The sequence below is a fragment of the Physella acuta genome, unplaced genomic scaffold (assembly GCF_028476545.2).
Source record: "Physella acuta isolate Inbredline_101_S28 unplaced genomic scaffold, ASM2847654v3 ptg000255l, whole genome shotgun sequence".
NCBI classification, from domain to species: Eukaryota; Metazoa; Mollusca; class Gastropoda; family Physidae; genus Physella; species Physella acuta.
In genome coordinates, this window is record NW_026731774.1 from 413610 (window position 1) to 480524 (window position 66915).

The 66915-nt window shown below is 33.5% G+C and overlaps 4 protein-coding genes across 4 annotated transcripts; 3 read left to right on the forward strand and 1 right to left on the reverse strand.

The window, feature by feature from the left end:
* Positions 1-6416: 6416 nt before the first annotated feature.
* On the forward strand, positions 6417-7109 carry LOC131938704 (uncharacterized). Its single transcript, XM_059296834.1, has one exon. The coding sequence runs from the start codon at positions 6417-6419 to the stop codon at positions 7107-7109; it is 693 nt and encodes a 230-aa protein (XP_059152817.1).
* A 7700-nt stretch (positions 7110-14809) lies between these two features.
* Positions 14810-15736, forward strand: LOC131938705 (GTPase IMAP family member 3-like). Its single transcript, XM_059296835.1, has one exon. The coding sequence runs from the start codon at positions 14810-14812 to the stop codon at positions 15734-15736; it is 927 nt and encodes a 308-aa protein (XP_059152818.1).
* A 14600-nt stretch (positions 15737-30336) lies between these two features.
* LOC131938688 (uncharacterized) lies at positions 30337-32582 on the forward strand. Its single transcript, XM_059296816.1, has 3 exons — positions 30337-30579; positions 31080-31202; positions 31623-32582. The coding sequence occupies exons 2-3, from the start codon at positions 31148-31150 to the stop codon at positions 32522-32524; spliced, it is 957 nt and encodes a 318-aa protein (XP_059152799.1). The 5' UTR covers positions 30337-30579; positions 31080-31147; the 3' UTR covers positions 32525-32582.
* Positions 32583-39210: 6628 nt separating this feature from the next.
* LOC131938706 (low-density lipoprotein receptor-related protein 1B-like) lies at positions 39211-47325 on the reverse strand. Its single transcript, XM_059296836.1, has 9 exons — positions 47265-47325; positions 46872-46982; positions 46185-46301; positions 45455-45565; positions 45188-45298; positions 42481-42588; positions 40957-41067; positions 39941-40054; positions 39211-39299 (listed from the first exon to the last, which is right to left on the reverse strand). Exons 1-9 carry the CDS (start codon positions 47323-47325, stop codon positions 39211-39213), a joined length of 933 nt encoding a protein of 310 aa, XP_059152819.1.
* Between the last annotated feature and the right edge of the window lie 19590 nt (positions 47326-66915).

The window sequence follows — 66915 nt, forward strand, 5'->3', positions numbered from 1 at the left end:
CAAAAGTGCTGTTTGAAAAAGAAAATTAAGAAAGATTTTAATTTTACGAATGAATTTACATGTTCTTTAATTTTCTTTTTTTCTGGATCAAATTTCTTATGCTTTAAATTTCACTTTTTTTTTACTTTGTACATTCTCTGTTACTATTTACTTATAATAATATGATAATTTTTAAAATGGTTTGTGTTTATTATGTATTTGTTTTTTTCTTTTCGATTGGTATCTACCATATTAATAATATTATTCTCCAAGAGTGATAATTTTTTTATGTATAGCATATAATTGATATAATAGTCGTAGTGTGCAGTGCTAGCAAATAATGTTTAAGAACATAATGAATAATTATAAAAAATTGTATTTATATACAACTGAAGAATGATAGTTTCTTTTTTACAATAAAACATTGCAAATAGCGCGCTGTTAAGCAGTATTGTTTAGAAATGTCTTATGGCTTATGCAGTATTAACAGTTAAAAGTTAGTTAAATAAACAGGAATAAAATTTTCCACAAATGTCAAAGTTAAATACTTTATTACGTGAACTGCTTAAATTCAACTTAGAAAATACAACTTATATTTTAGCAAATTTGTAATTGTTGTTTGCAAGTTGTTATATTTAAACTGCTGGTTTTATTTTACCATTAATCTGAATTAAAATTAAAGTGACATAAAAAAGAATGCGTTGCTTTTTAAATTATGTTCTCTTTTATGTTAATGTCTTTCACAGCTGTAATGCGGAATTAAACTACAACCGAATAATACTGATGTAGTATGAAATACTTGTGCATTATAGTAGCTTACATGAATAAAAATGTCACAAAATTTGTTACAAAACGATTTACTGTAAAAATAACCAAAACCAAGATCGTAATTGACTTCGATTGAAACGTTTGTAAGCTCCATCAAAAACAAAAACAAACTTCAACTCTGATATAAATTCGTAAACTAACTACAACTCGCAGCCACTTTTTACAAAGAAGGTATAAATAAGACAGTTCTGCTTTGTACTCGTACAATAGAATAGCCGAGATTAGATCGATATCGCGTACTGCACAACACATGCTAAACACTTGACAGCGCTAGCCAGTTTAATATTTTTATGACCGTTTCATTGCTTGCAGAAATGTCTACTTGAATATCAGCTAAAATTCCTGCAGTATATACTTATAGAAATAATCATATATATATATATATATATATATATATGTATAAATATACATATATATATATATATACATTTATATATATATATATATATATATCTATATATATATATATAGATATATAAATATATATATATATATATATATATATATATATATATATATATATATATATATATATATATATATATATATATTTATTTATTTATATATATATATACATATACATATATATATTATGTAAAGATATACATATTTACATATATCAATGTATTATGTAAATATTGTCCTAGATATCCTTACATGGACAAAAGTGTCCTGAATGTAATTCCGGGGGTTACATGGCAGATGTAAATAGAAATAAGATTAGACAATACTAATAAATTAGTAATAGGTTTTCTTACAATACATAATAAGGCAAACGATAACAAGACAACGTACAACAAATACAGTGTCTTAAAAATAACAACAACATAAGCAAATATTGCTTTATTTGAAGAATTAACTATGTATCGTTAACTATTGAAACAATGTTGTTTCGTTAAATAATATAAACATATAGATATAAATGTAGATTTGTATTGACCAGTTTAGTTAGTAAATCGCTTGATGATTGCACACGGAAAAAGGAAGGTTAAGCTTTAACTGCGTACGGATTAAATCAGGTAAAATATAGATACTTAAAATTAAAAAGATAATGCCAAGTGTTAAATGATTGCACATAAATAAGGCAAATAATTAACCTAAATTTTGTTGAAACTAATAAGTCTTTTAAATTACACTATTTTTAGTTGGGCGATTTAAATAAATACAAATTGAAGTAGCTAGTTTAGTTAATGAAACTAAATAGATTATTTTATTTTATTATATTACATTACATTTAATATAATAACATTTATACACGGTCATAAAACATACTAACCATATAAGCTTAAAACTGTCTTTAATAAAAAACATTATTTTCTTATGATTATTTACAGCCATTAATTATACTTGTGTATATTTTCTATTATTTCGGAACTAGACCAGTAGGCCCTACGCGAAGGGAGCTTATTAAAAAATCGATAACTTTCAGGATCACTTTTGATAGGGTTCGTTTTATCTACATAACTATGTTTGTACATTCAGTTTACTATAAAGCTTTCGGAAATATTAATATTTTTTTTTATCACACACCTTTATCTTTTGTACACAGTTTTAAGTGCAAATTTGTATTTAGAAAAATACTAGCTATCACAATAAAGCAACGCATACGTGTTGACATCGGTTTGAGAAATCTAAATCTATCATCAGAATTATAAAATCATTTTTGAAAGCGAAGTTTTAGATGTTTGAAACGTTGTCAATTTTCAAGCCTTTTAAGGTGTCCATGGCAATCTCAACAGCTGGCAGTGACTATACACTAAATCTATTTATATTTTATAAACTACTAGCGTACCCGTCACCCGCGCGTTGCCACGGGGATAGAAGAAAGTCTGACGAAATGTATTAGTAGGATTTCACCAATCCGTTACCAATCATATCTTCCTAGACGCGTGACCTTGTTTTCTAAAGCTGTGTTATTTAAATTTAAACAATGACTGCGCTTGGATCATAATTATCGGGACACGGGTTTACCTACATTACCAAATGAAATTCTTGAATGTTCGTTAATAACTCACCAAAATTATGAGGAAGAACACACTTCGTGACCACCCATGTATCAGAAACGTAGAGCGGCACTCTCGGGAGCCCCCAAATAACACTACCGCAGAGGCGCAGCGTAGGGCTGTTGGCTCTTTAAAAATAACAAAGTGCCAATGTGCTAACAGGATAACCCAGAATGCCACATAGCATCCAGAAGCAAGGATGCAGATTGCATCATTCGCTAAAGTTACACAAATCAAAAGGGTTTTTTAACATGTAAAATTTTTGTTTGTTAAAGTGTTATAAACATCAGTGTGACTGATGCAATATGTTAGCATTACTAATTGTATATTATTAGAAGCTCGATCTCAATTTCTGATTGGATCGTATAAAAATAGATGCTAATTGCATCATTCGCAAAGTGACGAAACTGCACAGCGGATATCCTCGCGTTACAAAGTTATTTTTAGCAGTGTGACTTTTATTTTTTATTTGAGTTTCCCTCCTAAACTGAAAATTTTGTTTGCAGCCCGATCGCACCCTACCAGGGCGCCGGCTGACTCGCCTGATTCAATTTATTGAGCTACTGTAACGGCTTATCTTATCCATTATCTACCGCACTGTTTAGAACAAACGTAGGTGCCATTGCGCTCACGGAAAAGCCCAGGGCGCCAAACTGAACCCTGCAGGGGCGCCGATGGACGCGCCTGGTTCGATATAGTCAATGATTAATGTCGCCCATCGTGTCTTTAGTGATTAGGCTTTTTTTTTAATAAACGCGCCATATTTTTCGCAGGGAAGTCCGGGGCGCTTCGGGTCGTGCAAACTACGGGGCGCCGACGGTTGCGCCTCTTGAAGTTTTTATGCTGAGTATAGTATTACTCATTAACCGCTATGCAGGGCGCACGATTAGCTGATGCCACGTGCTAACGTAGCCGCTCTGGAACTCTGGGCGCCAAATTGTGTATTGACGAAAATCTCACCCTTGCAGGCGCCACTTATATCATATTTTCATTATTTTGTTCGCAAAAACCTACTCGGGAGTATTCTCATCAACTCCCCAAAGTTTCATGGCTTACGAATGAAAGGTGTCGAGAAGCATCTGACTTTTATTTTTTAGATACCATATATAGGGAAAATCGAACCCTCCCGTGGCGCCACCCCTAGAAATTTTAAAAATATTTTTTGCGCAATAACCTTCCTAGGAGTATCCTCAACATCTTCCCAAAGTATGATGGTGATCGTGTGAACGGTGTCACTGCAATTCACTTTTATTATTTTTATATACCGTATATTGAGAAAAATTGCACCCTCCCGTGGCGCCGCCCTTGCGAAATTAACAATTTTTTTTTTACAGAACCCTTCCCCGGAGTGTTCTAATGAACTCAGTTTGATGGCGATGGGATGAACGCTGTCAAACCAAAATCGACTTTTATTTTTATATACCGTATATAGAGAAAAAAACAAATTGCGCCCTGGCGGGGCGCCGCCCCTGTGAATTTGAATTTCTTTTCCCGCAGAAACCTCCCCAGAAATATTCACAACAACTTCCCAAAGTTTCACGGTGATGTGATGAGAGGTGTAGTAATAAAAGACAGACGGACAGACAGACAGACACACACACAGACATACAATGCTTTATATATATATAGATTAGTTTGATATATATATATATATATGTATATATATATATATATATATATATATATATATATATATATATATATATATATATATATATATATATATGCTGTATGAACTATATCCATCATGGCATCTGTGAGAGGACAGTGGCATCAGATTTTTTTTCTAACCATTACCCAACACATAGAATAGTTGAACAGTCAGCATAAATATTCTATCATTATTTAGATCACTCAATAGTTTAAATGTTTTATTTAAATCTGACAATTATTTTTATTTGTATGAGGATAAATCATGCATGCATTTTTCAAATTTTCTTATATTTAGTGACGAGGATATTTTCTGGCCATTTCAAATAGAAACATATACATAATTTTATAATTTAATTTCGCTGTTAATATAAATTACGTGTACCTTTTTTCACATTTTAAAAACTAACAATATGAGCATTGCATTTTCTGCAGATTGGTCTCATGTAATTCTCTAACCCAAGTAGTCTTTCGAAAGTAGTAAAGATACTTCTTTCTTCATAACATTTTAATTTAAAATATATACTTTAGCTAATATCGTCCCCCACCCCATATCCCAAAAGCTTTAAGAGCCCCCCTTCCCTCTTCTCCTGGAGAACATTTTCTTACGCTGTTCATTATTCTACCTCCAGAAAAATTCTTTTGTCAAAACAATATAGCAAATATAAACAAAGTTTAATGAATGATGAATTATATTTTCTTGCCGAATTTTCATTGAAAGACTTGTAGACAAAACAAAAAAACAACAACAAATGATTTTACGATATGATTATACTTTTAAGGACTAGCTAGACCAATGCTATAGAAAAAAATATGACACCTTGTTTTCACAGAACCAGAATTTATAAAATACATTTTCTATTTTCGAGATTTATGCAGATAAATTAAATTGAAAAAAATAATTGTGGCTATTAATCTTACCATTATTTTAATATATCTTTTATTTTAATAAATGTTTAACGTAAAAATTTTAAAGAAAACTAAACTTGAATGTGAAAATGTAGACTGTAGTTAAGAAAGCCTGGATGTGGGGTAGAAAAAAATACATATATTACAGTTTCTTTTTATGAATGTAACCTTTCTATTGATTTTTGGTGTGTATGGAAGTCAGAATTCTCACTACATTTTTCTTTCGCAGAAATATGAATTCTTGTTTAACCTTTTGTGTCGAGTAAAGCACTGAATACAGCAGGATATGTCTGGTTCCCAGAATTCCTTTCTGTTGACGACGTTCTATGTGGTCGACACCACGTGACCAGGCTATAAGCCTTGCCTTTGTTTCTGTTGGATACAAAAAGACAGCATTTTAGCTAATTAGCGAGTAGTAACCTCGCTATCGAAGTAAATAGAATTGCAATACTAAGGTAAATATAAAAATTTTAAACATACTTTTTAAGTGAATTGATTACGATATTAATTAAAATACTTTGAATTCGTTTAAGGAAAGTTGCATTTAATTATATATATATATAGATAAAGAGAGAGTGAGAGAGAGAGAGAGAGAGAAGGAGAATTGCTGTAGAAAGCCTACTAATTATCCGAGTAATATTCATAGACAACAAACAAACAAAATCTACTTCAATCACAACATGAGTTATTTATAGTCAGATTGCGTTTTATTGTGTAAAATGCCTAATTATTTCATTAATGAGAGTAAAAATACTCAATAGGTTTCTAGTATTGAAAAAAAAAATGGATTCCTGCAAAGGTAAAGATCCCATCGATATTCTGCTAATAGGAAAATTGGAAGACGAATTCGCCACAAGAAACTTCGTTTTACAAACAAAATATTCGGGTTACTTAGACTGTTGCAGTGCTCTGAGATTCTCCATTGAAAGAAATGTTTCAACTTTTAAAGGAAGGGAAATTCACGTAGTGCAAACTGCAGGGTTGCGTAACGTTTCACTAAACAATAAGCACGACATTAAATTCAGTGTAAATGAAGTGTTAGACGCTATGGCGAAGAATCCAAAAGGCTACGATGCTATTATTTACATTGCAAGGTATGAAAATCAGCTAAGTGTTGAAGACGCGCATGCGATACAATTTTTTAAACAAGTCCTTGGAAGTGATTTCATGCGTTGTCATGGGGTAATTCTCCTTTTTACTAACGGTAACAGTTGCGACACCGATGCAGAAAAGATGAAGGAAAATTTCAAACTTGAAATGTGGCTGAAAAAGCAAAATCAATCAAACATTAAATCTCTTATAAAAGAGTGTGGCTCCCGTATTATGCTATTTAACAAAAGATGTAAAGGTGAAAATCCTAATCAAAGCATGATGGAACGATTGATACAGTTGATTGATGGTCTAAATAATGAAGGGAATAAATATACCATCGACAAATTTCAAAAAGCTCACAAAGAGACGGAAAAACTGATTGGAGAAGTTAAAAGACCGCATCTTAAAGGCGAGCTATATATTAAAATGTGTCGCATAACTCAGGAACTGAACGACATCAGACTCGTCACATTGGGCGAGGATCAAGTTCTGAGAAAATTACTCAATTTAAAAAGCGAGGCAGAACTTATTTTTGCTGAGCTTGAAGAAGAAGATAACGAAACTAGCGCGCTATGCGTCGCAATGAAAATATTGAACACATTGCAAAAGTCTATTAAAGAAAAGCTGAGTCTATTTAGTTCTTTATAAAGCCTGTAATTTAGTAAAGGTCGCTCGACAGTTGAGAATCAGCTGACATGCTTGAAAGAAACACTTTTAAAATAATAACAAATAAGCTTACGAAAAATCGAAAGAGTATTTTGAATAGCAAAATGATGTAGAGGCAAAATAAATGCTTAATAGAATTGAATGTATTGTAAACTCAGAAATAAAGATGTGTACTGCTATGAATAATTCGCTTGCATTATCCCCGTTATTTATACAGTTGTGAAAAAAAAAGTTTTAAGTTAAAGAAAGTACATCTATATTTAGTCTACAAGAGTGGACATTGAATCTACTGTCAGTCAACAACAATAATATTTCAAAGCCCCAACTAAACTCATTTGAACATGTTCTAAAGTCATTTAGAAAGCTTATGTAACCTTATGTTAAGAATTTTTTATAACATTTTGTCTGTTTCATACTGTGTTTATTGACAATAAATATAATGTATAATACCGTTTTAATTTAAAATATTTATCCTTTTGAGTTTATTATAATTAGCCTTTATTTTTTATATAAGCACGGCTTTCTTACAAAATTATTGTCAGCAGCTATTAGAATATTAAGCGATTTCTATATATTGTGTGAAATGTCACTGTTAGCAGATTATAAATAGGACCTATATGTATTTAAGTTTTACTATATTTTAAAATTTAGAAGTGTTGTTATTAATTGCACATTGGAATTGTTCTTTTTAGAATAAATAACACAAATGGTTTTTTAGTACTCCCAGTTTTGTTTTACATTATTTGTGCAAGTCTTGGTGTGTTATTTGAACTTGTGTAAATGATCTGATGCGATCTTTACATACAACATTACATACAAGTATTAAATCAGATGAAAACAAACGACCGTGAAGATTATTTTATTTCACTTTACCATTAATGTAATACTTTAGAACATAAATCATACAAATGAGTCAAATTAACATACACATTTATAAGTAAAACAGACCCAGGTTTGAAATTGTTATTTACATAAACAACTGAGGTAAGTATTGTTTTAAATGTGTTCACAGCTGTAACCAAATATAGAATAGTGTTATCCTGTGTTTATAATTTGTTTGCTTGTACGGAGCTGCCACATGACTGTAAGCATTGAACAGCTCACACTTTTGGCAGATGAAGTAGAGTTCATGTTTCTCGACCTCATGTGATTGAGCAAAAAAGGAATAGATGATGCCTTCTTTTGTATAGATATACATCCCTTCTGGGAAAAAAATATTACCATACTAATAAAATTGGTAAAAAGATAATTACATATTACAATTTTTGTTGTTTATTTATAAAAATATATTTTGCTATGAAATAAATTGCGTATTAAAAAAAAAGAAATCCATTAGTGCTCATGCAGTGAATATTGCTTGTGCGTAAATAGACAAACAAACTTGCATTTGTTAAAGAAAACAAATTTCCTCTAGTTTATGGCAACTTAATTACATGTAATAGTTATTTGACGATACACTGTAGCACACAAAAAAATCATTTATTAAATGACATTAAAAGACATTCATATTTTGTGTCGTAAACATCAATATTAAAATAATAATACACTAAATTTCACAATGTACTGCTTATTTTTCATGGATACAATTTTTTTAAAAAGCGTTTTACAAATTAACAGAACAATCTTAAAACACCATAATTTTTAGATGCAGCCTATATATGTTTGAAGAATACTTTATTTGACTTTTTTTTCGGTTCGTCCCTTATTTACTACTAGTAGAATATTCACGCGATCACGTTCAGCAAGAGAACACATTGTCTCTATTATTTATGAAAAAAAAAGTTTCAAATAAATAAATAATAAAAACCCATATAACTATAGGAGTTAAATAAGTCATTTATATGAGACATATCTTAGGCCGACGGTTTATTTTGAAATACTAGTAATCTCTTGACAATAGTCGTAACAAATGGTCGGCGTGGTCAAGCCGGTAAAACTCATGGCTGCTAAACCTGAAAGGTCCAAGTTCTTACCCCAAGAGTTATAATACTCATTGCAACCAATTTTTAGATTTAATTTTAAAAAAGGGAAATAAAAAATGGTCCAATGATAACCAAAATTATCGTCAACAACATAACACAATGTTACTCTGTACCTCATGATAGAGTACCCCAGACAACGTGACTCTCCAGCAGACAGCCTAGTTTATATTCTATTGAGGACATCGTCATAAACTAAGTTCGAAACCAGGTCAAATGGCGCCAACAGGGCCGGCGCTACTTATAAGGCGAACTAGGCGGTTGCCTAGGGCGCTAGGGGGTCGCAAAAATGTGAAGTCCCCAATAGTAAAAAGTACCTAATAATTAATAATTTTGATTATATTATATAAGCTTTAGACAGGTTAATAAACAAAGGCATGGCGATCGATATCGGTGCCCAGGACAAACTATCAATTGTGCACCCCATCTTAAAATTAGGTCTATATAATATATATACTCGAGTTGGTGAAAATGCGCCCCCAAGCTCCCTCACTATGAAAAGTCGGGGGCCTTTTTACCAGTCACTTTGACTTTTTATTTTTGTGTCACACAATTGATGTAGTAAACAATTAAATAAGTCCGTAAAGTCAAGTAGCAGTCAACATTCTTTATTTCGACTGTATATAATTGAGTAATCAGCTTTTTATATTATTATCTAACGAGTTTGAAAATCCTTTGGATTGGCGCCAGTGCAATTTGGATTTTTAAATAAGGGTAAGTCTAATTTTCTCTCTGAATTAGAAATCTCGCTAGCCATGGAGAGATTTAGAATTTTAAACTAAATTAATTGTCGGCACCACAAGATCCCAAGCAGAATTTTAAAGCAATATTCTAATACACACACACACATATATATCTATATATATATATATATATATATATATATATAAAGCAATGTATGTCTGTGTGTGTGTGTGTGTGTCTGTCCTTTATGCATTACTACACCTCTCATCACATCGCCGTGAAACTTTGGGAAGTTGTTAAAAATATTCCTGGGGAGGTTTCAAATTCGCAGGGGTGGCGCCCCGGTAGGGCGCGATTTGTTTTTCTCTATATACCGTATATAAAAATAATAAAAGTGAATTGCAGTGACACTGTTCACACTATCACCATGAAACTTTAGGAAGTTGTTGAAAATATTCCTGGGGAGGTTTCTGCGATAAAAAATATTTCAAATTCGCAGGGGTGGCGCCCCGGCAGGGCGCGATTTGTTTTTCTCAAAATACGGTATATAAAAATAAAAGTCGATTTTGGTTTGGCATCGTTCATCCGATAGCCATGAGACTTTGGGGAGTTCATCATACCACTCTAGGGAAGGGTTCTGTAAAAAAATCATTTTTAATTTAGCAAGGGCGGCGCCACGGGAGGGTCCGATTTTTCTCTATATACGGTATATAAAAATAATAAAAGTGAATTGCAGTGACACCGTTCATCCGATAGGCATGAAACCTTAGGAAGTTGTTGAAAATATTCCTGGGGACGTTTATGTGAAAAAAAATATTTCGAATTCGCAGGGATGGCACCCCGACAGGGCGCGATTTGCTTTTTTCTATATACGGTATATAAAAATAAAAGTCGATTTTGGTTTGGCATCGTTCATCCGATAGTCATGAGACTTTAGGGAGTTTATTATACCACTCTAGGGAAGTGTTCTGTAAAAAAAAAATATTTAATTTCGCAAGGGCGGCGCCACGGGAGGCTGCGATTTTTCTCTATATACGGTTTATAAAATTTCGGTTTCACACCGTTCATCCGTGTACCATGAAACTTTGGGGAGATGATTAGATCACTCAATGGTAGGGTTCTGCAAAAAAATATTGTTTAATATTGCAAGGGCGGCGTCCCCGGGTTGGGGGTGGGAGCGATTTTTTTTCTCTATACACGGTTTATAAAAAATAAAACTCGGATGCGGTTCATCCGAGTACCATGAAACTTTAGGGAGTAGATGAGAATACTCCCGATAATATTTCTGCGGAAAAGAAAACTAAAGTTTCTTATGGGCGGCGCCATATAGGGTACAACTTTCGTCAATACACGGTTTGGCGCCCAGAGTTTTAGAGCGACTATGTTGGCACTTGGCATCCGTTAATCGAGCGTCCTGCATTGCGAGTAAGGAGTACTACTATATTCAGCTGTAAAACTACAACAGGCCTCTAAAAATAACTTTGTAACGCGAGAAAATCCTTCTGTACAGTTTCGTCACCTTACGAAAGATGAAAAAACAACTTTTTGAATATGAGGAGCCTACTGTAGAGTTTCGTCAATTTGCGAATGATGCAATAAGCATCTATTATTAGACAATCCAGTCAGAAATTGAGATCGAGCATCTAATAATAGACCATTAGTAACGCTAGCATATTGCATCAGTCACACTGATATTTAAAACACGTCAAATAATTTTTTTACGTGTTAAAGAAAAAAATCTTGAATGACGAAATCTGCATCTTTATTAACAGGATGCTATTTGGCCGATGGCGCCTGTTAGTTTTAAGGAGCCAGGGGTAGTACGCCGCGCCTATGCGGTAGTGTAATCGGGGGGGGGGGGGGGGGCATGAGAGCGCCCCTCTACGCTCTTAAACAGAGGCGCTCACCGAAGTGTGTTCTACCATATTAATTAATGTACACTCAAGGTTTTAGAAAAGTAGGTCACGCGTCTAAGAACATAAATTTATAATTGATAAAGCGTTGGTGAAATCCTAATATATTTCGTCAAACTTACTTCTATCCCCGCGGCAACGCGCGGGGGTCGGGTACGCTAGTATATGTATATATATATATATATATATATATATATATATATATATATATATATATATATATATATATATATATATATATATATATATATATATATATATATATATATATATATACATATCTATATATATGTTTATATATATTATGGGTTCCATGACAAATGATCTCAGACAAAAAATTTGCTGTGAGATATTTTGTCTGAGATCAATTGTCCATGGTATCATTTGTCCTGATATATTTTGTCCTGGGATCATTTGTCCTGAGATCATTTGTCAGTGAGATATTTTGTCTGAGATATTTTGTCTGAGATCATTTGTCCTGAGATCAGGCCTAAATACACACATATATATATATATATATTAAGTATAGGCCTATATTTACATATATATATATATATATATATATATATATATATATATAATGTTTTAAACCCCAATATTATATATATATATATATATATATATATATATATATATATATATATATATATATATAAAATATTGGGGTTTAAAAAATTGCGGGGGGGGGGGGGGGGGAGAGGCGCGTTTTATTAAGTTTTGCCTAGGGAGCTAAATAACCTTGCGCCGGCACTGGGCGCAGATCATCACAATGTTGAAAAAAATACAGTTACAGCCGTCTCCTGTTTGATATTTGAATCCTGTTTTAGTTTTAATGTTAATTTTATTCTATTGTAAAATAATCTTTGTTAAAATTCCTAGTTCTGAAACTTTGTTTAGAAGCATTGATCTAAATAATCTATATTTAAGCCCTTAGTAAACTTTAAATTTTTTGAAAGGGTCCATCTTCAGTCCATGTAGGGACCTAACATTTTTTAATAATTCTTAGTAGACCAAAGCATTAAGCAATGTGATTTTTTTCCATAAAAGAGCTACACTTGCTATCCGTGGAACTGTGATTGTTAACTTTGTGCCATTATCACAATTAATTCTTTGCTATATAGTGTAAGCCAAAGCAGGAGTAATCAATTATTCTTTTATGTATTCCTTTGTATGACAGAAGGATTTTCTTGGAACCTTTATTCATAGCGTTGTGTCCTGATTAATTTTTCTCCTACGTTATGATCTAGCTGTTATATATGTCATTGTATTGTTTATTGTAAATGTTTACACAGTTTAATAAAGGATTTCGTGGAGCCTCTATTGTTGCCGGTATATTGCGCCACTCTCAAGTATTTTTTGGCTCTATTGGTGTTTGGTCTGATTAACACAAGTGTCTGTCTTGCAGTCTTTTTTTTTTCTTGGTATTTTAATGGGGTGTCCCGTCCATGTCAAAGAAGGAAGAAGGGAGCTGGACATTACCCCCCCCCCGTCAAAATCCAAATAGGGCTAGGGCTAGGGGTAGGGGTAGGGCTAGGACTAGGGCTAGGGCTAGGGCTAGGGCTAGGGCAGGGTTTTGGGGGTAGGGTTAATAAAAGGGGTAAATGACCCCGAGGGGTAGTGTTGGAGAGGGAGATTCCCGGGTTATTTTGACTAGTGTGGGGGGGGGGGGTACGTTTCCAAGACCTGCTGAAGAAATGACGCCGTTGGACTAAAGGATGGTATTCGGATCCATGTGGATAAAAACAGGTTACATTTAGCATGAAAGGACCTTCCTATACAACAAGCTTCCATGCTAAATGTGCACATTAATAAAGTTCAATAAGAGTTTAAAATAAAATAATAACAGCTCCGGCTGTTATTAAACCACATTAATATATAGTGCAACTCTTAGGTAACCGAGCGAAGAAAAAATAAAGAAATAGCACTTATGAGTACTATGTTATATATATTTTTAAATTAGAATGTTATATATATATATATATATATATATATATATATATATATATATATATATATATATATATATGTATATATATATATATATATATATATATATATATATATATATATATATATATATATATATGGTTACAGAGACAGGCGTATACATAAATACATATTTATAGATTATGATCAGGATAGGTGGAAAATATTGTATTGTTTACAATGTTGTTATAGTTGCCACCACGTGATATCCTGTAGTTGTTCATGGCCAGACTGTTTAAAAGCTAGCTTGCTTAACTGAGTGTGATATAATTCTGAAGCGTTCGACTATAAAAGTAAAGAATATTTCTTCGTTTCTTCTTTATGTTCAAATAATTTCAAAATATTTTACTTATTAATTAATATATTGTATTATATTGAGAGAAAACAGGTAAGGACTATTACTGTATTAAATCGATTTGCTTAATAGAGTAAAAAAAGGTTTTTCTTTAAATATTAACGTTTTAAACAAATGCAATGCTGAACGAAAATTGAACGACTACTACCTTGTACAATATTTTCGTTTATTAAACTAACAAAAATATTATTCTTAATTTACTTACTTAGAATGAAATAGTACAATTTCTTAACTTTTTGAGATTTTACTGGCTGGTGATTTAATTCAATATTACAATTTAAATATAAAGTTTGCAAATATGTCAATGCTTTAAGGATTCATGTGTTGACACTCGCACATGAACAAAGTAAATTAAAAATAAATAATAAATAAATAATAATTTAAATAAGCTGTCGCATTGCGGATGCTAGACTGGCCAAGAATTTCTACCTCATGATTTATGTATCCTATTATTTGTGCAGCAGGTTAACTTATAAAAAAGATAATCGATGGCAACCTAAAGGTAACTTGTGTTAAAACAAACAAAAATGCGGCAAAAATATATTCCTTAAGGTGAATTCAGCATTAGCAATCGGTTAGCTTAATTATACTTGTGTAGATTTAAACAAATGTTTTCTTTAATCCAATATGCATTATGTAATAAACTGACATATCTGCAGAGTAATATGTTTAAAATCTTTTGAGTGAGCCGTAAACCATTAGGCATCATTTGAGATAATATGTTAATGGTTTTATTTTATCATCATTTCAGACTCTTACGACATTATGTCGTCCTTCGTAAAAAACGACCCAATCCGCATTCTGCTGGTAGGAAAAACAGGACAAGGAAAAAGCTCTACTGCTAATACTATCTTACGAATGAAAAACTGCTTTGCATGCGGAAACTGTGCGCAATCCGAAACATCTAAAACACAGAGGGCGAGTTCCACATTCAAAGGAAGAAAAATTGAAGTTGTAGATACACCAGGCCTCGCTGATACAAGATTTAACGAAAAAGAAGACACCGAATCAGCTTTCAAAGCCATGTCGCAAGCTATGGATTTGATTCCAGAAGGGTTTAATGCTATATTGTTGGTTTTAAAGTACGGAGATGAATTAACCAACGAAGACTTGAGGGTAATTAATAATTTAAAGCAAATCCTTGGAAATGAATTTATTCGATCTCACGGAATTTTGTTGTTTACGTTTGGAGACAATTATGAAACAGATGAAGATGTTATTGAAAAAAACCTACCATTTTCAAAGTGGTTGGAAAAGAAAAAGAAAAAAAACATTCAGACTCTTATTGAAGAATGCGGTTCTCGCACCATTTTGATGAACAACAGATGTAATGATGAAAAGAAGAAACAAGGCCAATTACAGCTTTTGATACAAATGATTGATGAACTTAGCAACGGTGGCAATAAATATACAAAGAATATGTTTTTGGAAGCTCAAAATAAACTTTACAAATCTTCTGCAGGTTTTGAAAGGGACTTTCTGAAAATCAGTGAAATATATAAGAAACTTCAAGAATTTACTACAATTAACGAGGACACATTGGAAAGCGTTCAAGCTTGCAAGAACGAAGCAGATATGCTTTACGAAGAGATTGAAAAGTACTCATATAATCTGCCAGTAGAACTGAAAATTGTGAAAGATTTGCAAATGTGTATTAAAGAACTAATTGGTCGCTTTAAATCAAAAATATAAAAAAAAAATTAATTTGAACAATTTATTATTTTTGTCTTTTGTAATAATAGGTTGGAAATCATTGAGAAAGAAAGAAGCCAAAAACTAACGGAGAAAAAACAACAGCTGATGTATTGTGGCACAATGTACAAGTAGATCATACAAACTACACTTTATTTTATAATTATTTCAATGTTGTCATTATGCATTCATTAAACATTTAAAGTCAGCTTTTGATTTTTTTAAACTCATTTTATTTGTAACACTAAGTATAATTTTAAAATTTGTATATATTTTATTGTATGTTTATTGTTATTTGATACTTTCAATTTGAAAACTTTTTGAACTTGTTAAAATCGCCATCAGAGTAGAAACGCCCACACTAAGCCGCTGCTTGCGAAGCGATTATAAGTAAATAGCTTTATACAAACAGGACTAGAAGAATATTGCTACAGACTGAAAAACTGTTGAAATTCCGAAGAGAAACGCCATCAATATCCGGATATAAGTGCGGAACGCAGGGATGGTGTGGTTAAGTAGTAGACGGCATGACTGCATATCTAAAACATCGAGATCAGATCCCAGGCTCGAGTCCGTAGAGCGTCTCTAAATCCATCACGCTTCGATGGGTACTTGACTCACGGTAGGTAAAATAAAGGCAGCTTGGCATAGTCCTGACCACATTATCCCTTCACATAGTACGACCACAGAAACATGTCAGATCCGAAAGGCCAGCTTTTTTTTTTTATGTTAGAACGACAGCTTATTGAACGAGGTTGATATTTGAAATTAGCTCAGTGTAGGACTTGAGACAGTGGCGTAGCGAGGTCGGGCGTCACCCGGTGCGGCACTTAATGGTGTCACCCCCCAGAGGCGTTGCGACCCTTGCCGGGGACAAGCTTTCAAGTTTTCGATTTGCACCCCCACCCTCCTCAAACTTTCGATTTGCACCCCCCCCTCATGAAAATTCCAAAAGAACTGTTGTTTATGTTTAGTGCCATTCTTTTTTCTAAGTTTAAAAATGTACGTTACATAGTTTCACATAATGGAAAAGCATGTGTATACTCCTAGTTTATACACACACGCACGCACACACACACACACACACACACACACACACACACACACACACATATATATATATATATATATATATATATATATATATATATATATATATATATATATATATATATATATAGCCTATATTTATACGTGTGAGTAGTTTTTTCTTTATATATGAATTAGGGTACCCGTTGCACTCATTTGTCATGTCGATGCGAGCTGATACAATATTTCAAGATTTCATCAACCCGTTACCAATCGTATATTTTTTATCGTGTGGCCTTGTTTTCTAAAATTGATTTATTTATGTGTAAAGTGGAAACGGCGGCCATCAATACTGGTCAGGACTGTTACACACACTACCGTGTATGTGATTTTATTTTCTCTATATCACAACAAGAGAAACATCAAACACATAAGAAAAATAAAATCAAAATTACTCATTTAATTTTATTCACATTAAGAACTACATTAATAACTAATCTTTAACCTACAATTAACATTTTGACGTTCCTAGTTACAACAGGTAGTAGCGAGCTAAATTAATTGTTATAAAAATATATTTTAAAATACAAGCAATTTGCAAAATAGTCTATGTTGTTCTTTGTTCTTTTCAAACTTACTGTATGTTAGCCAGTTTTAGAAAACTATGTAAAAAAATGTCTCTGAACATCTAGGGATGTCGCTTACAGTAGCAGCATGCGCAGTAAGTAATAATTGAAAATAGTTGCTGTTAAATATGTACAAAAGTAAGATATGTTTACAAAAACAAAATTTAAAAGATAATTAAATCCAATTAAAACACACATAAATTCATAAAAGGAATATTGGATAAAATACACAAGTGCATACATTATCAACCAATTACTAATAAATTATTATAAAATCACAACAACAATAAATTTAAAAAAACTGTAGAAAAATGTGTAACATGGTATTAAACGATACCGTCCTTGAAAACAATATTTGACACCAACTCCTTTACAATCTTCGTCAAGTTCTCTAGAATTCCATGTTCTAGATCGGCATATTGTATAATTCGAACGCTTTTTTCCGCCTCAATCATTAATTTTTTGTGTTCCTTGGCCTGTTGAATTATGTTAGTGTTTTCTTCTTCTAGCCTTGGTAGTTGTGCGAGCTGCCTGTCGAAAGTTTCGTTATCATGAATGATTTGACGCTTAACTTCTTCCTTTTGTTCATTCAATTCTTCCTGCTTCCCTGCAAACAGATTTTCTACTGTAGCCTCTCCATCTAGTACATTGTGGCATGCATTGGTTATCTCTTTATGCTGCTCTTTCAAACTTTGTTTTTGTACAACATGCGAATCTATTTTATAAAATGAAATGCTCATTCTTTCTGGCTCTCTCGCTACAACGTACTGGGTAAGATTTTCCATCTCCGATTGCAGCTTATGATGTGTGTCATCAGTTTGTCTGAAGCCTCTGCCTTCTGCCGAATCACCTTCGTCGATGTTGTGGTTTAATGTTTGAGTTTCCTTTGCCCGATCTTCGAGTATTTTTACAGGTTGCATATCTCCCCAACACTCATCTTCACCTTCCACATTATTAGACTTAAATACAACTTCAAGTTTCGCATTAGCTTCTCCTGATTCTTCAACACTGTCACTTTTATTATGTATGTTATTAGCAATCAAGTTAATTCGATTTAAATTATCTTGAATAGAGCTATGCAAACGTTCCATGGATTGTATTGCTTTAGTGAACGCATCAGATATCTTGCCTTCATTTTTAAGATTGCTGATAAAAGTTTCGGTTTCGCTTTTTAAAGTTTGCAAATTTGAAAGCATGTGATTCAAGTTTTTGGAGGTTAGTTTGATTGTTTTCAGCTGCTGAATAATTGAACTCAGTCTATTCAAATGTTCGTTTTTAATATGAAGTTTGTCCACTGTTTCCCACTGTCTGATTCTTTCTTCTTCAGCTAATTTAAAAGTTTCATTGGTGTATCTTTTCCCATCCTTTGTTAGGCCGTCAACCATTTCTATCAAACGTTCTAACTGCTTCTCTTTTGCTACCTCATCTCCACACCTGTTGTTAAACAAAATAGCACGAGAACCGCATTCTTGTATAAGAGCTTGGAGGTTTGGTTCAGTTTGTCTTGACAACCAGGCTTCAAAGGTGAGATTTTCTTCAAGAACTTCATCATCTGTTTCGAAATTGTCCCCACAAGTAAAAAGCAAAATTCCGTGTTTTTTCATGAAACCACTTCCAAAGATTTTCTTTAAAACTTGTATTGTGTTGACGTCTTCGGCCGTGAAACGACATCCATACCTTACCACAACCACTATAGCGTGATAGCCTTGTGGGTTTATGGCCATAGCCTCAGACATGACGTTAATAACTTGCTCAATGTCACCTTTATTATTAAGTCTAATATCACGTAGGCCAGGTGTATCTACAACATGAATATCTCGTTTGTGAAAAGTGGAACATCCATCTTTTGTTGCAAATTTCTTGGCCATAACCGCATTATTTTTTCCGAAAGTGTTTTGTCTCAAAATAGAGTTCCCCGTAGCACTTTTTCCTTGTCCTGTTTTTCCAACCAGCAGAATATCGATGACATCTTTTCCATAACAGGAATTCATTTTTTTCTAGAAGTAAAGAAACCAAACTTTTAATTACAACACTCTTCAGTGTTAAGTAACTCTACTTTACTTTACTTTTTCCAATGTTCATTTGAACTTCAATTTACTATTCTAATAGCAAAGTTTGACTAATATGTTAAGTGTTGTCTGTTTTTACAAGCACTAAATGAATTGTCTAGAAAAAAAAAATAAACAGACATTATACCATACTCAGATTTTAAATATTAGTGGCACAGATCTTAAAAAGTGTATAGACTAGAGTAAAACATCAACTTACATGAATCTTGTAATTTATATATTACAGAAAGTATTTGATGAAGTATTTCTGACGAAAAAATGTATGTGTCTAGTTGGTGTAGATCTATAAGTTCTTTGATGTCACCTCCTTACAGTTTGGCTTACACCAAGTAGTAAACGGGCTGATTGATGCTGACTCCCTGTTGAATGTCTGACGCTACAGACACCAGCTGTATTTAAACTGTCGGGTACAACAGGAAATGCCGAGCCCCGTTCTACGTCACTATTAGGTAACAAAGAAAGAATACCGAGAAGACAGACCCGCTGGGGATCTAGACGCATCCTGTTCATTGTAGGTTTTTCTAATTAATAGATATTCTAACTAATGGCTATTCAAATTAATCGAAGGTCCTGAACATTACGCAATAATACTAGCTCCTGTTCCAGCTATTTGACATTTTGTAATCATGTGAGATTGAAATTATCAGGGTACTAATCAATATAATTGATTGCATTGTAACCAATATTTAATGTTATATATATATATATATATATATATATATATATATCACACTATAGCCCCGTTGGCCACTTGATTTTTCCATAAAATGTTACAATTTTCTTGGTCTTCTGCTGCTTTAAATGGTTTTTATCGCATTTTATTCCATTCCTTGTCGTCTTTGTCCTTCTCATCTTCTCCCTAGTTTGTTTTAAATATCTCGTGCACGCCAGGTTTGATTTACACCAGTAAAACTACCCTACAAAATTAAAACTAACACATAAAGACAAACTTAATAACGCACTATAATTTAATCATTGCGTTACAATAACAGATAACTCTGGTTAACAATGCGGTGCAGAATATACATTTTTGTGCAACTTTGGACTAAATAAACAAATGTAAAATTTAAGCTGAACATTACCCTAACACCTGACAGAGATAAACTGTTTTGGTAGCCTATACAATTTAGTTATGTTTTGGAAAATACTGTTTCAGATTGTCATGCTGTAATGTTCTTTTCTTTTGCAAATTTAAATACATTGATGCACTTTTTATTTTCTAATTGGGTGATTCTGGTCTCAAGTACTGGATAAGTAAGGCGGTTTGGCGTTTTCCTAACAAATATTTCCCTTATTATGCAAGTGTCATTGAAAAAGATAAACTCTACTTCATCTGCGATAATTATTCTTTGATCACTTAAATGGTAAGTTGATGAATAATGATAATGGAGCCTACCAACTATTAATACTGTTCTATGTATCTCAAGCTATATCAGTAAACACATTCCACGTACAGGGTTGATCACTATTAGGCCAGACGTCATGGACGATACCGGCAAGAATTCCCCCTACCACTAGAACCCTTACAAGCACCCGGACAAAGGTACACATTCTACTATACCTCCAATACATCTGGGATAGTTTGCCTTATATGGTTAAAACCTGGTGGATTATTTGTTAGATGGGCTGTGCATGCATAAAATAGGGCTAATCAGTCAATGAGAAGTCCCAACAAAGCGAGGTAATCCAATAACTTGACAAGTACAGATCAATACCAATACAGATCAATTTAATTTGAACCACTCGGCTATAATGAATAGCTCTTTACAAGTAAACTTAAATAGGACTTGAAATACAATTATTTTTTTGTCTTTACGTCCGTTCACTCCATTCTTAGAACGACTGAGACAAAACGAATAATTCCAATTCTTACGGAAATATAAATAAGTGTATCGTGTGATAATGAAAAGCAAGCCTGGGAACTATTTTAAGAACGACGGCTAGTCGCAGACCAAGTATATTTGTGTTAAACAATACACGTTTAGTTAAAATCTCAACGCTTTAAAATAAATTATTCTATTCTATTACATAATTTGGTAGTTAGAGCAGCAGTGTTTTTTCAGACACTTTTTCATGGGGGGTGTTCGAGGCACACTGGTTAATTATAGTATACGAGCCGACCCGCGGCGTATCATACGACGCTATTTAGTTGTTTTATTTTCTACTTTTCAGTAATTCATAATTTGTGAATTCGACAGTACCAATGCTGCCACTGAAAATATTTGCTTTAAAACACTAAAACCCTCCTTTCCCCCAACACCCACCCCCACCCCCTACCCACGTGAAAGCAGCCTCCATTTAGTTAGTTCCCCTAAGTATAAAATAGTTTTAAACTAAATTATCCGCCCCTAATAGCCGTCACTAAACCCGGCTCTACGATGTAAACATTTAGCGTGAACCAGACCATGTGGGTGTGGGGGTGGTTGTCTAGAGAGGAAAAGAGGGGACTGCTCGGCGCGCTTACAGCTTGTTTTCTAACGTCTCCCAGAAGAGAATTATATGTATAGATAATCCATATTTATAAAAAGCTATGTATGTGTGTATGTCTGTATGTGTGCTTGAATGTATTTTATACATTGCTACATCTTTCATCCGATCGATATGAAACTTTTGGAAGTTGTTAAGAATACTCCTGCTGAGGTTAATGTTAAAAAAAATCTTTAATTTCGCAGGGGCGGCGTCCCGGAAGGACGCGATCCTTCTCTTAAAACGGTATATTAAAATATGAAATTCTGAAGCGGTTCGACACTGTTAATCCGAGTGCTATAAAACTTTCGGGAGTTGATGAAAATACTCCCGAAAATTTTTTTTGAGTGGAAACATTTAATTTCGCACGGGTGGCCCTGCAGGATGTGATTTGTCGCCTACGTTCGTTTTAAACAGTGAAATAGGCTAAGGTTAAGATGGGGCGTTATAGTCGTTCACAAAGCATAATGAGGCGCGTTCGCCAGCGCCCCGGCAGCGTTAGATTTGTCACCCCAGGCTATACCGTGAGCGATATGGCACATACGTCCGTTTTAAACATTACGAAAGACTATGCATAAGATTGGGTTTTAGAGTCGTTCATTAAATATAATCAGGCGGGTCCGCCGGCGCGCCGGCAGGGTGCGATTTTGCGTCCCGGTATTTTTTGGGTGGTAGTGGAAGAAACCCATGCCCCGATAAATGTGATCTAAGCGTAGGCATTGTTTGCATTTAAATAACTCATTTTTAGAAAACGAGTCTAAGAATATAGGATTGGTAAAGCATTGATGAAACCCTCCTAATACATTTCGCCAGAATTTATGTGTCCTATATGCATCGCTACACTTTTCGTCTGTTCACCATGAAACTTTGGGAAGTTGTTGAGAATACTCCTAGGGAGGTTTCAGCGGAAAAAAATTCAATTTCGCATTCCTTTTTATACAGATTGTAAAAGGGACAATCAAAAAGTTTTTTTAATTGTTATAAATTAGTAAGGGTGATTACGCTAGTTACAAATAGGTCAGAGGTCAAGCAGGTGAGATATAGGATAGCGTCAATCAGGTAAAATTATTATAGGTAGGTAAGGTAGACATTGGTTTGGCAAGGAAAACCAATAGAATTATAGAGAGGACCTGTCACGTGCGACTGTCAGCCGATCATTGATTTCTCGGCAGCAAGTTAGAGATAACGTTTAGATCAGTCGCAGTCGACCAGTGGAGCATGAAGACTGATGAAATGTAGACATTGTTAGAGTGGTCATGGAAGAAGTCAAGTGATAGTTGCAGTTAGATAGTGTTAGTAGACCTAACGTCCCTTGATAAATTAGAAAAACACAATTATTTCCCTTTATAAAAACCATTATATCGCGGGGGGGGGGGGGTGTATATTTTATTACTTTATTTCGTTGGGAAAAAAAAATTACATAATTAGAGTGGACTGATCAAGTGAAATGTGGTAGGTATTTTAAATACTGACTTTTATTTATTTTACACACTGAACGTACTGTTTACTAATTATTTTTTGTAATCAAAGACAGTTAACATAAAAAAAAAAAAATTTTTTTTTATTCGGGAACGAGAAATCCCGCAGGTAATTAGTTTTTTTTTGCTTATTCGTTTTGTCGGTCGCACCAAACATGATGAATGCTGTCTTTTATTTACGTCAACATAGTTCGTACCATTTTTTTAAGTAGACGTTTTAAAAGTACATTTACCAGTATAAAGTTTTACTACCGAAGAAACAATTTCTTTTTAGAGTTGTGTTTATGTTTATATAGCTTCAAAGTTTCCATCAGATGACATTGCTTTGCACCGTAACCATGTAAATTTCTAAGCTTTTCGTGTCATGTAAACTTATATTTATGCATTTAGATCTAGATAGATTTATATGATATAGACATCTAGATCTAGCAAGTAGTTTTTGCATTTAAGTTATGCTTTTAAAAAATTAAGGCGCACGTTTCTAATATATCCATATATGTCTAGATCTATAACTATAAAAAATATTAGTAAGTAAAAGTTTGATAATTAAAAACTTGCATATGAGTTTTTGTAAAGATTAGACTAGATCTAGTGGCCAATTGGTGAGCAGATGAAATTCGGTTAATTTAAGAACAATAGGCTAAAACATAAGCTGCAGCTTGATTAATATAAAACACCTTAATACAAGATTCACTCCAATTATATTTTTGTCGGCACACTAGCCAGTATACAACATGTTCGTACATATGTTGTGGATAACTATACAAGCATAAATCTACATGTGTGTAGCCTATAAAACCGTTTGCGCTTAATTAAACTGTGATTTCGCGAATGGTCATTTATTAGTTTAAAGATTACCCTTACTGATACACATACACATATCAATATGTGTTTGTTGTTTGTGTTCGTGTTTGTGTTTGTGTTTGCGTTTATGTTTGTGTTTGTGTTTGTGGTTGGGTTTGTGTTTGCGCTTCTGTTTTCGTTTTTGTTTTTATATGTGTTTGCGTTTGTGTTATGTTTGATTGTTTGTGTTTTGTGTTTGGTTGGTTGTCGTTAGGGTGGGCAATGCCGGGTATATGCTTGTTACTAAACACACATGTCATGGTCCTTTACATATAGGTTTTTCACAGAGGCCAGTGCAGTGCCTGACCGGGACGGCTAGTATATATAAATATATATACATGCATGAAACTTTATCAGTGGCGGACTAAATTTGCAGGCGCGATTATACATGGAATAGGCGAACACATTAAAGGCTAAAAGAATAGTCCGTTATTTTTAAAATAATGATCAAACCGAATAATAATAATGTTGTATTTTCGGACATTTTTTAAACATTCCTACACAAACATCCCCCTAAATATCCGCCAGCAATAAAAAAGAATGATGATAAATTGCACTTCTTTGAATCCCAATAGTTTCGGAGAAAGTGAAGAATGCACGTAAGAAATAGTCAAAAACATATGTAACTTCAATAACGTAAATAACTGACAAAAAGGTTAGCCATATCAATTCAGATTTTATTGAAATTATATTTTTCGTGTTTACAAAAATAAAGCAAATTTAGTCTTCTTAATTCAAAGAAAATTAGGTTAATAGAATAGTATTAATTTTAGAAATACATAGAAAAAATGTCTAAATGGTTGGGAGCCTATTTAAATCTAGTCACAACATAAAGGTATAACATTAAATTTCTAATAACGCTTCTCTAGCTAGACAAAAACTGCTAACATATCACACTAATATGAAAAAGAATAACACTGAAATATATTTTAATTGCGGATGCAATGCAAGTAGGCTAGTTATAAATATGGTAAACAAATAAAATAAAAATGAGGCAACTACATTTAGAAAACATAATTCCAAGAAAACAGGTAAAACAATTAAGTTTTCATTAATAATTCAGAAGTTAGAGATTATTTTAAGCTTTAAGAAAACTAGTAATATACATTGTTGAATACAAAGAAAATAAGTTGAACATTATTTAATAAAAACCTCCATAATATAGGATAAAATGTTTGAAAAAAGAAAAAAAAATAAGTTCAAATCTATTCACTGAGAAAATGTCACACTGATATTTTATTTTATATTTAGGGGTCTATATACAATTGACTGCAGGTACCTTATTATCTTATCTAAAACATTGTGCTCTATTTGTGCTTGATTTAACATCCGGCTGTTGTTTTCCGCCTCTTCAATTATTTGTCGTTGTTCTTCAGACTCCAGTTTTAATCGCGTTCGTTCTTCCTCTAGACTTGCCACCTGGGACTGCAGTATGTTATAAGCTTTCCTGGCCAGTACGATGCGACGCTTAGCTTCTTCCTCATCTTTAATCAACAGCTCAAGCTTTTTATCTTCTTTCAGTACTACAGTTTTCGATTCATGAATTGTTAAAGGTATCATCATCGGAAACTGATTATCTTCTTTTGATTGTTGTAGTTCAATAACTTCATCCGATTCTCTTGAAGAAAAATACTGGTCCTTGTATTGCAATTCTACATCATGCTCTTTGACAATATAACTAGTCTGCTCTGCTCCCTCATCGCTTTCACAAATAGGTTTCGTAACTTCATTTATTACTTGATTTTTACATTGTTCTAACAGTTCGATGGCGGTTTTCTTTAAACATGCAACAACCTCTTCCGGCATCGTCAAAGAATTAGAACATTTGTCCTCTTCTTGAATAGCAGCAAGAAGAGAGTCTGCTGTATCTTGTACCGTCAGCAGTTTTGTAAAGGTGGGTTCCGATTGTTTCGATGAAATTTCGATATGTCCCATTGGCCTATCGATAGAACTTAATTGGTTTAGACGCACTGTATCCATTATTCTGTCACTTTCAGCTGTGAGCAACGTATCACTGCCTTCTGCCCTCCTCTCATATGTTAGGCTATCAATCATGTCTATTAATTCTTGTACCTGTCTTTCATTTACGGTTTTATCCCTGCTTATATTGTTAAACAAAATAGCGCGAGACCCACATTCTTCTCTAAGAAGTTGAATATATGGATCGGTTTGTCTTGCCAACCACATTTTAAAGGTTAGACTTTCTTCAAAAACTTCTTTATTATATTTGAAATAGTCACCGCCAGTAAACAAAAGAATGCCACGATCTTGCATGAAATTACTTCCAAAGATATCTTTCAAGAAGTTAACCACCTTCAAATCTTCTTCACTAGATGAATTATTAGTAAATAAACTAAAGTTAATGACAACAATTATAGCATGGTAACCATCCGGGTTCAAAGCTTTAGCGTTTGACATTGCCTCAAGTAACTTTTCATGTTTCTCTTCCCTGTCGATTTGTGATTTACACAGACCTGGGGTATCCACTACTTGAATTTTTCTTCCTCTGAATGTTGAAAAACCATTGAAACTTTTAAAATTATTAGCAGCCTGAGACGTGCTATTGAAGGTTCTGTTTTGTAGAATAGAGTTTCCCGTGGCACTTTTCCCTTGTCTTGTTCGGCCAACTAACAAGATAGCCATACAATCATTAGCTCGGCAGCCGTCCATTTGTGTTCTATTTATTTAATAAAAATATAAAAATAAAAAACATTAAAATACTAATTAATGTTTTTTTTTAACGCAGCCTGTGTATTGTTAGGTAAAACACAATAATCCTAAAGCACATTTAATTAAGATACATCGTTTTTTTATATGCTATTAATCTTAAATGATTTAATCTACTTTAAAGCAATTGCTTGGTTATCATTATATGCCTACCCCAAGGGTAGGATACACAAATGATTTTAGGGAATAGTAAATTCATAACGATATCTTTTTTTTTAAAAACATAATCTAACCTTGCAACAGAAAATACATTTACGTGCATATTATTTTTTCTTCTTTAGCGATGAGAATCCCATCCAAGTGTTGGTGAAAAATATTTAATTAACTATAATAATCAGTGTCAAAATTATAGATATTGTTGTCATATATAATTATAATAATAAATAGATTGGATTGAAAGGTAAAAACAAAAAAAATTAAATGTACCTTGTAATATGACGGTCTCAGGTCTTTGTTGTCACCTTTTTAATAACTTCAAACACTAGAGAAAAATGCAGTGAATGAGCTGCTTGATGCCGAGTCAACTGTGAATGATTGGCACTACAGACACCGGCTGTATTTAAACTGTTGGGTACACTAAAGGAATTAATGAGAAATCTATCAGACCGGCACCGCTGGGGAGCTAAGTGTGTCCTGTTCATTGTAGTTTTTCTTACTAGACGGACCTAAATATTCTGCAAGATTAAACAGCTACCATTCCAGGTAATCGAAATTACGCAAGAATTCTAAACGTAAATGTTCACGACGATTACATTAGATCAACTATAGGCCTACTTAACAACATTGCTGAAATGAGGATCTTTTTCCGTGTGATCGTAAATAAAGCTAAAGAATTTACAAGTCTTTGTGCCGATTAACTAATTCTTAGAAGAAATAAATTATTCATAATAAAAAAACGGATTTCACAAACACGTTTGTAATTATGTAACGAATATCTTCAGGGAATGAAATCTAGATGGGGTCATACTTTTAACCTTTGGCCGTTTCTAGTTAAGTTAAAGCAATTTTGCAATGGTCCAACAGCAGTTTCGCAAAATGCTTAGCCCTATAGAACATTTCTTAAAATTGGGTGTTTTACATTATGTATTATTTTAAACAGAATAGAGAACATTCAAGCATTTTGGTCAAATAATTGTGATTTACAACAGATAACAAACACATCTCTAAAGTTTCGTTTAGTGTCTTTGTTTTATTAAAAAAAAAGGAACTGCGGACAATAATCATAAGTTCAGTAACATAGTGGTGTATGAAGAAATCTCCCTTACTCTCCCTCACCTCTCCCCTCTGTACATATATATATATATATATATATATATATATATATATATATACATATATATATATATATATATATATATATATATATATATATATATATATATATATATATATATATATATATATATATATATATATATATATATATATATATATATATATATATATATATAAAGTATGACCTAATGACAAATGGGTACAAACATTATCCCTTATAAAAGAACAAATTATCTCGGGACAGATACTCTCAAATGATAAAATGTCTCGAGAGGAAATATCCAAGAACAAAACACCAAGATGTTTTTTTCGGTGATACCATGAGACCTGAAATATTATTTCTTTTCGTATTTATTTCAACTTATTGCATATGAGTTGTTGTTTTTTTTTCACATATTTGTTCTATGCGAATTTTATAAAAAAAAAACACACAAAAAAACAGGATGATTGCCAACTGCAATTGGGTAACTCATTTTTTTTACAAAACCACAATATGTCTTATACACTTGTGATATATAATGATTGGAAATGTTCTAAGAAAATAAATACCACGTTGGGTTATTTTTTAAGTGCATCCTTTCATTGAAATGTAATAAAATCAACTAAGCCAATGATTTTTAGTTATAGTATAGGCTTCAATCGTTTTTTAATCTATACTGCTTGATTTAGCTTTGACAGTATTTGTATAACAGCTGTCATAACAATCGGGTATACATAAACATACATTTAATTCTTTGATTCTCTAAAGGTATATAATTTTTACGATTTGTTACAATTTACCGGTAACACTTGTAAAAATGAAACTTATTGTAAAAATAATGAAGGCGAAAATGTTTAAAATATTGTTTTTACAAAACGACAGGTGAGGGTATAAGTAAACAATTTTTTTTTTTCGCTTACGAGTTTGCTCGCCTACTTTATAATTGACATACATTTTTAAACGATTTGTTTTCAGTGACGGTGGGGTAGAACGGCAGAACATTCGACTGCTAAAAGTCGAAAATTCAGATCCAAGTCTGTAAATAGGGAAGTTAAGGTGGCTTGGCGGAGTGTTGACCACACTATCCCTTCATATGCCGAGGTCATAGAAGAAATGGATCGTACTATTTGAAAAGGTACATAACTTACTAAAATCTTTGTGACTTTTATGTAATGTCGAGGTTGTCTCTCTTGAAATATTGTTTTAATGAATTAAATGGGTAGACTATAAGTATTAACACTATGTTTGTTTTCGTTTACGAGTTTGTTCCCCTGCTTATTTATTTTTCCGTTTTGTGATAGTTATCTCTCTTTCTTACAGAATTGCTTTTATGCTGACAATTTGACTTATTTTTGACACATTAAAGTGTTGAACAAAATGTTTGGTAATTTTAGTGTGATCCATTGAATGACGTCCTCAAACATAAATTTTAGACCCCCCCCCCCCGTTCTGTGTCGTGGTAATAAAAGGATGACCCTTAAATATGTGTAGCATATCTTTGGATATAAGCTTAATTTAAGTATAGTATTTAATTTTTTTTCCTTTCTTTTAAATAAAATGTAAATACACTTCCATGGCAATGCAAATTCGTTATAACATGCAGAGTTTGTCTATTCTTCGTTCTTAATTTTACAATTAAGTATACGTGTCAACTGGTTATGCGCTATTGAGGACATTGACAACGATTTCACCCTGTTATTCTTTTTTGTAATTTGCTTCCATAGCCTTTGTCCAACCAAGAGCAAAGTACAAGGCAGCAGTTGTTTGATGTTGGAGTTTTCTCTCCTAGAGGAGTGGCTGTCCCCAGCTAACGAGTCTCGAACTCGAGACTTTTCGGTTTAGCAACCATGAGCTTTACCGACTTATGTAAAATCCTCAATACTGTTATAGTGGAATATTCTCCATACTGTTAACGTATGTAATATCATACACACAAATAAAGTATCTAATATTCTACGTACTTAAAACACTTAGTGTCACACACCACTTAACAGATTTAACTTCCTCTATTTTAAAGTGGCTCAACACGATTCAACATTGTGAAAACCCAACTGTCATTTTAAATACCGACATTTTAAAACGTCTGTTTATAAACACTGCCAAAAAAATTCTGCATTAATTTTCATGTGACAACAAACTGAATGTAATATTAGATCCAGGATTACGCTTTAATTTTCCAGTAAAGTATTTTACGTCAAGTTGAAGTGTTACTGCGGTCTAAAAATAAATGTGATAAAACTGAGTCAGAACATCACATGAGGAGGCTGGTTTTCCGGAATAATTGTATCCTGGATGTTTATAATGCGAGTTGTCGTTCATATTATAAAGCTGTTATAAACAAAGCTGATGTGTAAGTGACGTTGGTTTCTGTTCATTAATGTTAATTATGTAATTAAATTTAAATGTTAATTATGTAATTAAGTTTAAATGTTAATTATGTAATTAAATTTAAATATTAGTTAATATCTTTAAATATGTTAAATATAGCTTTAAATAATTCGAATTAAGTGATTCTTTTAAAAAGTTAACTATGATGTTTTTGAACTAATTTAAACTTTATTAGCCCAAAATTCTCAATAATTTATTATTGATTAGAATTACCTATATGTTAAAAATTGTAATTGTTTTAACATTTAAATAAATGTGAATAATCTATCAAACATGTATATACATTCCTAATAAATAAACAATCAATGTTTTATTCATGAATTCTCAGTTAAAATGTGTATCTAACTTAAGCCGTAGGCTATAGGTTATACGTTTTGTATTGTGATTATCTGGCTTTTTTTTTCATTAGATAAGCTAGTTAAAGAAACACAAATCATGCTGTTTTAAATGCTATTTAAACAGGAACATCAGCATATGAAATTGTGCTTAAACTAGATTAAAATGAACTGGATAATACTCAAGTCCTTCTTATGAAGATGTTTCATACAACTATAAAGACCCATCAAATGCATAAGTTCTATCCAGGTAGGCTACATTTTACTTAGCTGAGGAATGTTTTAATAAGCTGAAGTTTTTAGATTTCCCTTTATTTATAGGCAAACAAACACAACTCGTCTAAAATGTTTTATATCTTAATATACATTAAAAAATCCTCTTTAGATCTAGCGATTTATTTGGCAGATGAAGTAGAATTCATATGTATCTTGACCTCGGCAAATTAATGGTATGTGTAGTCAACACTATGCCCAGCCGCCTTTACTTTCCATAACATGTGTTATATATCCCTCAGAGCTGGTTGAAACAAGGGACATTCTAATTTGATCACAGATTCGAACTCGGATATTTCTGGTTAGCACCCTGCGCTCTACCGCTTAGGCCACAAGTCGCATATATCGTAATATTACAGCGTTAATTTGAATGCGTTTTAACATTTTTAACTTGTAGGAAGTCATGAAGCTGAGATGTGCTACGGGGGAGAAGCTGACCTACACAGACATGTGCTAGGCTGTAAGAAAAATCCAGGTCACAAAGACTTTATACCTCTCAAAGATTTCTGCAGGCACCATTTACCTCCTCGTTACCATGACGACGACCTGTTGGTTGAGACCGTAAAAGCTCAGGCGGCGATTACTGTACAGATAAAGACAAAGTTTACCAGTCTAGTCAGACCAGAGTTTTACCCAGGCACTCAAGTGTCATACCCATGTCACGCGGATCGCGGGAGTCACGTGATAAGGATGGCGACGGGGAGGGTGTACGGTATAGTCAAGTATACACAGAGCGATACAACTTGTCAGTGTATGGAGTGTCAAGTCTCCGACACACCCAGTACAGTATGGGGTGAGGTCTATGTCATGACATCCACACACGTCGTGTTCGATGAGAGCGAGGCTCGACGCACCAGATGCGTGTTTGGCTTTGACGACACCGCCAGCTCTGTGGTTAATCTTGATGGCTGGAACATCAGCAGCGCGGACGTTGAGAGAGACTGGTGTGTGTTGAAACGAGTGACCTGCGACCTAAAATTCCTCAACGAGCTGGACACGATGTGGCGACGCTTCGATTATCTTCGCGGGAAAGTTAAAAACAAATACTGGAATTTATCGGATGTAGATAAGCTAACGATTATTGTGTCGCACCCTCATGGGTGCCCAAAGCAGGTCTCTGTAGGTCAGTGGACGCATCGGTATGTGAGGGACGGTTTGACCAAGTACACGTACACAACATGTACATGTCCAGGTAGCAGCGGGTCGACCGTCTATGCCAACGGTTTAAACGGCTGGCTCTCGCATCTTCACTGTGGGTCAAGCGTCCAAGGAAATTATAGTGCGGAGATGTGGTGTTAACATACATTTTCGGGGCAATTAATAACATTCAGGGGCAGAACTATAGTGCCGCCAGACCTAGCAGTGGGGGGGGGGGGCAGGCCGTTTAGGGGGCCCACAACCGATCATAATGTAAATAAACTACTTTTTATAAAATTGATTTATGTCTTTGCATTCTATTTTAATATCTCTAAAAGCACATTTTATAATTTATGAATACAGTTTTCTGCTTACACATTTAAAAAATAATAATAAAATATTTAGAAATTTCTAAATAATGTCAGGTTTTTATGTGCAATTACGCGCTAAATCACAGGGATACAAATTTACTACCATTCAGGTCATCTAATCCGTTATTACAGTCTTTTATGAAATTACACCCTTTTTATTCTCAAAACTACTACAGCCGCCACAGTCAAAATATTCACAAATAAAAAAAAAGAGGTTGGCTTTTTAATGTTTAAAAGAAAAACAGCAAAAAGTAAAGAAAAGTAGGTCACGAAAATACCAGATGATAGAAAATACGATTATGAAATACATGAGAAATCCAGCTTTTCAAAGATGCCAAATACAATATAATAACGGCTGTTTAAAGCTTTTCTTATAGAGCTTGAAGATGGGGGAAAAAATTACTATTTAAATTATTAGGGGTCATTTATTTTACACACGCTACATTTTTTTTCTCATTTACGATGTTATTGTCTTAACATAAAAATGGACAATGTATCCAACAAGCTTTGGTGTTATAAAGCACTAAAAAGTAAAAAAAAAATTGAATGATTTTCTTTAAAAAATATATTAAGACACTACTATATAAATAACTATAAAGAAAAGTTTGGGTCTTTTCCAAAATATTAGTGGTATCCAATAGATTATAAAGTATACAAATAAATATAAAGGTACGCTGTGCAATAGGGCCTGATTTAATTAATTCAAATTTGCTTAGGAACATTAGCGCTCATGGTGTAGCCCTGGGCACACCGGACCAACCAACCGCCGGAGCGCCGTGTGATGCACATGGTGTAGTTGGACATTTGAATCAAGTAGAACATTGATCACTGTGTTTAGCGGTCAATAAACAGATCCAGAAGCTAAGATAACCGCTAGGGAACTCTATGCGCCAAACTGCATAATACAGCTCAGACGCCGCCTCCGGAAATCGTAATTTGTTTTTCGCAGAAATCTTTCCTGGATTCATCTCAACGAGTTCCCACAATTTCTAGGCGATCGGATAAACGGTGTATTAATTTCTTTAAAAAACACATAGACCCACAGACAAACAAACATACTTTCTTTTTATACTAGCTTACCTGTCGAGCGTTGCTTCTATGACAGCGCCATAATTATTCGATCGTAGATGTTTAGGCCAGTCGCCACAGGCCGTAAGTGTATGTTTATTACCAGCCGCAATAGGGAGGTGGAAACAAATCCTCCACAGCCCAAGAGTCAGTGCGTCAGGGGCGCTCTGTTGATCTGCCGGCTACACTCCCTGTTGCGTTGCCTTGTTCAGTGCGGTCATCAAATGTAGTGACCCGCCGTGTCCCTATTTAAAACGAACGTAGGCGCCACATTGCCCAAGAGCGCTGGGGGACCGAAACGCTGGAACACTGGCCTAGTGTAGTTTGGCAATGGTACATAAAACTCCCCCCCCCCACCCTCACTTTGAAGGACGATTAGTCAGCGGATCTTAGATGTGCATATGTTAAGATAGGCACTGCGGAGTTCTGGGTGCTAAACCTAAATCTACTAAACTTGCCAGTCAAAGATTCGGATAACGTAGATGTCCGCATCATCTGACGGAAGCAAAATCCCGTCTAAGATGTTTATTGCTATTCAGCTTCTAAGTCTGACTTACATTTGTAAGACGCTTAAAAATGATTAAAATCCTTGTTTTCTACCCTTTTATTGAATTCGAAAAAGACATTACACATAATAGCATATAGCAAGTAGCATTATTAATTATATTGTTTATTTAGACTATTAAAATATAATTTTTAAACTTATAAAGAAAATTATGATGCTATACTTTCAGATTGGTGCTACTAAATGTAATATAAAATAGGTTGGATAGTCTTTGACAAAAAACCTGACATTGACGGAATCCTAATGAGTCAAGTATGATAACTGTATAAATTTAACAAATGGCCACTCATTATATTAAAGTGTGCTAGAGAATATGCCTAGATTTATTTAGCATTATGCCATAAATTGATAAACCCCTTTAAGGGGATATGCTAAGATTTTTTTCTATTTTTTTTTACAATTTAAGCATTTTGAATACTATTACCATGTTTGGCACATGAAAGTAATTATTAAACAGCAAAAAAAAAACAAAAAAGGGTGGAAAACAATTTTGGTTTTCATGTAAAACCCAAAAAAAACGCCATTTTAATTTTTTTGGTACTTTTAAAAATGCTAAGGCTTTTTTATTTATGCACTTATATCAATCAAATTTAAACTGCTTATATTTCAGTATATTTTAAAACTTTTGACACAACTTTTTGAAATAGCCACTAGTAAAAATTTCACAAGGTCTTAAAGAACGCACAATTTTTAGTATCCACATTTTTAAACATTTGCATATTAATTACCAAATACTCTATTTCTATGAAAGCCATCACAATTCCCTCGTGACAAAAGTTGTATTTTTGCATGAAGAACAATTACTAAAAATATGGTTTGCATTGTTTAATGCATAAAAAAAAGTAGGCTTTTTAATGTTAAAAACTTGCGAACTGAGAAAAAAAGCAAAAAGTAACGAAAAGTAGGTCACAAAAATAGCATATTTGTGTAATTTGTAAAGCCGATTGTAAGCTTGGATGTTTTCGAGATGGCGGAAAATATGATAATCAAATATATGAGAAATACAGTTTTCCAATGATGCCAAATACAATATGATGACGGTTATAAATATTTCGTGATGAGCTTGTAAGATTGGGAAAAATAATTACTTTTAATTAATAGGGTAATAAAAATGGTATTTTAAATACATGCAATTGTTTTTCTAATTTAAGTTAATATTTTCTTAATACAAAAATGGACAAAGTATCCAAAAATGCAAGAAACCAATCATGACGAAAAACAAGAAATTTTGTGATTTTTTACTTAGCATATCCCCTTGAATGAAACATGTAAAGGATCAGTCAATACATTGTGTGTCAGTGTAATATATTAACAGTGAGACTTGATTACATCAACCACATATGTCCAAAGCGAAAGGCTCTTATGAATAAAACAATTAATATAAAAAACTTTTACAGCAACAAACTTTTAAATGAACTGAAAATAAGCAAATCAAACAAATTTTAATAAAAGCTTTAGTCGCAAAAATATGTTAATATTCTCATGAGCCAGTACATTTGTCTATGCTAACAGATGCTTTCATGACTGTTTTATAATGTACACATTAACTTAAAAAAAAAGCAACTGTGTAGAATGCAAACCAATTTGAAAACAATTATGGTTGTCATAGAAACCAAAAAAAACTCAGCTATTTTGATTATTTCGGTACCTTTAAAGTCTTTTTAAAGCTTTTTAATTATGCACTTTTAGCAATCAAAATTAAACGTCTTATATTTCTGTATATTTTAAAACAAAACTTTGGTCTAGACAACTTTTAGAAAGAGCTACTGGTCAGAAGAAATCTACATGGTCTTAAAAAAAGTTTGAAAATTTGAATATTATTTACCATATACTTTGTTATATGCTAAGACATCACATTTCCCTCGTAACAGAAATTGTATCTTTGCATGAAGAAAAATAACTGAAATTATGTTGGTCATTGTTCATTAAATAAAAATGTTGTTGGCGTTTTAGTGTTAAAAAACTGCAAACAGAAAACAAAAAACGGTAAAAAGTAACAAAAGTAGGTGATGAAAATACCATAAATTATTACTTTGTACAGCCGATTGTAAGATTTGGGAATTTCAAATACATGAGAAATCTAACTTTTCCCTAATTTATATAACCATGTAGGACCTGAAAAAAATGCATTAACACGTTTCAATATCAAGAAATATAATTATAATCTATTTATATACTATTAAAACTCAAGTTTGTTTACAAGTTTGAATATTTATTTGTTTGTAGAGCTGTAAAATAGTATGTAGGTAGAGAACGATTTTTGTTTTCAGACAGGCTGTTAATCACAAATTTTTCGTTAATTAATTTATTGATTTATTCATAGGTATAATTACCACAAATTTATTTAAAGACGTTAATTAATGTATTTATTTATTCATTGGTAGATTAATCTAATTAATTAGAAAAGTTCAGAACAATGACTTTACTTAGAGTGAATAGTGATGTCACATGATTTATTTAATTTTTACAACATTAATGGCGGCTTCAATACATGATTTTCTTGCCCATTCCAACGCTTAACGCGTTCTAAAGCTACGTTTCTGTCGACTATAGCTCTAACGATACGTCCGTTTGCTATTTCTATTACTTTCCAACGCTAATATCAATGTTCATTTAAGTAGGTATGTATCTACGGTCTAGAATCCAGATCTAGATTTAGCAAGAGTTACGGCAAAAACTAGACTTAATCAAACAAGTCTTAGAACTCTAGATCTAGATAATAATGAGTTTCCATACTAAACTATTTCAGACTGTCATTATTTTATATAAATCTTTGTTTGTTAAGCTACGCAATTGGCTAATTTAAGATAAACTTTAATTTGAAATAATTCTATAATCTAGATCTAGGGCTGATTCGCGTAGATTCTTACGCAGACTAAAAATGAAATACATAAGTTATTACAAACTTGAGAATACGAGCCTAGATAGCTAAGAGGGTGGGTGGCACGGGTTTGAGACATGTCACTGCTGAATTTTAATTTTGATTTTTTTTTAAGTTGTGAATGATAAAGTTGCCTTTGCCTAATGGAACTTAGCGGGATGCAGGGCAGGTGAAAAAGAGTTCACCTGTTTTTTTTCCTCAGTATGTAACGTGGATAGTGTGTCAGAGCCATGCTCGGCTGGAATATTTTCTTTAACGATAAAACATGTCTGAGACTTGGCGGAACACTGGGCAGGTGAAGTACTGTTGGGTAGGTGTGAAGTTCACCTGTGACGTAAGCATATAAATAGATAGTGTGGTCAGACCCATGCTTAGTGTGATCAGACCCATGTTCAGCCGAAATCTATGTTTTCAAAGACAAAAACATTTCTGAGTTGGGAGGACACTGGGCAGGTGAAGTAGAGTTGACTTGTTTTTGTGACCTCAGCATATGAACAGATTATGTTGTCAGACCCATGCTCAGACGAAATCAGTATTTTTAAAAGACAAAAACGTCTGAGGTGTGACGTCTTTTTGAATGTGGGGTCTGGTTATTTTGTGATGATAAGTGACAGACGTGATGTCATTAATTGACGACCCCCGAAATTCCCAGTTATCTAACTAGATAACGGGTAGTCTAGTTAGACACTAAAAAGAAGAAACTTATTTTCCTTAAATATCTATGTATATTATAATTATATTCATGGAGACCATAGAAAACACCACGCAACATAGCCACCACCCTCATCCCCACCTGTCAGGTGAGCTGTGGTTCACCTCGAATGTTTACAATCGTAGAGCTGTGTTTTTAAGATTTGAAACGAAGGGGAGGTAACAATTTCTGATCGATCTTTTCTTTGTCTGTAAACGGCTACTTTTAGTGGGCGGGACGGAGGGGGGGGGGGGAAGAGGGTGGGATGGGGTAGTGTTGAATTCACAAAGCAGAAAAATAAAACAACTAGATGGCGGCGTATACTACGTCGCGGGTCAGCTCCTGTGATAATAAAGTACTATTAAAGAAAAATACCGTGGGTAACTTCTCGACTATTTAAAGTATTCAAAATATAATATAGCGACCCACGCTATATTACAGTTTTAGAAAATTAATCTACTTTATTTGCAGCTCAATCGAAAAATGCCAATATATTATTATATTAAAAAGCAAATCTTAATAAGACAAGATATAATAATGATGTTTAAAATTTTCACTTACTATTGTGGTTATGAAGAACTAAAAAGTGTGTAAAACAATGAACAAATAAATGATAAATAAATTGACTATATATATATATATATATATATATATATATATATATATATATATATATATATATATATATATATATATATATATATATATATATATACATATATATACATATACATATAAATACATGTATATACATGTATATATATATATATATATATATATATATATATATATATATATATATATATATATATATATATATATGTATCTGTGCACATAGAATAAAATACACACAAAGCCCATGTTTACAGGGTGGAGTTATTAATGTTTGCCAAAAATGAATATCAATAGTTTCCAACTTTATATTAATTTCTGACTTTTATTAATGTTTCTGGTTTAATTGCTTCTTCTCTTTACATGCCTAGTGCATTTTTTGTTTGCATTTATATCATTAGTTTTGAGTTAATTGGTTTTTCAAGTTAAGTCAATCTTCAGCGTGGTTTATTTTAATAATTTTGACTATTTGAAGAAGAAAAATAATTCATGGATTTCGTTTAAAGGTTAACCTATGTTTCATACTACAACTAATGTCATTTTTTTTCTCTACCCGAGTGTGATAGTTACTGTATAACAATCCCTGCTGTGGTAGATTTTTTTTTGTTTTACCAAAACCACTAGTCTATCAAGCTGCAATTTTTTTCGGATTTTGGACCCCTAAACTCCCTTGAACCGCTCTTCTATAGACTGTATGCCGTTATCCGAGAGAGTGTAGTAGAATTTTTCTTTGAAATTCTGTTTAGGATCTTTTGGTGCAAACAATTCATTTAGTTTGGAAATCTAAATATCTCCCTGGCTAACAAGATGTCTAATTCAAAGTTAGAGAAAACGAGACATGCCCAGTTAAAATTTGTACGTGTTTTCGAAAGCCGCGTCAAGCGCTCGAGCGATCACTTAACCAGCATATTAAAATTAAATAAAAATCTTCAATTACTATCTCATTATATTACCAGAAGCGTAGCTAAGGGAAGCCGGGTGAAGAGACGTAGATATGGGGTGATGTCAGGGGGCGCCGACACTATTTAGGGCGCAAAAAGGGTAGGTAGAAAAAAAATAATAGCTCATTTTAAGCTGCATTTCGGAAAGTTAACGACTACAAGCCTACCCATACTGATTTAACTGTTTACATGACTGTAAAACATATACACTTAAGAAACATTGATCGACAAAAAACCCTTTCCAGTTTTTCTAGATGGCGGGTGGGGAAGTGGCGCTTTATAGCCGACTAAAATCGGAACGATTTAGGATGGATTGGTGAGTTAATAAGCTTTGTGACTTATAAAGGAAACCAATCGTATGAAAGCGTAGTATACGATTGCGTAACCGTAAAAAAACTTTGCGACGTTAAAAACCTACAATGCAAAAAATAAGTATCAGTCGCACTTACCACAACTGGCTTCATCTTTGTTGTTACTACAGTCATCTACGAGATCACATCTTTTAATTTGAAGAATACAACCAAGTTCTCTCCCACAAAAGAAAGCGTCATCATTGCAACGTGCTTGAAAACAAAGTAAATAAAGCCAAGATTATAAATTCCTTTTTATTTCATCTTTGATAAGACATATCATTACATTACGTAACATTTTTAGGAGACTTAAAGTGATTAATTTAACAGGGGATTTAACGTGTAATTAATATCCGAAAATAACTAACGCATTAAAGCAGCGATTTAATTTAAGCTTTGATTCATGTCAATATACTTGACAAGATATTGTTACTTCTTTAACTTGAACTAACTGTAGACAGATGCATTTCAATGTGAATAAACTTTCAAACACGAGCGAATTTTCATACATCGATTTATAAAAAGTCAAGTCCGGTACGATGCTATAGTATGTCTCCAAAAAGATATACATATAAAAAAACTGCAATTTTAGATTTAGTTTAGCGTTTTGCTAGATGATGTATAGTATCGCTAATTAAACATAAAGGTTAATATCAAGACGAAATTTATTTAAAGCAGTGCTTTAAAATAATGTGATGATAATATGTGATCTTAAATGTATAACTACAGCGCATAATAAACACTTTCATTTGTTCTTTATATATATATATATATATATATATATATATATATATATATATATATATATATATTTATTTATTTATTTATTTATATATGCATATTATGTATATATATGTATGTGTGTGAGTGTGTGAACGTGTGTGTGTGTGAATGTCTGTGCATATATGTGCATGTATCAATGCTGTGCCCCAAGAATTTCACTTATGTAGCCTATATGTTTAGCTTCTTTAATTCTCATTTTTACGCGCCCTACAAGTATTTACCAGACTATAAACAATCTTTTCAGTTGTCATAATTTTAGAAAAAAAAAGAAAAATCGTATTATATTCTGATTTAACCATTCTAAGTGAAAATACAAATCATCACACACTTACTACAATTTAGTTCATCACGTCCATCAGAGCAGTCCGGGCTGCCATTACATCTAAAATGACGTGGGATGCAAACCCCGTTACCACAGAAGAAAGCTTTACCATTACATCTGGCTGGTATACATTAGATTTAATATATATTATCTAGGTTTACTATTGTATTATTTATGTTAACTAACTATATACTTTATAAACGTAACTTGATAGTCTTATTTTTTTATTTGGTGGAAATAAATTTATTGTTCCAACAGACTTTGTCTTGAGTTAGGTTATCATGTTCGTAACAATAAAACATAACTAGTTATAATTAAATCCGACGGCGTGGCCTAGCGGTAGAGAGCTAGACTGCTAACCCAAGAAACTCTAGTTCAAATCTGAGTTTAAATCAGTCCTTGAATAAGTCAGCTTGGCATAGAGCTGACCACACAATCCCTTCTTATGCCGGGGTCCATGAAGCAGATGAACTCTAATTCATCTGTCCAATATGTCTTGGGCTCTAACGGGAAAAGATGATGGTGAACGGGATATAATAACAGTGAACTATAATTATGTATTTTTATAGTTCTTTTTTTTTTCAACTAAATTAAGAGAACAAAGAAGAAGAAGAAGATAAAACTTATATTTCAGCCTGACTTAAGTTTTCTACTTGATCATTTATAAATAAAAAATAGTAGCTGAAGTGAAGTTAATTCCATTAGTAATAAAACAGATAGTGTTAGTTACCTTACAAAAATTTAAGACTTGTACAAATAGTATCGACGTTTCGACGAAGACCTTGGGTCGAAACGTTTATAAGATTTGTAACTGTCTTTAACTGGCAAGCTAACCAACATTATCTGTTTTATTACTAATTAGATAATTTTTTATAGCATCAAGATGTACTGAATTTAAATGTGTGCATATTATTATATAATACAATCTGATTATATTCTATCTTACAAGTAAATGGTGTGTAGGTGTGTGTGTGTGTATATATATATGTGTGTGTGTGTACTGAAAGTATTATTTATTTTCAGAATAAACATACGTTTTTAAGGTATTAAAGTGTACTGTCGGCTTATTTGGCTTTCCTATTTTAAGACCAAAATAACCATAAGACAGTCGGAATGCAAATAATTCTAATACACTTATTTTAAGTAAATATTATTCATATTATGCGAACAATAAATTACCAGATTATGATTTAAACATAATGCATAACAACCAGGGGCGTAGCGAGGGGGGGGGGGGGGCGGGGGGGGTGCGGACCGCACCGGGTGACACCATTTAGGGGGGGGGGGTGAAACCAAGGCAAAAAATAGCAAAATATATAGAGAAAAACTTGAGGGGGGATGCAAATCGAAAGTTTGAGGGGGGGGCGGGGTGCAAATCGAAAGTTTGAGGGGGAGGGGGTGCAAATCGAAAACTTGAAAGTTTGTTCCCGGGAAGGGTCGCTACGCCTCTGGGAGGTGACACCATTAAGTGCCGCACCGGGTGACACCCGACCTCGCTACGCCACTGATAACAACATGTACCGTACACACTTACTACAACCAAGTTCATCTATTCCGCTATGACAGTCTTTTTTTCCGTTACATTCACGATTTTTATTGAGGCAAAGACCATAACAGCCGAATTGATTACGTTTACAGCTCCCTGGTGTGGAAATTAAAAGACATTTTAAAATATTTCAATGTGACCTACACATCTTTTTTCTTTCAACACACTGCTAACATCATACTGAAGATTGGTAAGTGCAGCATTAATATTTAGGTATAAATCACGACGCTTTTATTTTGTATGAGTATTTTAATACAATCTGATTTTATATATATATATATATATATATATATATATATATATATATATATATATATATATATATATATATATATATGTTACGGTCAAAGCCCGAAGTCGACCAATGCGCTTATTGGCCAATATCGCCTCCCATAGGTCGGTCAAAGTCCAAAACTTTTGCTTGATGCCGGCCTATGGCCGGCCAGTCCGCGTTCTGGCCATGGTGGACCGACCGAAGTCCGAACTAGAAGATCATGAGCAGATTTTGTAAATGACAGAAACATTCAAATTAATTTTTTTTATTATACTATAGTCTCAATCAATCACTATTATCATTTGTTACAACAGGTTGAACTTTTATGGCATTTAGAATTAGGCCTACATAGCAGCTTGTTATTTTTACACTAGCAGCAATTTGTTGTGCACTTAGTTGTGCAATTGCAGCGAGTGTAACGTTGGCCCCCAGACAATGATTGTGAAGATGCGATGGTTCGTAGTGATTTTTCATCAGTGCCAACTTACGACACTAAGAGCAGTTTTTAGTGAAGAATTGAAAACTCACTTCTAGCATACAGTTTTTTAGAACACCATGTTCCGTTCCTAATTTGTAGAAGCCGCACTGACGCTCATGACAACTGCAATCACGCTTCGGGGATCACCGCGACCTCTGTCAACATCTGGAACACGGATGCGTACATTGTCACCCATTTCACCATCTTTAAATTTTGTATTTGATGTTTTAAGCATCTTAGCAGCTTGAGTTTGCAATCCAGTATGAGCTGCTGACCTGTGTTCCATGATGTTTTGTTTGTTGTGACACAATCTGCAGGTAATGTTCCCTCCGTACCCTTCACCTTCTTCATTGGGTATTCCACAAATAGCATGGACATCGTTGCTACAGGATCCATAAGAAAGAGCTGCACTACAATGCTTTTCACAAACTATACATAATCTGTTGTCACGCAATTGGTCTGGACTTTCCGCCACGGCAGTAGATGTGTTAGCTGAGGATGTCGTTGCATTTATGGTAACCTCCATTTCTTGTTCAATGTTCTCAAGATCTTCTTCAGTAACTATTTTATCGAGAGCCTCTCTAGGTAGGTTTGAAGTGCAAAATCCCACATTTGCTTTGCATCCAAACAAAGCTTCGTATGGCGATTGTTACATTCCTTGATGAAAAGAACGATTTTTTATAAATTGAATGAATGTGAGACTCTCAGTCCAATGAGCTGATTCATTTGTTTGCATCCATATCATCAGCATGTTTTGAACATCTTGGTTGGCAAGTTCGACTGAACCTTGGCTTTGGCTATGCCTTGGTTTTCCGTGAACTACTTTACGTTCAGGCCACATGTTCTTTAGTTCAGAAATAACTTGATTCACAAATTCTCTTCCATTATCTGATTGAAGCACACTTGGGGCACCAATAGTCTGACAAGGCTTGCACAACCGAAGATACATAGTAATGATTTCTTTGGTGATATTTTTGTACTTTCTCTTCAGCTCTTTTTCCATCCATATTTGTTTAGTCAACTATAGTCAACATTTTTTTTGTCTGCTTTGCTTTAGCCTGTTTAACGTCCTCTATAATAGCAATGTATTTGTCTTTGCTGAGAATAAAGCTATTGTTTGGTTTTCCATGCAGTACTGTAGTCAAATGGTCTAAAAACATAGTTTTCATATCAAACGTTGGTTCGATATTTGCATGAGCGCCACCTTCAACCAGCGTGGTTGCATATAGAATGTTATACAAAAAAGAGCTAAAATATACGATACTCAAAATGAAACCGCACCCAGAATAATGAAAACGCTATCTCAACTTAGTCTAAATCGAACATTGGCCAGGACATCCCGGCCAGTGCGCGCTTTGGCCGGCCAATGTACAAAATACACTGTAAAGTTTAAGCGCTTCGGACTTTGGCCAGTACGTCTAGGCCAGTGCGCACATTGGCCGGCCAAACCGCGCTATATATATGCTTTGGCCGCACTTAGGGCTTTGATCGTAACATATATGTATATATATATATATATATATATATATATATATATATATATATAATATATATATATATATATACATATATATATATATATATATATATATATATATATATATATATATATATATATATATATATATATATATATATATATATGTATATATATATATATGTATATATATATATATATACTTATATATATATATATATATATATATATATATATATATATATATATATATATATATATATATATATGTATATATATATATATATATATATATATATATATATATATATATACGTATACATAGTTATCTGGTCTTTCTCACTGTACTGTATCAAAATGGCTATATCGACATAGGAGTGGAACAGTATTATATAATTGCCGTATTATATGACGACATCATCTTTAAAAAAAAACCAGGGCGATACAGCCCGCCTCATACACTTACGACAATTTATTTCATCAGCTCCGGTTGCACAGTCAGGTATGCCATCACACTTCGAATACCGGTTGACGCAATAACCGTCTAAACAGTCGAGAGCTTTACCTTTACAAAAGGCTAGTATAGAAATTAAAATGTTGTCTTAGCAAAGTGTAATGTTATTTTTGTTTATTAACTGAACAGAAAATAATATGCGTATATTGTTATTGGTTTTTTTTTATGAAATGCGATTTCGCTAACTAATTCACGTAGAATAAAGCATATTGCCCTTACGACAATTCCGTTCGTCGGATCTATCTTTACAGTTAGGAGAGCCGTCACATCTCTCATCTTCTGAGATACATTTTCCATTTCCGCAATAGAAACCGCCCTGATTACAACTTGCTGTTGGGAGAGTAAGGAAACTAATTTTTATAAACATATTTTGTTTAAAGTAGCATGGACTAGAGTATAAATAATAAGATGTATATCATTTTATGATGCGAGAAATAATGTAAATATTGTTTTAAGTTTAAAATTTGCTGACTTATAATGATGTTATTTTTAAACCTAATAAACTTAGTTTTTTTAAAATCTAATTTGAATTTGAAAAAAATAGTTTTATATAGACGGATAAATTTTTGTTAATAAAATAAAATACATTTATTAGAATATATTTTCATTTGGTTACTTTAAAGTAGAAATACCGTGCTGTATTAAGTTTTCAGATCATATATTTTTAATAACTATTAATTGCAAAGATTAATGTTAATAAAAATAAAATCCATTGGAACGGCGTGATCGGGCAGAGAGCTATAAATGAAAGTCTAGAGAACGGCTCAGCCAGCATTAATATGTATCCGACTGGCACAGAAGTAACCACATTAAAATCTTTTGTCTGCCGCGGTCACACAGTCAAGTGAACTATGTTTGCTCAACACTGCACAGTGTAAAAGTAAATCATCTTTCGCCTTCGCTGGCATTATCGTTACAATACTCAAATAAGTATCATGGTAACTCTTACTGCAGTTTTCTTCATCCTCGTTTTTCAAACAATCTGTTTTTCCGTTACATCTGTTGTTTTTATTGATGCAGTTAAGATCATTACTAAAACATTTGAAAGCGCCTCCTTCGCAACTAGCTGGTGAACGATTTGAATAAAAAAAAATAATTTGTAACATTTAAAATTTGTTTTAACAGTAGAGAAAAAAATAAAGGCCGAAAAGTTAATCTATTGTGTGGAGAGTGAAAAGTGATTAAATTATATATTTCTACTAAATAATCATAGAATGGTCAATTATAATTATTGTATATATGAGATATCCATGCATCTTTGTTATAATTAAGTTTATATCCATTATTTTAATCACCATTTTACTGCTATGATTTATTATTATTGAAAGTCTTACGTGATTTTTTATATTTTTAGCTCCTTTAGATAGACACATTTTAATGCTAAAAAACTGTTTTAACATTGAGTGATTGAATATATACATTTAATAGAATGCTGCAATAATTTCTGAAAAGGACTTTCATTCTAAAGCTGCAGTTGAAATCTCAGTTGTATTTGTGTGATGTACCATTTACGGCATCATCGGTAAAGTATACTGATTATAAGTAATATATACTGATTATATGTAAAGTATACTGATTATATGTAAAGTATACTATTATATGTAAAGTATACTGATAAACAGTAAGCTTGACTTACAGCAATTGAGTTCATCTGACAGGTCAGTACAGTCAAGACTGCCATCACATCTCATGGGAGGTCTAAAGCAGAAAATTGAGTCGCATTTGAAATTGCCTTCAGAACATCGATCTGCGGAAAAAAATCAAATACTTTTAATTATTTACTACTTAAAAAAAACTCTTTTTTTATTGTAAACTTTAGATATTATTTAATGGATCCAAGACAGACTACAGTAAATAATATGAATGTCATAGAAATTTTTCAAGTTTTTTTTTAATGTTCAATAATGTAAGAATATACATTTATATTAAAGTTGTTATGATTTAAAAGAAAATACATGACATTATTTCTAGTAACATGTTTATTCAACCCCCTCCCCCTTCTCAAGTGATGGTAAAATCGTTTACCTACATTGTGTGCTTCCACCACGCTCTACAGGCGCTAACACTCCCCCCTCACCAGCTACGTACATTCTTATCTCTCCCCCCCCCCCCCCCTCCACGGCTTTTCTACAGTTGGCTAGATTTTCTACGTGACACACCGCCAATTGAATGTATAAAAGGGGGTACAATCCAAAAAATTCTCTCTCTTCTGACTCTCTTACTGTATTATTTACTTAGCCCATTTTGTAATAACTGCACTGTTTGTAACCTATAAATATTTGGATGATAAGTATCTTTTAAGTTTTAAAAGTATATAAAAATAAATTGTACTATTGCAGCATTTTTGTGCTTTTTTGTATCGAATAGTTTTAAAACTTCTAGTTTTATTTTACTACAGGCCCTAAACTACGGGCATTAAGCTGACCCATAGTCATCGGACTTGATATTTAGTTTTTGTTACCGGCCGTAAACCATTGCCAGAGACAAGAGGTCATCGGACAAGGTTGTTTTGACTTTAAGGCTGTAAACTGCGCACGTTGAATCGTAGCGTAGTCATCAGACCTTCAGCTCGCCACTATTAAGTTTAATTTCTACTATTACTGCATTAGCTGCTGAAACTTTATTATAACTTTATTATTACTTTACCTTGTCCGTGGAGTTCATGCGACAGTCGAATACATTTTTAAAAATTTGCACAATATCAAAGAATACGTCCGTCTCCGACTATAGCTATCCCCCAACTAACTTCCCTGCTGCGTCTTACGTCATGGGTACATTGTCGCGTCATGCTCACATCACACTCACGCCGCAAATATTGTATTGAACACGCGCACAATACTCTCGCACCAAATCGTCTACCGTCAAGTTCGCACCGTCCCCAGTAACCTTTACCAGTCAAGTCCAATTCTATACATCCACGCTATGGCACCCTCCTACCGGTTGAATTACAACAGTTTTACTAATTATTACCAGTAACATGTATTATTTACTTATACTGTTGACATCTCACACTTACCACTGTAACCCTTATCATTTTTGCCATTACAAACAAAATTGTTCGTAATGCATCGACCGTCATGACATTTTAATTCTTCATTACATTTCACTAGTTGGTATATGCAATTGAATATATATTATCTCAGCAAACTATTGTATATTTAACTAAATACCTGTAAAATGAAAGTAAGTTTGTAATGTTTATTTATGTTTGTGAAATATATTTATCACATTCGGGGTAGACTACCTTACTTCATACTTACCACATTTTTGTTCGTCGGACGCATCTCTACAGTAATTTTTGCCATTGCACTTCAAATTATTTAAGATACATTGACCGTCAGCACAGCAGTAAGCATCATTACATCTCGTTAGGGGGTAAATCAAATTTAAACAATTTCTTTGTTTTAATTAAAATATTATTTTTGTTAACTCAACAGACACGACATTGGTGTAAGTTTGAAATGGTCATTTAATGTTTGACTTACTACATATCAGTTCGTCGGATCCATCTTTACAATTATTTTTCCCATTGCAGATCAAATCTTTTGAGATGCATTCATGGTTATTGCAGTGGAAAGAATTTTTACACTTCGCTAGGGGGTAAATTAAATAAAATATATCACAGATCGCTAAGTATAAGATTATTGTACACATTTATATAATAACAATATGCGGCATTTAACTAAATCGGTATTGCTTTTTTTCTTTGTCAAATGCTAATTCCCGACAGAAAAAAAATGTTATAGTGCCAAATTAAATATATAGTTTACTAGCACATACAACTAAATCACGGGCAATGAACAGCTTATGGACAGTATTGCCTCTTATATTGATAAAAATGCATTAAAATACCATGTGAAACTACGTCACATGCATGATAACAGTTTTAAAGTTTTTTTTTTTTCAACATTACATTAGTCAACTGTACGCAGTTTATGGCCTTCAGAAAAATAATTTTACTTATTTATAACAAGGTTAACTACTAGTGTTGACAGTAAAAAAATCATTCAATAAGTGTATTATATTTAAATCACTTATTTAAAAAAAAGTGTATGTAAATGGCACAGAGAAAAAGAAAAATCACTGCTAAAAATTCAACCAGAGCAAACACACATGAGCCAGAAAAGGTCCACCAACTTCTGTCAACATCAGATGTTTGCCATTTTTAAAATTGCAATGGATGAGTCGCTGGAACTCTGTTCTACCTCTTAACTGCTTATGTTCATTAGAGGTGCGGATGAAGAAATGAACTTTAACACAGGAGCTGTCTTCCCTACATAAGATGTATTTCACTGTCAGCCTTTTTTCTCCGGGAGTGGGACACTTGGAATTTTTTAATATATTTCTACATAAATCATATTTTGTTGGGGGGGGGGGGTGAGCAGACGTCCTTCCGGGGGGGGGGGGGGAGGGAGGGGGTTGCTGCTCTGCCACCTGAAGAAACTCTGGCCTCGAACTGATATTTAATAGTTAAAAGTTTGGAGACCCCTGATCTTTATCATTGCAGAGTGTCTCAAACATGGTAATATTTCCAAGATTTATTTTTCTTTGGCAATTTTGCTGCTTTACTAAAAATGTCCCGAGATTATCATAAAAATAGATAATATTCGTTTGTTTTCCAAGAAGCTCAAGATTATGATTATGTTGATGTTCGAATATATCATCTTAGTATGATACTCTCCCCAACCACTCTTTGTCATTATCGTATATCAAAGTCCTGTTTCTCTCGCAGTTCCAGGAACAAACTTGATTTCATCTTTCAATTCAATAACACTATTAATAACATTTCCTTTTGACAGCCAGCGTACTGATGTGTGGCAAAGAATAACCTCGTGATCGTTATTCATGTCTTCGCACAGTTCGTTGAACAGATGGATGTTTAGGGCTCCAGATTCAATATAAGTTACGACTTTTATTCAGTAGCGTAGCTAGGATTTTTGGGCCCCTATGCAAAAAGTGTTAGAGGCGTAGCGACCCTTCCCGGCAACACGGGGACAAACTTATGATTTGCACCCCCCTCAGACTTTTGATTTGTACCCCCCCTCAAACTTTCGAAAAAGGGCCCCTATTTGCCTTAGGCTCCTATGCCTTGCTTACGCTAGCTTTACGGTAGCTACGCCACTGCTTGTATTAGCAATGAAGTCAGTAGAGTCTTGCTGACGAGGACATACAGGCGAATCATACAGTGGATTCCCCTTGGTTAGGGAGCTAAATCTTTTAGTTTTTTCTGAAAGCCTTATTTTGACCCAAGCATGGATGTCGCACCTTCCCTACAAACTGCACAGCCGTTTCCCATTATAAACCTCCAGTTATCTACCGCATGAAAGCCTTGAGTGTACGTAAATCACTAACCGTAATAGTGTGGTAGAATACACTTTGGTTATCGCCCAGGTTTCAGGGACGTAGAGAGACGTTCTCCAGAGCCCCCAGGTAAACCCAGTTAATAATCAAAACTTGGTTACTTTTTTCTGATTATTAAAAAATGTATTACAGGGCACTCAGCGGATTGTTGCCCATCGTGCCTACAGGGCGCCGGCCGTTGCGCCTGTTGAAGTTTTAACGCTGAAAGTAGTAGTAAGCCTTACCAGTTATGCAGGACGTAATATTAACGGTTGCCACTTACTATCATAGTGGCTCTGAAATTATGGTTGCCAAATTGTGAATTGACAAAAATCGCACCCTCCCGGGCGCCGCCCATATCAAATTATATTTTGTTTTGTTTACAAAAACCTTCTCAGTAGTAGCCTATTTTCATCAACTCCCAATTTTCATGGTACACGTAAGAACGGTGTCGAACCACATCTGACTTTAATTTTTGTTTACTAATAAAGTATATAGAGACAAATCGCACCTTTACACAGAGCCCCCACATTTGTAGATCATACAGACTAATAGTAGACACTACTTCTTTAACATAGAACATTATACTTTTGGCCGTTGAACCTAATCATGAAGATAGTGTTTCTCTTAGACTTTTTTTTCCTATATCGCACTTACAACAATTGTGTTCGTCGGATCCGTCCCTACAGTTTTTAACGCCGTCACAAACATTTATTCCATTAATGCAGAATCCATTTGCACAATGAACAGCGCCTTCATTACAAGTTTCTATTTTTTGGAAATAAACAGAACCACATTGTTTAATTTGTTTTTAATTTAGCCAAGACTTATGAAAAAAAAATTAGTTACCTCAGCGATTGTCATTTTTATAGTAGTTATTAATGTAAATCAGCATTAGGGTTTCAAAATTTTAATTAATGTCTTATTTAAAAAAAAAGATTTGTATGTATAATTAACTGATCTTCTTTTATTAAAATAAATGTGTATAAAGATAGTGTATTGACTTTACTTAGCTGACTTTTAGACAAACATTCCGGTTTGACTAAAATCAAACAAAACAGTATTTTAATATTCTTTTAACAGGTTACTTTGAAATAGAAATAGCGTAATTTGAATAGTCACTATCATCTAATCTATCTAAATAGGCCTACTACTAAAACTCAACTTTGTTTATTTATGTGTTTGTCTGATTGGCTACTGGAGAGAATCTGCACTATGTGTAGAGCTGTAAAATAGTAATTAGGTAGAGAACAATATTTGTTTTCAGACAGACTGTTAATCACAAATTTATTTAAAGAAGTTAATTAATTTATTGATTAATTTATTGATGGATTAACCACATTAATTATAAAAGTTTAGAAAGATGGCTTTACTTTGAGTGAATAGTGACGTCACATGATTTGTTTACTTTTTACATCAACAATGGCGGCTTCCATCGAAGAGTTGGTTCCCATTTCAATGTTTAACGCGTTCTAAAGCTAATTTTCTGTTGGCTATAGTATAACTTTAACAATACGCCCATTTGCTGTTTTTATTACGTTTCAACGCTATTATCAATGTTTTAACATTCTTGTTATTTTATTATACAATACAAATACATTTCTCAAGATCAACAGATCAGCTGTCGAAGGAATAAAACGTTATGAATCTAGAACTATAATCTAGATCTAGATCTAGGTCACTAGACTTAACGTAAATTCTAGATCTAGACATAATGTAAATTCTACATTTAGAATCTATTTCAGACCTTAATTATTTTATATAAATCTATGTTTAGCTTCAATATTCATGTAATTCGAGAATGTATGGGATTTATTTACCTATCTAGGTTCTAGATCTAGATATATTAGGATTACTCGCTAACTTGGAGGCTTAGTCGTTTGCTAACAACAATATGGCGTCCGGACTGGACGCATGACTTCCGACCATTTTTAGGCCAAATTAAATGTTTACCATGAGCAAAATGGCGGGTTTTCAAGTTCAAACCCACTGGCAGATAAATCTCGATCCCCTTCAACACTAATAATTAAGAACGAAGAAGAAGAAGAAGAAGTTATATAAACATGTAAATAGATGGCCAGGACTAGATATGCCAGAAAAGCATTTTAAAATTTGATTTGGGGAATGTAGGCTACATTTTAAAGTCGGTGTCATTAAAATTAATAGAACTTTAAAAAGTCATCTGTGACGTCAGTATTTGAAAGGATATTGTGGTCAGACCCATGCTCAGCCGAAATCAGTGTTTTTAAAAGATAAAAAACGTCTTTTTGAATGTGTGGTCTGGTTATTTTGTGATGATAAGTCACAGACGTGATGTCATTTATGGATGACCCCCGAAATTCACAGTCATCCAAGGGATGACCGGGTAAGTCTAGTAAACTATTAAAATCAAACACAAATATTCTTGACATTTTAACATTTTATATTATAAATAAAAACATGCGAATGTAAATAACATTGCTTTAAACATGAATATTAAAGGATTATTTAATTTAGCTCCTTAGTGCTGTTTATATTTGATTTTTTAAATATAATGAATATTTCCAACAGCTTAATGTATTATATTAATAGACCACTCATAACATTCTTCTTACAATCAAGGGAAATATCAGGTAACACTTACTACAAATATACTCATCATCTCCGTTAGAACAGTTTAAATTGCCGTTACATCTAGTTAGCGATTGGGCGCATTGTCCATTTCCGCAGTCTAAGCTGCCCCCTTTACAACTGGCTATTGAATGAATCAATAAGATATCAATTACTATAATATGTTGTTTATACAAAAAATGTAATAATGTTTATACTTATTGTGCCTTCTAAAGTGAATGAGCAATTGAGTTTCGGAATGGCTTTAACCCCAACCCTTAACTGATAGCTTCACACCCCACCCATGTCGTTAATTCCCACACTTTTATTACCCATGGAAAAATTCAGTGTTCCAGATAAGATCAATAACACAGTATAAACAATAGCCTTAAAGAAACACAAATTGAAATCGTTGGACTAGAAAAGAGACATGACATATTTAATGTCAGAAAAAGTATTACCCAGATTTATAATCTTTATTTTATCTGAATACTTTAAAGTACTGCTTTAACGGGTAGGCATACATATGTTTATATTAAAAGTCCTTTTTACACTCAAATGTCTCATTCGAGTTTTATTTATGTTTAGATTCTTAACAAAGTTTAATGACCAATTGCATGTCGCACTTACTACAATTAATTTCGTCAGATTTATCAAAACAGTCAACAGTGCCATCACATATTTTGTTTTTTGGGATGCAAGATCCGCAGTTTACAGAGCTAGATTCACATTTTTCTAGAGTACAGATTAAGTTTTAACCATTAACAATATTTAATTAGCCATTAAATAATAATCAATATTAATAGGGTACAACATATTAACAGTTTAAATATTAAAAACAATTGTAATAGTTCTCTCTCTCTCTCCCTCCCCCCCCCCTCTCTCTCTCTCTCTTGCTTCCTTTTTTCACTAACTCAGTCTTTTGCTCACAGGCCAGGCAATCTTTAATATGATTAAAAATCAAGCATTTCTAGAACACTGACAACTAGCTTTCAAACGCCTAAGATTCTACTGGGACGATCTAAAGTGTCGAGCATCCAATCGAGGATTAACATTTATAAACTAAGATGTTTTAAATCATTTACTTGGTATTATGAAGACTCCATTCTCGACGTATTTGTTTTTTCCGTCGTTCACGCAGTCTACGACAGCAAGCAGCAAGACAATGAATGCTGTGCAGTACTTCCAATCCAACATTTTGTTTTTGTTTTTAGATGTTAGTTTTTATAAAGACTGAAAAATAAAAGGATATTTTAAATAGAAGTTAATTATTTTTGTTGAGAAATTTATTTTAAAATCAGGTAATCTAGATCTGAATAATTTTTGCTAAATTGTTTAATGTAGCACGGTATTATACTTTTCTCTCATATTTGCAACAGTATTCATGGAAAATTATGTATTGTTGTGGATTCGTAGACTTGAGCCCTAAGTTAAAACGTGATTTGTTATACCCGAAGTCTAAACCACACATGTTTAAATATATTTTCTTCTCTTTACTGATGTTCTAAGTGGCAATATCAAAGATCGATCGTGATCCACATTGAAGGACGTGTCACGCGTACAACGTTAAAAAGAGCTCACGCAACCACGTTTGATTAAGATAGTTACACTTTGCCAGCTCATCAGTAATGTACGTTAAGAGAGAGGGAATTGGAAGCCGGTGGGGGGGGGGGGCTGCAGCTCCTACTATATCAGTTTTGATCAATGAATATTGCAACATATAACACTAGAAAAGACACTATTTCTGAAGGTCTCTACGTTTGAATGCGCATTAACAACAGTATCGATTTATAATTTATATATTTAAAAATGGAAGTGTATCTGTGTATACTGAATGCATTGCTACGCCTTTCAACCGATCGCCATGAAACTTTGATGTGTTGATGAGAATACTCCCGGGAATGTTTCACCCCCCCCCCCCCCCCCCCAAGCCTACCAAATTAAGCTGCACGCCCCAATCAAAATGTGACCCCTCCCCCTCCGGAGAAAAAAGTCTGAAAGAAACACTATCTCCATGATTGAGGTTTAGCGGCCAAAAGTAGGAAACGGGTCTTTCTTATAGAAGTAGTGTCTACCTTTAATCTGTATAATCTACAAATGAGATCATTTTTGTTTCTTTAGACTTTTTCCTTGCGGCGGGGCGAATATCCCACCCACCCCCTACCCCCGCCAGTACCCTCCCCACGTGGAGTCACTTGTTAGGTGCAAGATTTAGGGGTATGGCAACGACTATATTTAGTAAAGATTGCAGTAACTACGAGAAGATCAAGCTTAAAACCGATTTAAAATGCCAATTCTGGATAAAAATCAGTTTTTAATGACATTTTTCGTTTCCTGTTCAATTTGAAGTTAAGGTGGTTATTTTAGTTTTGGTATTGGTTTAGAGAAAATTGACACAATACTATCAACCTAGCGCCCGTTGTATCTCAACGGGCCATTTATCCCGTGTAAAATACCCACACCTTTCTTAATTTTTCTTACTAAAACAATAATCAAAAACATACATAAACATGATTTTGTACTCACATTTAACTTTTTGTCTATTTCACATACAATCAGACTAGTATAGTAGATTCATAGACTTGCGCACCTTTGTTGCAACTTGATCACTAAGGCCAGACCATAAAGCTCTAGATATAGTTTTTTTATTTACTGATGTTATACGTGGCAAACTCTAGGATCGATATTATTGGTTTACGTTGATGGGCGTGCCTCGCATCAGGCGTTGGAGACAGCAAACGCAGCCACGTGACATGGAGATTGTTACACGTAGACAGCTCAAGTTTAGTAAACTGTTCAAGATGTAACAATAAGTTATATGTATTACATCTGAGTGGCTAAGCATAGCATAGGAAAGTTGAAAAAAAGGCCACAGCAAAGTGTACCACGGCAATAATCGGTGCTCAATGCACACTAAAAGCTAATAGATATGACATTTACACAAAGTGATCAATTTGTTTCTTGGGAGCACTTATATGTGAAAAAATACATAAATTTAGGATATGTTATACCATCAACTAAAAGTGGTTCGAATTGTGTTAGATTTGCCTTGATAATTGTTCATGCCACCTCACCCCCAACCACCACAACTACCTCGCATGACTGCATACTGTCTGTAAATTTTAATAATTGGTTTAAATCTATATAGTTCAAAACAAAACAGATAAAAGAGATAAAATCGCTTTACGATGTCAGAAATTTTGTTTGGAGCAAATTTTATCCCGCTATATATATATATATATATATATATATATATATATATATATATATATATATATATATATATATATATATATATATATATATATATAATTCTGTTCATGAAGACCATGCGAGACACCACGTAAACACACGCCGTTACTCCCACGCGCTCTAGACATATCGCTACCACCCCTATCTATCCCTATCAGCTTGGTGAGATGTGGTTCACGCCAAATGTTTACAATCGTTGTGCCGGGTTGAATGAGTGACGGCTATTAAGGGCAGATAATTTAGTTTAAAAAGGAGGGGAGGTAACTAAGAGGAGGGTGCTTTTACGGAAGGAGGGGGGGGGGGGTAGAGGGAGGGGGAGTTATAGTCCTTCACGAGCTACCGATAGTATTTTAAAGCAAACATTTTCAATCGCTGTATTGGGAGCCTCGAATTTACAAATTATGAATTACTGAAAAGTTGAAAATAAAACAACTAAATAGCTTCGTATGCTACGCCGCGGGTCGGCTCGTAAACAATATTTTTAAATTAAAGATGCTGTAGAACGAACATTTTAATTAATTGTGGCTATCTATTAATGACTATGTGGGTTAAGGGTAAATTCGGCTAATCAAAGTGACGTCATTATATTACATTTACTCAACTTTACGCTACACGAGTCTCCATACCAAACCACCTCTTCAACCATCCATTGTCGAAGTCACGCTGACTGTGAGCCCTACTGTATACAGTTAAATTTCTGATACATTTATTCACCCGTTGTGCTGGGGTATTCCGAATCAACACGACAACTGCCGCTTTAATGCAGTTTTTTAGTGCAATTTCCATACGGACAATTGCGATTATTAACTCGTCAAGGATGGATGTGTGTCCGATGTCTGTCCGCAGCTCTAAGTCGTATCTCCTCCTCAACGAAGCAATATCGAGGACTAGTTTCAAAAGCAAATATGTTAAGCAAGTTCCGAGGATGATTGTTGGATAAAAAAAATTCCCGGAATTCATTCCTGAATTTCCCGGAAAAGCCAAAAAAACCTCGAAAAAAAGCAGTTTTTGGCCCATATCTCGGCAACCAGACCACTTAGCGACTTGAAACATTTTCCAATCGATTTCTGCCATAATTTAGAACAATATTGCCGAAGAAAGTTTTCAAAAATATCCTTTCGTTCTGTCACAAAAAGATAATTAAGGAAATTGCGCTTAAATTGTTACTAGACTTTTTATTTACTTGTTTTTAATATAAGTATTTTGTTCTTAATAAATTCAACGTGTGGACGTCCACATTAACACCCCCCCCCCCTTCAGTCTACACGCGTGCACATCCCTTAGAACAATGAATTGCGCACCAAATGAACAGCAATTTATCTGTGTATAATAGGGCAAAACAATTTTACTTTATAAAGAAAGAGAGAGGAATCAAGTTAAAAATAAATTCCTACGCGTTTTTTTGTGTTGAGAAATTGGAAATAGGGTAAATTACTACTTCCGGTCATTGTAATTCACTCAAATTTCGCCAAAAAGAGTATTACATATTCTACATATATGTGAAATTTCCCTTCTAACTGAAACAGTGTTAAACTTAGAATAAATACAATTTCCGGTTTCCGGAAAACGTTGAAAGATTGACATAGAACTACAAATTCGAAGTAATACTTATAAATAAAATTTCATCAACCTAGCGAGAACAGTAATCAACTTATCCTATTCACAGACACACGCACTAACAGACACACACACATAAACACAACAATATTGCAGAATTAAGTATTCAAAAATCTCGATTTCGATTTTTTGCACGATTACAATACTTCCTCTATACAAGAAGTAACAACATAGTATATTATAATTTATATTGTGTGTAGCTACATACTGAAGAGATAAAAATTGTTTCGTACCTAACTTGATTAAAAAAACGCAGCTGTTACACTTTAAAATGAAATACCGCTACAGAGAATCAATAATCGTCCATGTCGCACTGTAATTAATAAATCACTGCGTATGAATGTTAATGTATGCAAAGGTGATTATGCTCTGTAATGAAATGACTTTGCATTGATAGGATAGGGCAAGACACGATAGGACAGGATTGAACAGGATAGGATACAATAGGATAGGATAGGATAGGATAGGAAATGATAGAATAGGAAAGGAAATGATAGAATACAATAGAATAGAATAGAATAGAATAGAATAGAATAGAATAGAATAGAATAGAATAGAATAGAATAGAATAGAATAGAATAGAATAGAACAGGATACGGTAAGGTAAGGTAAGGTAAGGTAAGGTAAGGTAAGGTAAGGTAAGGTAAGGTAAGGTAAGGTAAGGTAAGGTAAGGTAAGGTAAGGTAAGGTAAGGTAAGGTAAGGTAAGGTAAGGTAAGGTAAGGTGAAGTGAGGTGAGGTGAGGTGAGGTGAGGTAAGGTAAGGTAAGGTAAGGTAAGGTAAGGTAAGGTAAGGTAAGGTAAGGTAAGGTAAGGTAAGGTAAGGTAAGGTAAGGTAAGGTAAGGTAAGGTAAGGTAAGGTAAGGTAAGATGAGGAGAGGTAAGGTAAGGTAAGGTAAGGTAAGGTAAGGTAATCCATTACCACTATTATAGAAAACAAGGCAAACGTCTAAAATAAATACACAATTAGTAACGTATTTGTGAAAACCAAGTTAAAAAATGTTGCGTCAGTTTTTTGTGCAGAGAGGCTCTCCTTTTGAATTGGATGCATCTATGTGAACAGCCCACAGAAAGAAACGCATGTATCCACTTTAAAAATGTTTTCCCTATTTATAAAAAAATATGACACATTGTAAATTGAATGTAATCATGACAAATGTCCTTCTTGAATTTATTTATTCCTATAGTCGCGATAACTCTTAACGAATACACTAGCGTTTATAAATATATATATATATATATATATATATACAAAGATAGATACACAGACAGCGAAACTATTAGTATTATAATTCTTTTGATATTGAGCCTAAGGTATATAATCGTTTATTTCTAGTCTCTTCTCTGATATTTTGTATTGGTTATTCCGCTTTGAATTTCAAATGTTTCAAAAAATTTCAAAAAATTTAAGGTCAAAGGGAAGCAACCATGAAAATGTGTCGTCACTTAGTTTAGTCAAAGCATATAATTAAGTGTTGATAATCTCATATTTTTTACTTAAAATAATAAATAATAATATCAGTATTAAGTACTAAAAATGTCTTCTTTCCATAAATCTTTGTGATTCTTTTGATATTGAGCCTAAGGTATATAATCGTTTTTTTCTAGTCTCTTCTCTGATTTTTGTAGTGGTTATGCCGCTTTGAATTTCAAATGTTTCAAATAATTTCTAAAAATTTATGGTCGAAGGGAAGTAACCATGAAAATGTGTCATCACTTAGTTTAGTCAAAGTTATCTCGCTTTTAAAAAAAAATTGTTGGGGTAAAATGTAACATTATTTATTTTATATATAACATACTTTATACGTATTTAAGAGCATATAATTAAGTATTGATAATCTCATATTTTTAACTTAATAATAATAAATAATAATATCAGTAATTAGTACTGTAAAATTCTTCTTTAAATAAATCTTTGTGATTCTTTTGATATTGAGCCTAAGGTACATTATTGTTTATTTCTAGTCTCTTCTCTGATTTTTGTAGTGGTTATGCCGCTTTGAATTTCAAATGTTTCAAAAAATTTCTAAAAATGTATGGTCGAAGGGAAGTAACCATGAAAATGTGTCTTCACTTAGTTTAGTCAAAGTTATCTCGCTTTTAAAAAAAATTGTTGGCGTAAAATGTAATAGTATTTATTTTATTTATAACATACTTGAAACGTATTTAAGAGCATATAATTAAATGTTTATAATCTCATATTTTTAACTTCATAATAATAAATAATTATATCAGTATTTAGTACTGTAAATTGCTTCTTTACATAAATCTTTGTGATTCTTTTGATATTGAGCCTAAGGTACATAATTGTTTATTTCTAGTATCTTCTCTGATTTTTGTAGTGGTTATTCTGCTTTAAATTTCAAATGTTTCAAAAAATTTCAAAAAATGTATGGTCAAAGGGAAGCAACCCTTAAAATGTGTCATCACTCAGTTTAGTCAAAGTTATCTCGCTTTTAAAAAAAAATGTTGGGGTAAAATGTAATAGTATTTTTTTTGTATAAGAGCATATAATTAAATGTTGATAATCTCATATTTTTAACTTCATAATAATAAATAATAATATCAGTATTTAGTACTGTAAATTGCTTCTTTACATAAATCTTTGTGATTCTTTTGATATTGAGCCTAAGGTACATTATCGTTTATTTCTTACTTATGCCGAGGACACAGAAACAAGTGAACTCTACTTCACTAGCCCTAGAGATCGTCAGGTTTGAAAAGGAAACTTATTATTTACGACAGGCTCAATCTCCTGTATACAACTCTACCCTTACAACAGAACAAACCTTAGTCCTAAAGAATTAGTTCACCATAAAACTAAAGCTCAACCCTTCCTGTTATACTCATGTATAACTCGCAATTCAAACGACACGACATACAGAGAAGAAAAACCCTTAATTTATTAAAAACCAGCGCCTGTAAAAAAATATTAAAAAATATAGCCCAATTATTCAAAATGGCGCCAACAGTGGTGTTGGTGTGTCAATCCGCTTGCAAAAAAGTGGAAATTAAAAAAACAGGCCAGATTTAGATCATTTAAAAGAGTATTTGTTATCGCTTGGCGGCGGATGCAGTTGTTACTGAAGAGTTGGTGCGTACTCCTCAAATGAAAAAAGAATGTTTAAAACTTTTCCCGCGACACCAAAGTTGGCTTTAAACTGTGTGGACGGCCAGTCAGCTGCAGATCTTCTACGTCATCTGTGCCCAAAAATGTTAACGTATGGTGGGATGTCCAAACTTCCGGTCTCCGTTCCTTCCCGCGCATTTAACTTCACAACGACGTATTGCTACGTGGGTAATGGAACATGGAACTGGAATCGCATTCATATAACTGATGTGCCAGATATGAAATATTATCAGATCGTTTTAGGTTCATCAGAAGAGTTAAAATTTAAGCCTCCACTATGTATATTTTTCAAACGGGAGGACTAAAATGCTGCTATTGACAAGGCTACTGAAGATTTCAAGGGTGTTAATGCTGTCTTTGATATGCAATAAAAATAATTTTAATGTGTTAATTATATATATTCAATATATAAACCAATGTAAACTCGCTTAAATTTTGTTTAAAGTTATTTTAAAATTAATAGTTCTAAATACTTATATTACTATTTATTATTTTGAAGTTAAAAAATACGAGTTTATAAACACTTAATTGTGTGCTCTTAAATACGTATATATACAAAATAAATAATATAAAATTTTACCCAAAAAAAATATTTTTTCTAAAAGCGAGACAACTTTGACAAAACTAAGTTATGACCTATTTTCACGGTTGTTTCCCTTTGACCATATATTTTTGCAATTTTTTAAACATTAAAATTCAAAACGGAATAATAAATACTAAAATCATGTTTTTAAAAAGTTATGTTTTTATTAAACCATTATAAATTTTATATGAATTATCCTGCTTTGAATTTTAAAGTGCTTGTTTTAAAAAAAAAGATCATATGTATGGTCACAGGAGGATTAAAATGAAATTATTTCACTTTGAAATTTCAGCAGAGGTTACCTCGCTTAAATTTTTTTCAAGTTATTTTGAAATTTACAGTACTAAATACTGATATGATCATTTATTATTATGAAGTTAAAAAATATGAGATTATCAACACTTAATTATATGCTATTAAATACGTATAAATAAAATAAATAATATAGAATTTTACCCCAACATTTTTTTAAAGCGAGGTAACTTTGAATAAACTAAGTGACGACACATTTTCATGGTTGCTTCCCTTTGACCATAATTTTTTTTTTCAATTTTTTTGAAACATTGAAATTTAAAGCGGAATAACAAATACAAAAATCAGAGAAGAGACTAAAAATAAACGATTATGTACCTTAGGCTCAACATCAAAAGAATCACAAAGATTTATTTATGTAAAGAACATTTCAAATACTATCATAAATTTAGTTCTTGTTAAATTTCAAAACTAATTTTTTTCCGACGAAATCAGACATTTATAAATGATGTTATGCTTTTCTGGTTGTTTTTTACCTACTTTCATCTTTACACCTCGTAGAAAGCTAGACCACTAACACTAAATAACGTTAAAAATCAGCCTATCCCCCCCTCCACACACTCACATGCAAATTAAATGAATTAGAGAGGTTTTTTTTTTCTTTTCTAAACACTATACTTACATTTTTGTTAATTAGGTAGGCACATGTACAATAAATCATAATTGTGAAAATAGTCCAAGAAAGATAGTCATGTTTTAATAAAACATCGTAAATTTTATATGAATTATCCTGCTTTGAATTTTAAAGTGATTGTTTTAAATTGGCAACTCTAGTCAAATGTGAATAAACAAGACATTGTTTAAATTCGTAGCTCAGCCGAGGTTACCTCGCTTAATTTTTTTTAAAGCTATTTTGCAATTATCAGTACTAAATACGAATAGTTCTATTTATTATTTTAAAGTTTTAAAATTCGAGATTATCAACACTTAATTGTATGCTCTTCAATACGTATTAAGTATGTTTTATATAAAATAAATTAAATTAAATTTGTCCCCAAAAATTTTTTTCTTCTAAAAGCGAGACAGACTCGGCTAAGTTATGACCTATTTTAGTGGTTGTTTCCCTTTGACCACAATAAAAAAATTCCAATTTTTTGGAACATTGAAATTCAAAATGGAATAACCAATAAAATAAACCGGGCGTGATCTCCCCAAAAATTTCTCGAATAGTCTACACATCTCGACCGTCTCTGACCGCTACCTGACACCTTCTGCCGGCCTAACTTGCCGACCCACGCTGACGTGGTCAGCTGACCGACTCACGTGACCGGTCAGCTCCTGTACTTTTATTGGTCTCTCTGACCAACTCGCTATAGCCTGTTTCTGCTATCTCCCTCCCTTTATGTAGCTGAAAAATTATATTTTTCAGCGTCTGCTACTAATCTAATACATCAACAACTATCTATCTTACTACTCTATTCTAGCGCTAACACCAATCATATAAATCAAATACAAAATGGGACAGCATAATTTACAAAAACATAAAAATATTGTGTCTGTGTTCCTGAAAAAGAATGTCATTGTTGTAGTTCTTGTGTAAGTATCCTGACGTCTGTAGTGTTTCTGCTTGCTAATGTATGTCTATGTTATGGTATGTGTTAATCTAATCATGTGTAACTCAAGTTCTAGCTAGGTTGTCGTGTACTGGCCTTGAGTGAATCCTAGTGGCAATGTGTAACTGGTTGAACGGGCTCAGTGAGCAGTGTAAGTGTGTGTGTAAGTGTTATGTAATTGTTGGCGTTCCTCTGTGGTGGGTAGGTTGTGGCGAGTTTTGATGTAAATTCCCGTGAGACGTAACTTTCGTTGGTCAATGTGATGACGCAACAATCTCATCTCAATGCTGGTTGAGACCTCCGCGTAGAGTGGTCATGCAATAAACAAAGCTGGGCTGATGCGATGGCGAACAATGACGTAACATTCCGACGCTGGGAACTTGGACGATGGGTCTTCTGTCCTTTGTATCTACCGACTCAGGTGTATGTAGGTGGGGCGGCCTGTTAATTACTCCAGTGTGGGGGCGAGGCGGTGGCGACCATTGCGTCCGTTGTCTTGACCAGGGCAATTCACGTCTAGCAGGCTGTTCGCTGTCCAGGTAACTCAACGTGATCAGGGGCTTCAGGGTGGCGGCACTCTTTGAAGTGTCGGTCGGCTTCAACTCGTCTTTTCTGAATGAGCGTTGGTGGGTCTGAAAATTGTATTTCGAGACGATGAGCAATGGCTTTACGTGGTTATCTTAGTGCCCGCGCAGACAAGTATTCAGACAGAGGTATCTTCGATTTAAAAAAAAACACCTCAATCCCAAATTTGTATACATGCTGAACATTTGAACATACAGCATATAAAAATAACATTACAAAAATAACCAAATAAAAAATCAGTACGCTCTAATCTAACAACAATCTGTAAAGCCTAATAAACTCAATAGGCGTAAACACTACTAGAGTTTAGAAATAGCTTCACAAAAAGAATAGACATGTAAGTGTATATCAATAATATTCTGCCATTTCAAATCAACTTTTGATTACGTAAGCATATAATGGAGCAGCTCTCACTATCTGACTTCTGACCTAAACTGACTTAATGAATGACTTCAGTAACTTGACTTATTTCATTTTCACTTCAGTTACTTGACTGACTTCAATTTAACGACTGACTTTATAGACGTCTCTGACTGACTTCGACTTCAATTCAACATAAAAGAATTCACATTGATTTCAAAGACTTTTCTCTGACCTCAACGACTTCAACTACGTCATTATGACCTCAACGACTTTATTAACTGACTCAACTGACTTCAAATGACTTATATGACTTCAGTTCTGACTTTGTTTACCTCACTGACTTTAATGACACAATTGACTTCAGTTTGACTCTACCGACCTCACTATACTTCTGACTCGAATACTTAGACTTACAAACTACCTCGACTTAACTTCACTATTCTGTCCGTTATTCAAAATCATTCGTGGGGGGGGGGGGGGGGGGCGGTCCGGGTCAAATTCTATCCAGACATTAATATACCACACTAGGAACGATAGGGCGGGGCTCGGTGTGGACAATTGTGTTGCGAGCTTTCACATGGTCTACGATTACTATAATTGTGTTTCTGTAGATGTGTTGTTGTGGTCGTCTGGTTTAACGCTGCCCAGGAGTAATCTTACTCTTTTTCTGCTATCAAATTCTTGTTACATATGTCTCTGATTCCGTGTTTACTGATTTCTTCAATCTGAGCAATCTGTTACTGACTGTGTCGTTCTGCAGTCTTAAGTTAAGAACAACTGCACCAGTCTCGGTAATCTTTTCAGAATGATCTTCAATCACCTCGTTAATTTCTTCTATCAACTGGTCCATTTTGATTTGCAACTCACATACTTTTGTGTCTACTTGTTCTTTGTCTCGAATACTTGGCTGCGTGTTTATTTGTTGCTTGTGGCTCATACATTCTACATTAAATTGCTTAACTTCTGTAATGTTGCCTAATATCATATCGTATGGCCCGTTTTTTTTAAACAGCTGCTTCAACTGTTTTACACGCTGAGGGCGTGGCTATGGTGACTATAGCTGTTGGCCAAACATATGTGCTGCCTCTTGAACTGTGAACACGTTGTGTTCTGCCTGTGTATTGGTGGTGTTGTACGAATGTGTTACGTACTGCCACTGTGGAGCATAGTGTATCCCTAATTGCTGTGGCGTATTTGTTATTGACTGTTGAAGTAAATGTGTTTGTTCTTCTACTGGCTTCGGTAAACGATGACATAAATGCTACTCTATTAATCTGTCTATATTTTGGTCTGTCGCGTTGTGCATCTTGTTTGGGTCTGACACAATATCGTATTCTGCAATTTATATGTTTGTGGCCTGTTCTATTACAGTAGTAACATCTGATAGTCTTCTGGTTGACTGTAGTACATCTGTCTGTTATTGTTTCTCGTATTATATTGAACTGAATAAGCTGTATCGCTTGCTGTAGAAAATTTCTCGCTTGTTTCACTGGATGATTCATCTGAATAGTGATATGTTGGTGCATGCTATCTGATTGTTTTTATTTGTATCTAAACCTTGCACCGTTTCTTTTGTTATCGTTTCACTTCTACTTTGTTCTTGTTTGGTTTGGTGAAGTTCTTTCATTTTTTCTATTTCTTTACGAATTCTTTCTGTTTCTTTTTAAGTCCGGCAATAAATGTTTCTGCTTCTCTTTGTTTCTCTGCCGTCATCATTCTGTTTTCTTGCTAACTCGGCATCTATCTTTGTATGAAGTTCTTCTTCAGTTAACAAGGAGTCTAAATCCTCAATAGTTAATGAGTTGCGTTTCACTTTGACTGTATTCTGAACATTTGTGTCTAGCAACGAGTCAGCAATTCTACCTGACTCTTCTAGGCCTGACTCGGGCTCAGTTTTATGGACCAATTCGTTTAATTAAACTTTAATGGTGGCATTTTTAAGGGTAGTGTGGTTGAAGAAACAGAAAAGAAAGAGGCAGAAAAACCGCTGGTACCAAATATCCAGCAGGAGTCTAAACCAAAACGTTTTAATACATTTAGCAAGGTACTTTTATTTTTGACCATGTTGACAGTTCTCTTGTGTTGGTAATCCAAAATTTATCCGGCTGAAGTAAACAGCTGTTGTGATGTCGAGAAAGCTATACATCAAGTTACTCCGTCATGAGTAGCTGATATACATTCTTTCTCGTCCCGTAGCTCCACCAGTTGCGAGGGTACGGGTGATTGGTTAGAAGTTCTTTGTTTTACACCAGTTGTGATGGGGGATATAAACATCAACCACCCCAGATGGGTGAGTGGGGGGGGGGGATGAAGATAATACCAGCCTGGTTATAGTTTGGAATTAACACACACAAGTCA

Coding starts and splice junctions, on each gene's coding strand:
- LOC131938704 (XM_059296834.1), top strand. CDS start 6,417: ATGGCGAAGAATCCAAAAGGCTACGATGCTATTATTTACATTGCAAGG.
- LOC131938705 (XM_059296835.1), top strand. CDS start 14,810: ATGTCGTCCTTCGTAAAAAACGACCCAATCCGCATTCTGCTGGTAGGA.
- LOC131938688 (XM_059296816.1), top strand. CDS start 31,148: ATGAAGATGTTTCATACAACTATAAAGACCCATCAAATGCATAAGTTC. Junction 31,203..31,622: donor AATGCATAAGTTCTATCCAG/GTAGGCTACATT, acceptor TTTAACTTGTAG/GAAGTCATGAAGCTGAGATG.
- LOC131938706 (XM_059296836.1), bottom strand. CDS start 47,325: ATGTACGTAGCTGGTGAGGGGGGAGTGTTAGCGCCTGTAGAGCGTGGT. Junction 46,302..46,871: donor GTCAGATGAACTCAATTGCT/GTAAGTCAAGCT, acceptor ATCGTTCACCAG/CTAGTTGCGAAGGAGGCGCT. Junction 42,589..45,187: donor AGCTGATGAAATAAATTGTC/GTAAGTGTATGA, acceptor TTTCCACACCAG/GGAGCTGTAAACGTAATCAA.